Genomic DNA, 54,149 nt, shown 5'->3' on the forward strand with positions numbered 1-54,149 from the left:
AAAGAGAGAGAGTTTGGAATCAAGATGGCGGCGACTCACCTCGTTTCAGAACGATAAGGCCCGCCCACACACGCACCGATTGGTCGACCGTCAGGTCACCAAAGCGTAGGGTTGGTCAATCGTCCCATCACTCGACCGTAGGAGGGCCTGGCCACACGCGCCAGGAACCCGGCGTACGATTTGGTCGACCTCGAGGTCACTCTGTCACTAATGAGCAGATAATGAGATGCTAATGAGCGGAATTTGAACGTTTTTCGGATACTGCGGGCGCGATTTTTGTCCAGCCGAAACGTAAATACGGTTACGACCGTTTCGGAACGGTAAGCTTTCTTTCGACGTAACGCACGCGTAGGTACGCTCTATAACTTTCGAGCGCATAGCCGGACAGACGCACACGTGAGGACAGACAGACAGACAGATAGACAGACAGACAGAAGTATCCGTTTATATATATAGACTAGCTGAAGTGCCCGGCGGTGCCGAGGCTTTTTCAAGGGAATGTTGTTGTTGGAAGAGAGAGAGAGAGCGACTGGGGGGAAGAGAGTGAGCGACTGGGGGGAAGAGAGAGAGCGACTGGGGGGAAGAGAGGGCGGGGAGGGGGGAGAGGGGAGGGGAGAGGGGAGGGGAGGGGGGGAGGGAGGGGGGAGGGAGAGGGGGAGGGGACGGGAGGGGGGGAGGGGGGGAGGGGGAGGGGAGGGGAGGGAGGGAGGAGGAGGGGGAGGGGGAGGGGAGGGCGGGGAAGGGAGGGCGGGGGGGAGGGGAGGGGGGAGGGAGGAGGGCGGGGTGGAAGGAAGGGGGGAGGGAGGGGGGGAAGGGAAGGGAGAAGGGAGGGGAGGGAAGAGGGGGGAGGGCGGGGAAGGGCGGGGGCGGGAAGGGAGGGCGGGGGGGAGGGAGGGGTGGGAGGGTGGGGGGCCCCCCCCGAGGGTCGCGGCCCACCATGAGGGTCGCGGCCCACCATGAGGGTCGCGCCCCCCCCGAGGGTCGTGCCCCCCCGAGGGTCGCGCCCCCCCCCGAGGGTCGCGCCCCCCCAGCCCCGCCCGAGGGTCGCGCCCCGCCCCGCCCGATGGTCACGGTCCCCGCCCCCCCCGAGGTGAAGACCGCCGATTGCGCGTGCAGCAGGAGCTGAGACGCGGCGTCTCTCTCTGGCTCGGCTGGCGGGCCCGGTTGCCAGGGTAACCGTGACGCTGACCAAGCCCCGCCCCCGGGCCGAGCCAGAGAGAGAGAGACGCAGCGTCTCAGCTGCTCCTGCTGCGCGCGAGGCCCCCCCCGAGGGTCGCGGCCCCCCGAGGGTCACGACCCCCCCCCCCGCCCGAGGTGAAGACCGCCGATTGCGGCTGTGCGAGACGGCCGGCCGGGGTTGCCAGGGTAACGCTTGACGCTCAGCAAGCCCCGCCCCCCGGCCGAGCCAGACAGAGATGCCGCATCTCAGCTCCTGCTGCGCGCATACCTGAGCGGCGCTGGGCTGAGGCTCGGCCCTCCAGCCTTCGAGTGGGGCCGGGAGGTGCCTAGCTCGGGCGTGGTTGCGGAGGAGACGCCGAGGCTTCTAGGCCTATCTGGAAAAACGGGGAAAGGTAGGAAAATTAATGAGATTAGATAAGTTAATTACTTTCTAAATCATTTTTTTCAAAAACAATATGTGTTTTAAAAGCAACGTTTTTTTTTAAGACGCAGAAAGCGGGAAAAAGAAAGGAAAAGTTTGGAATCAAGATAGCGGCGACTCACCTCGGTTCAGAAGGATAAGGCCCGGCCACACATGCACCGATTGGCCCGGATGCACACGCCAGCAACCCGGCGTACGATTGGTCGAGCTCGAGGTCACTCTGTCGCTAATGAGCGGATAATGAGATGCTAATGAGCAGAACGTTGAAGGTTTTTGGGATACCGCGGGCGGGATTTTAGCCCGGCCGAAACATAAATATGCTTAAAAAACCGTCTCGGAAGCGTAAGCTTTCTTTGGAGGTAGCGCGCGCGTAGGTACGCCCTGTAACTTTCGAGCGCATAACCCGACAGACGCACAGGCGATGACAGACAGAATGACAGAATGACAGAATGACAGACAGACAGACAGACAGACAGACAGACAGATGTACCGATTTATATATATAGATATATATATATACTAGCTGCGGCGGGCCCGCGTTGCCAGGGCTGTTTTGGGCCGGGGCGGTTTAAATCGAGTCCCAGGCTTTGGGCCCTGTCTCTCTGCCCCTCTATGAATCTGCTGCCGGGCAACATTTGTACCTTTTAATACCTTCAAAGATGAAAGTGAAAGTAGTTATAAAACATTTTTGGTAAATGCTATGTTATTTTTAAAAGAGATACTAACTTTTTCGAAGCTGGATTAGCAGATTTTGAGCTGGAAGTAGTTGAAGCAATGGCTGCCCGATGCCTGAGTTCAAAATGATTAGTCCCACCCACAGACGCAGCGATTGGCCAACCATCAGGTGACTGAACTGTAGGATTGGTCAATCATGACGGCACAGGATTGGTCGACCTTGACATCAGTCAATCAATGCTAATGAGCGGATAATGAGTGGAATTTGAAGGTTTTTTTGTATAACGCGCGAACAATTTTTGTCTGACCGAAAAGTAAATATGCTTACGACCGTCCTGGAATCGTAAGTTTTCTTTGGACGTAACGCACGTGTAGGTACGCTCTATAACTTGAGAGTGTATAGCCGGACAGAAACACCGAAGGACAGACAGACAGACAGACAGATAGACAGACAGACAGACAGACAGACAGATCAATCCTTTTATATATATAGATACTAGCTGGGGAGCCCCGCGTTGCAAGGGCAATTTTGGGGCGCTTGGTCTCCCTGCCCCTGTGTGTCCCCCCTCTCCCTGTCATGTCCTCTCCTGTCATGTGTTCTCCCTGTCCTATCCCTCCCCTCCCCTCCCTCCCCTCCCCTCCCTCCCTCCCCTCCCCTGTCTCCCTCCCTCCTCCCATCGCCACCCCCAACCCTCCCCTCCCCCACTCCCCCCCTCCCCCACTACCCTCTGTCCCTCTCTCCGGCCCCTCCCGCTGCCTAGCGCCTGAGGTCCGGAGCTGAGGTCCCCCGCGTATCGCGCGGCTGATGGACGGCCGCTGTGGGTGGGTGGGCGGCGCATGCGCGGTCAGTGCGGGCGGCGCATGCGCGGTCAGTGCGGGCGGCGCATGGCGGCGCATGGCGGTCAGTGCGGCGGCGCATGCGCGGTCAGTGCGGGCGGCGCATGCGCGGTCAGTGCGGGCGGCGCATGCGCGGTCAGTGCGGGCGGCGCGAGCCCCCCGCGATTTCCCGAGGCTCGCCCCCCCCGCGATTTCCCGAGGCTCTCCCCCCCGCGATTTCCCGAGGCTCACCCCCCCCCACGATTTCCCGAAGCTCTCCCCCCCCCTATTAAATTGTTATTTAATTCCCTAACACATCATTAAAATATTTACTTTAGTTCCCTAACACACAGAAAGTGTGGGGAAAAAATTGTGAAAAATCAAGATGACGGCCACTCACCTCGGTTCAGAAGGATAAGGCCCGCCCACACACGCACCGATTGGTCGACCGGTCAGGTCACCGAAGCATAGGATTGGTCAATCGTCGAGTCACTCGACACTCACTGTAGGAAGGAACCCGCCGTCCGATTGGTGGACCTCGACGTCACACGGTCGCTAATGAGATGCTAATGAGCAGAACGCTGACCGTTTTTGGGATACCGCGGGCGGGATGTTTGTCCGGCCGAAACGTATATACACCTATGACCGGTCCGGAATCTCAAGCTTTCTTTTGAGGCGACGCCGCGCGTTGGTACGCTCTGTAACTTTCATACGTATAGAGAACGGACAGACAGACAGACAGACAGACATCGGACAGACAGACATCGGGACAGACAGAAGAGCCGCTTTATATGTATAGATACACACACACTATTGTGACATGTCAAATTCGTGTTCAGAATGAGTGGTCAGGAAATTATTCGTTCCTTTAGTAACAACTTCATTAATGTGATATCTGTGCAATCTCGGTTGCTACAGCAACAGCCACAACATATCCGTTGTCTCCAAATCAGTGAATAAGAATATTAAGAAAGGAAACTATCTCAGTACATTGGAGGATCCGAACATTGTGCGCGAATCTAATTAGAACATGTATACTCTCTCAGTTTTGCTTGGGGTGGGTGAGTATGGGTCTACTGTCTGGTAACTTTAACTCGTTGAAGATATTTATTTCAATGAAAAGTTCAAATATAGAGTGTTCCGTAAACTGCTTGAATTGAGGAACAGTCTACACAGGGCGTACCTCGCAGCTATTTTTATTCTAATGTGCATAGTCGGTCAATGAGTGAGGAGGACATAAAAAACCTGCAAAAGGACATAGACAGGCTAAGTGAGTGGGCAGAGATTTGGCAGATGCAATATTTTGTTGGAAAGTGTGAGGATATGCACTTTGGCAGAAAAATCAAAGAGCAAGTTATTACCTAAATGGAGAGAAACTGCAAAGTGCTACAGTACAAAGGGATCTGGGGGTCCTGGTGCATGAAACACAAAAAGTTAGTACGCAGGTGCAGCAGGTGATCAGGAAGGTGAATGGAATCTTGGCTTTTATTGCAAGGGGGATGGAGTATAAAAACAGGGAAGTCTTGCTGCAGTTATACAGGGGTATTGGTGAGGCCACACCTGGAATACTGTGTGCAGTTTTGGTTTCCATATTTAAGAAAAGATATACTTGCTCTCGACGCGGTTCAGAGAAGGTTCACTCGATTGATTCCGGAGATGAGGGGGTTGACGTATGAGGAAACGTTGAGTAGGTTGGGACTCTACTCATTGGAGTTCAGAAGAATGAAAGGCGATCTTATCGAAACATATAAGATTGTGAGGGGGCTTGATCGGGTGGATGCAGGGAGGATGTTTCCACTGATGGGTGAGACTAGAACTAGGGGGCATAATCTAAGAATAAGGGGCTGCCCTTTCAAAACTGAGATGAGGAGAAACTTCTTCACTCAGAGGGTAGTAAATCTGGAATTTGCTACCCCAGAGAGCTGTGGAAGCTGCAACATTAAATAAATTTAAAATGGAGATAGACAGTTTCCTAGCAGATAAGGGAATTAGGGGTTACGGGGAGAGGGCAGGGAAGTGGACATGAGTCTAGATTCGGATCAGCCATGATCCTATTGAATGGCGGAGCAGGCCCGAGGGGCCGTATGGTCTACTCCTGCTCCTACTTCTTATGTTCTTATATACTCGACCTATATTTTGTAATTATTAAAACGTGGCCAAGCAATTTTTGGGGCACAAACTGGATGATGTGCTCCGGTAGCTTAACAAATAAATCACACTGATGTATCTCAAGATCTGAACACTCTTCTCCTACAGTTTTCAAAGCGGATTAAAAGAAGAAAGGGCAAGGTATTTGGGGCTGCTATATAACTAATTCAGAGACACATTGTCTGACGTAATAAAACTCACTACGCACTTGGTTCCAGTATAAAGCAAGGCTTTAATCAACTTGTTTCAAAACATGGAGGTCTAGTTATCTTTCACAAGTTCCTGTTTACAAAATGCCCTGGGCAAGCTGGGCCCACACCCGTGTATTTATACTCCTTGGACGGCGCCACCAGCTGGCCGTCCAGTGTTATTTCATGAGTCTTTCTTCATGGATCATAAGATTCATAACATTGTGGCCTAGAAATTCACTAGCCTTAGCGCCGCTTTTGAGGCACTAGAGGGACTAGCGCCAGAGTTATGGCCAGTTAAAAAATTCCCTGGGGCCCTAAATCGGCGTTGCACCGGTAGCGCTGCGCTGGCACCGATGACGCCATCGGTGTGCACAGCGTCCCGGTTGCCGTGGTAACCCGCCCGAACTCCGAAATTGTGTTGCGGCCGCCTCGCCCGTGGCAGCCGCAAGCAACGTTCTGGCAGAGGTGCCTTACTCCAGTTTGCGCCGGCGCAGTAAAGGCCCCGCGGCGGCCGGCCACTTTCCCGCCGGCCACCTGCCCGCAGCTCCCTCCCCGGACTTCTCCCCCCCCCCCCCGGAACAGATGCAAGCCCGGCACTTGTCCGAGGTGCCGGGCTCATTTTTAAGCTGATTTGCGCGGGCCGCGGCCGGGTGCAGGTAGCTCCTCCTTAATGGGAGGAGGAGGCCTGCACGTCCCCAGCCTGCCGCACCGCATCGGGTGCCGCAGCGCCGGAATTGCGGCGCGAAACGGCAGTTAGCGCCGATGTACCGCCGCAAAGACCCTTCAGTAGCGCCGGCAGCCGTTTGGGCGCGGCGCCACTGAATTTTTGGCGCGCGCAGGGGACTTAGCGCCGGCACTAACTTCCGGCGCTAAAGCCCTGGCTAAGCCAAAACCCAATTTCTAGGCCTGTCTATCTAACTTACTTCAATCAGAAAGTGCTGGATACACTCAACAGATCTGGCATCATCTGTGGAGAGAGAGTAGAGCTATCGTTTCAGTTCAACGAACTTTCATCAGAACTGGAAGTTGTTGGTGATGACCAGCTTTGAATCATATAAAGTGCCAGGATAAAGGGGACAGAGAAATTAATAAATGGAGCAAGTTTGTGATTGGTTCGAGGACGTGAGTGATTCAGAGACAACATGGATTATTGTGTAAGGCAAATGGGAGGGCTAATGTTCCAAGTATAGAAACACATATTGGGTCCAGAGGATTTTAAATGTTTACAGTATAACAGCAGAGGGAAAAGGAATCATGGAACATCTAACAAAGTGGAGATGGTTGCCCTGGTTCAGGAATGAGGCAGAAGAAAGGTCGGTCGATTGCCAGGGGTACGGTTGGTGGTCAGAAATTGTTTCTGGGAGGGAAGGGGCGATGGAGGAATTGTGGGAAAGAGGTTTCTGGGAGTGGTTCCCAGTTCCTGCACTTGTTTTAAAAGCATATCATCTCTAATATCTTCCAGTTCTCCTTAAATTTATCGACCTGAAACTTTAACTCTGTTTCACTCTCCACAGATACCGCCTGACCTGCTGAGTGTTTCCTGAATTTCCTCTTTGTATTTAAGACTTCCACCACTCGCAGTGTTTTGTTTTGTCTACCTGTCTTACTATCTCTTTCTTTCTTTCGTTCTTCTTTCTTACTCTGTCGCTTTTTTCTTTCTTTCCTACTTCATTATTTCTTTCTCTTTTTCTTTCTTTCTATCTTTCTTACTTTCTTTCTCTCACTTTCTTTCTTTCTCTCTCTCTATTTCTTTCCTTCTTTCTTACTTACTTCCTTTCAACCATTCCTTCTTTCTCTCTTTCTCTCTTTCCTTCTCTCTCTCTTTCTTCCCTACTTACTTTCTTTCTGCCATTTTTTCTTTCTTTCTCTCTCTTTCTATCTTTCTTTCAATCTCTCCCTTTCTTTCTTACTTACTTCCTTTCTTTCCTTCTTTCTTCCTCTCTTTCTTTCTCTCTTTCTTTCTGTTTATTTATTGTTCTTTGTCTATATCGATGTACGCATTTATCACATTTCGCACTATTCCACAAGTTTTTCCCTGTGTCTATTCCCGTGCGCTCTTTGGCTTGTGCTCCGGCACCGAGTCGTTCATTTCTTTTTCCACTTAATCTCCCCTTTTACTTTTATTGCTATCCCTCCCTGACTGCGCCCTCCTGTTCTTCTGCCTCTTTTCATCTCTCCACTTTCGGATACTCTACCCTCCCAAATCCCTACCCCAGCCCTCATAACGAATAAGGAATGTTATTCGTCCCTTTTGTAACAACTTGACTAATGTTAACCCAGCGCTCAAATCAGTGACTTCAGCTAACGTGACATCTGTGTTGCAATCTCGGTTACCGCAGCAACAGCCACATCATATCTGTTATCTCCAAAACAATTACTAGGACAATTTGGAAATTAAACTATCTTGGTATTTTGGAGGATCCAATCATTGTGCGTGAATCTAATTAGAACATAACAACAGAAAATGCTGGAAAAACTCAGCAGGCCAGGCAACATCCGTGGAAAGAAATTAGAGTCGACGTTTCGGGTCAAAACCCTTCTTCAAAACTGGAAAGGAAATGAAATAGATCGAAAGGCAGGGCTGGGAGAGAACAAAAGAAGTGAAGAGACATTAAGAGGTATTCAAAACGAGACGAGATGGTGATAGGACTAGTGGAGACAAAAGACAGCTCAGATTAGATGTGAAATGTACTGGCAGAATGGGAGACAGCTGCCATGTAAAAAAAGAGGAAAGGGTGCGGGGGGGTGGAGTGAAAACCCAAAACAAAGGGGTGGAAAAATAAATATAAGTAAAAATGTAATGGGGCGGAGGTTATGATCTGAAATTGATGAACTCGATATTGAGTCCGGAAGGCTGCAAAGTGCCTAATCGGAAGATGAGGTGCTGTTCCTCGAGTTTACGTTGAGCTTCCGTGGAACAATGCAAGAGGCCAAGGACGGTGAGGTCCGAGTGGGAATGGAGCGGTGAATTAAAGCGACAGGCGACCGGAAGCTCGGGGTCACCCTTACGGACTGAACGGAGGTGTTCCGCAAAGCGGTCACCCAATCTGTGTTTGGTCTCCCCAATGTAGAGGAGACCGCATCGTGAGCAGTGAATACAGTATACTAGATTGCGAGAAGTACAAGTAAATCGCTGTTTCACCTGGAAGGGGTGTTTGGGGCCCTGGACAGTGGGAAGGGGGGTGGTATAGGGACAGGTGTTACATCTCCTGCGCTTGCACGGGAAGGTGCCAGGCGAAGGGGAAGGGCTATTGGGGGTGATAGTGGAGTGGACTAGGGTGTCTCGGACGGAGCGGTCATGTTTACATAGAAAACATAGAGATAGGAACAGGAGTAGGCCATTCGGCCCTTCGAGCCTGCTCCGCCATTCAATGAGATCATGGCTGATCTTCATCTGAGATCATAGCTGATCTTACCAGTTCAGTACCCCGTCCCCGCCTTTTCTCCGTAACCCTTAATCCCCTTAGCCTTCAGAAATATATCCAATTCTCTCTTGAAAATATTTATTGAATTAGCCTTCACAGCCCTCTGTGGCAGGGAATTCCACAGGCTCACCACTCTTTGAGTGAAGAAATTCTTCCTCATCTCTGTTTTAAATGATTTGCCCGCTATTTTTAGACTGTGGCCCCTGGTTCTGTGCTCCCCGGCCATTGGAAACATTCTCTCTGAATTCAGCCTGTCCAGGCCTGCCATAATTTTATATGTTTCGATGAGATCCCCTCTCAATCTTCTAAACTCCAGTGAGTACAAGCCCAAACTATTTAATCTCTCTTCGTAGGCCATTCCCGCCATTCCAGGTATCAGCCTGGTGAATCGCCGTTGCACTCTTTCCATGGCAAGAACATCCTTCCGCAGATGGGGCGACCAAAACTGTACACAATACTCCAGATGCGGTCTCACCAGCACCTTGTACAGCTGTAGTAAGCTATCCCTATTGCTATACTCGAACCCCCTTGATATGAAGGCCAACATACCATTTGCCTTCTTAATCGCCTGTTGCACCTGCATGCTCTCCTTCAGTGACTGGTGCACAAGAACACCCAGGTCCCTCTGCACTTCCCCATCTCCCAATCTATTGCCATTTAGATAATAATCTACCCTCCTGTTTTTACCCCCAAAGTGGATAACCTCGCATTTATCCACATTATAGTGCATCTGCCACGTATCCGCCCATTCCCCCAACCTGTCCAAATCGCACTGTAGCCTCCTGACATCCTCATCAGAGCCCACCCCTCCTCCTAGTTTAGTGTCGTCAGCGAATTTGGAAATATTGCATCCAATTCCCTGATCCAGATCATTTATATATATTGTGAACAGCTGGGGTCCCAGGACAGATCCTTGCGGCACCCCGCTGGTCACTGCCTGCCACTCCGAAAACGAGCCGTTTATTCCAACTCTCTGTTTTCTATCCGCCAGCCAGTTCTCTATCCACGTTAATACTTTGCCCCCAATCTCTTGAGCCTTAATTTTGCATGATAATCTTTTGTGTGGAACCTTATCGAAGGCTTTCTGGAAGTCAAGGTACACCACATCCACTGGCTCTCCCCCATCTATTTTACCAGTTACTTCCTCAAAAAATTCCAGCAGATTAGTCAAACACGATTTACCCTTTGTAAATCCATGTTGACTCTGTCCGATCCTTTCCCCCTTTGTCAAGTGCTCCGCTATTTTATCCTTAATAATGGACTCTAGCATTTTGCCCACAACCGATGTAAGGCTTACTGGTCTATAATTCCCTGCTTTCTCTCTACCCCCCTTTTTAAATATTGGGGTAACATTAGCTACCCTCCAATCCACGGGTACTGTTCCCGAGTCAATGGAGTTCCGGAAGATGATCCTTAGAGCATCTGCTATCTCCAGGGCCACCTCCTTAAGTACCCTAGGATGTAGTTTATCAGGCCCCGGGGATTTGTAAGCCTTCAGTCCCCTCAACTTACCCAACACCATATCCCTAGAGATACTAATTTCTGTCAGCTCCTCCCTCTCATTAGTCCCTATGTTTGCCGATATTCCTGGGAGGTTATTTGTGTCCTCCTTTGTGAATACAGAACCAAAGTATGAGTTTAATTGGTCTGCCATTTCCTTATTCTCCATTATATATTCTCCCGAATCGGACTGCAAGGGACCGACTTGGGATTTTACCAGTCTTTTCCTCCTGATATACCGATAAAAGCTTTTGCAGTCTGTCTTTATGTTTGCTGCAAGTTTACTTTCGTATTCTATTTTCCCCTTCCTGATTAATCCCTTTGTCCTCTTTTGCTGTATCCTGTACTGCCCCCAATCTTCCGGTCTGGTGCTTTTTTTTGCCAGTTGATATGCCCTTTTTTTTGATATTATGCTGTCCCTAATTTCCCTCGTTATCCACGGTTGAGTCACCTTTTTAGGTTTATTTTTATGCCAAACCGGTATAAACATGTTCTGGAATTCTTCCATTCTATCTTTGAATGCTTGCCATTGTCTCTCCACTGTCAATCCCCCCAGAAACACCACCCAATCAATCTTACCCAATTCCCGTCTCATACCCTCATAATTCCCTTTATTTAAGTTCTGGACCTTAGTCTCTGATTCAATTTCCTCACTCTCCATCTCGACTGAGAGCTCGATCATATTATGATCGCTCTGACCCAAGGGGCCTCGTACAAGAAGATTGCTGATAAGTCCCTTCTCATTGCACAATACCCAATCTAAAATGGCCTGATCTCGAGTCGGCTCCTCGACATATTGGTCCAGATAACCGTCCCGAAAACATTCCAGGAATTCCTCCTCCTCAGAATTTTTACTAATTTGGGTAGTCCAATCAATATGTAAATTAAAGTCACCCATGATGACAGCTGTGCTCTTATCGCACGCTTCTCTAATTTCCCTTTTTATGCCTTCCCTCACCTCCATATTACTATTTGGAGGCCTATATATCACACCCACTAACGTTTTCCTCCCCTTGCTATTTCTCATTTCTACCCATACAGATTCCGTTTCATCCGAGTTAATATCCTTCCTTTCCATTGCATTAATCCCCTCCTTTACCAGCAATGCTACCCCACCTCCCCTACCTTTTTGCCGATCCTTCCTAAATATTGTATATCCCTGGATGTTAAGTTCCCAGCCTTGCCCACCCTGCAGCCACGTTTCTGTAATCCCAATCAAATCATACTTGTTTACCTCTATTTCCACAACTAATTCATCCACCTTGTTCCTAATGCTTCTAGCATTAAGATACAAAGCCTTCAGGCTTGCTTTTTTCACACTCTCATTATGAATTAGTTTGGCCCTTTGTGTTTCTCTCCTTTGCTTATTGCTTCTCACCTTTCTACCATCTATTTCTGACTTCATATGACTTCCCTCTTTTCCACTACCTAGGTTCCCATCCCCCTGCCAAATTAGTTTAAATCCTCCCGAACCGCCCTAGAAAATATTACCCCGAGGACATCGGCTCCCTCACAGTTCAGGTGTAGACCGTCCCCTTGGTACAGGTCACTCCTCCCCAAGAACTGGTTCCAATGCCTCAAGAATTTAAATCCCTCTCCCTTGCACCACTGCTCAAGCCACGTATTTAGCTTATCTATCTTACTCTCTCTAAACTTATTAGCTCGTGGCACTGGTAGCAATCCAGAGATTACTACCTTTGAGGTCCTACTTTTCAATTTAGCTCCTAACTCCCTAAATTCAGCTTGTAGGACCTCCTCCCTCTTTTTACCTACATCGTTGGTACCTACATGTACCACGACAACTGGCTGATCCCCCTCCCCCTTCAGAATGCTCTGCACCCGCTCCGAGACATCCTTGACCCTTGCACCAGGGAGGCAACATACCATCTTGGAGTCTCGGTCTCGGCCACAGAAACTCCTATCTATCCCCCTTACAATTGAATCCCCTATCACTATAGCCCTATCCCTCTTTTTTAATTAGAACATGTTTGCTCTCTCAGTTATTGGGATCAGTGGGTATGGGTCTAGAGCATGGTAGCATTAACTACTCGAGGACCTTAATGTCAATGAAAAGTTCAACAAGTGAGGTCCACATACTACTTGTGTTGAGGTACTGCCTACACTGGGCGTAGCTCGCAGCTTTTTTTTCTAATGAGCTTTCTCCACCATATTCGACCTATATATTTTTAATTAAAAAAAAATGAAATAGCAATTCACAGGGTTGAAACTGGATGATGTGCTCTGGTAGATTAAAAAATAAATCATACAGGTGTTTCTCATGATCTGACCACTTTTATCATACAATCTAAAAGCGGATTAAATGCAGAAAGAACAAGGAATGCGAGACTGCTTTCAAACTAATTCAAAGACACAATATCTATCTAATTTTCTTCAAACGGAAAGTGCTGGAAACATTCATAAACGCTGGCATTATCGGTGGCGATGGAACAGAGTTATCATTTCAGGGTCCACGACTTTTCATCAGAGCTGGTCTTTGTTGGGATTGAACAGCTTTCCATCAAATAATGTGGCAGGATAAAGGGGACAAGGAAATATCAAAAGGGGGAAGTTTGTGATAAGATGGAAGGCGAGAATGATTCAATGACAACTTGGATGATGGTGTAAGGCAAATGGGAGTACTGATGTTTAAAGTTTAGAAACAGATGTTGGGTCCAGCGGATTTTAAATGTTTACAGTAGAACAGCAGAGGGGAAGAAGATCATGGGAAATCTATCAATGTGGAGAGGCTTGTCCTGGATCTATCTCATTCTTTCTCTAAATCTTTCTTTAATTATTTCATTCTTTCTTTCTTTCCTTCTTTCTTTCGTTCTTTCTTTCTGTCATTATCTCTTTCTATCCTTTCTTTCCTCCATTCTTTCTCTCTTTCTCCTTTTACTTTTCTTCTTTCCCTCTTTCTTTTTATATTTCTTTCTTTATATCTTTCTTTCTTTGTGCCAATAGTGATTCACACATCAATCTCTTTATCTAACTGACTAACTTTCTCCTTCTTTCGTTCTTTCTTCCTTTCTTTCTTTATTTCTATCTTTCTTTCTTACTTTCTCTCTTTCTTTCTCTCACTCTTTCTTTTTTCTTTCTTGCTTCCTTTACACCATTCTTTCTTTCGTTCATTATTTCTTTTTTTCTCTTTTTCTTTCTCTCTGTTTATTTATTGCTGTGTGTCTGAGGCTTGCCCTGGTTCTATCTCTTTCTTTCTCTCTTTGTGAGGCTGCCGGTTAGTTCCCTCAGTAACCCCTAGATGGCACCTTCACTTGTTTTTTTCCCTTTGCTAATTGTTACTCGTTTCTCCTGTGTTTATTACTTAACTGCCTTTCGTCAGGTTTATTGGTTTCACCTGTTTTTGCTTGTATTTCGTTCTGTGGTTTCTGCCCTCTGTGCTCAGTCTTGACAAGCCATTTGCCTAGTGGTAGCTTGTCTTGAGCTCCTATGTTTGTAACTGTCCACTTGTGTGATTCTAGTAAAGTACTTTTATTTAAGACTGCATACCTGCTTCTCGCCTCGTCTGTCTGCACTTGGGTCCAGAACCAGCCTCGCCCTGACACTCTTTCTCTAAATCTCTCTTTAATTCTTTTGTTCTTTCTTTCTTTCCTTCTCCTTCTTTCTTTCCTTGTCTTTCTTTATATCTTTATTTCTTAACATCTTTCTTTCCTTCTTTATTTCTTTTTTTCATACTTTCCTTCTATCTTTTTTTCATTCTTTCTCTTCCTTACTTTCTTTCTTACTTACTTACTTTCTTTCTTTCTGTCTTTCTGTCAGTCTTTCTTTCTTTCTTACTGTCTGTATTTCATTCTTTCTCTTTCTTTCTTTCATTCTTTCTTTCTTTCATTCACCCGTCTCATTTTCTTTCCTCCTTTCCCTCTTTCCTTCTGTCTTTCTTTCTCTCTTTCTCCATTTCTATCTTTCACTCTTTCTTCCATTCTTTCTTTCTTTCATCCTGTTTCTTTCTTTTTCTTTTATTCTACCTTTCTTTCGCTTTATCTTACCTTCGCTCATTTTACTTTCTTTCTTGCTTTCTTTCTTTCTTTCTTTCTTTCTGTTCATGTACCAATGTATGCATTTATCTCTTTTTGCAATAGTTGAGAAGAAAGTGTAAAAAAAATTATATCCACTACGAAACAGATAGTGACTTTTCAAAATGTTGTTTTTTTCTAGGTGTATACGTTTTATTTAATTATCTAATAATATAGTTATGCTTGTTGTTGTTTGATAACTTTGAATCAATTTGAATTTTATTCTTTACTTTTACTGAATTATAAAGTTACAAATAAATCTGAGAAAGAAAATCTCATAGTAGTTTCGGATGTGATAACATGCGAGTTCCGAGATCTGTTGGTTAAGGCGGCTGGGTTATTTTAAATTTTTGATACAATAATAATTTTAAATATAATTTTGATTTTCTCCATGTAATTCTCTTTTAGTTCATCTCCCTGCGTTATTCGGAGATGGCTTAACATGTGAGTATGTAACATTACAATGAATAGTCAATTCATTAATATAGGCATCAGTTAGCCAATATTATTGTCTGTAACTATTTGATATTTGGGATGTTGTTTAGCTCCAGGGCGCATTAATCCATTGCCGGAATTATTGTGCCACTTTCTGCAATTGTTTCTTAAATGCTGATATTCACAAAGAATATTGCACTTTTTGGAGTGGTGATCACGGCTGGTACACATTTTGTAAAATTGTATTTAATAACACTATCCATCAGTATTATTGGGCTAGAAATTTGTTTCAGGGGGTGGCGCAAAATGGGCGGATCGGTTGCCCGATATACGCAGCGCCTGATATTCAGGGGGAACAATTGGGTGGTGACCCTTTTGGGCGCTAACGTTGATTAGCGCCCCAACATTTTAGCGCCCCTCCATAGGAAATTCATTTGTAGTGTCCCAAGCAGGATGTGGAGCACTACTGGAAGTGTTCCACCTCCTTCTTGGGATGCTACAACTGAAGATCGGGGCGCTACGCGAAACAGCGACATGCAATTTGGCATGAACCGCCGCATCATTGCAGGCCTACTCCCCTCATTAAACGGGTGGGACATAGTGACGCGCGATCGGGGACCACCGGGGAGCGGAGTGCCGTGAAAGCAGACCGGCACGCCCCCCCGGGGGCACTAAAGAGAGGCGCAAATCAACCCAATGTTTCCAGTTTTTAAAATGACTGCAGCCGCACTTTCCAGTTCTGTTGTTTGAAACATCATGGGGCTGTATATTCCGATCCCTGCGGAATGTGTACACACCTGTAGGGACATTGAAAATGCCTGTTTCAGGCATGCAAAACACATGCGCTGAAAAACGGCATTTTCGCACTGTCAAGAATATTCTTGGAAAGGCCCAGGAACGGAAGTGTCCGGACCTCGTGAGCCCTCAGGTAAGTCCATAGATTTTTTCCAGATTGTACAATACGACCCTCTATTACAGTAACTTAACAAAATGCGCGTTAATTCTAATGATCTAGAAAGTGGAGAGCGCGCTATCTCCTGAAATTTTTGCCATTTCAGTGCAGGGGACGTGGACTGATAAAGTGCACTTTGAACCTAGCTTATTACAATGATGATATCGATGTAGAAACATAGAAACATAGAAGATAGGAGCAGGAGTAGGCCATCTGGCCCCTCGGGCCTGCTCCGCCATTCAATGCAATCATGGCTGATCATCCAAATTCAGTATAATAGCAAAATACTGCGGATGCTGGAAATCTGAAACAACAGCAGAAAATGCTGGAAATACTCAGCATGCCAGGCAGCATCCGTGGAGAGAGAAACAGAGTTAATGTTTCAGGTCTGGGACCCTTCATCAGAACTGGAAAAAGCTGGAGATGTAACAGATAGTAAGCAGGTGCAGAGATGCGGTGGTGGGTTTAGGAGGGGAGGATGGAATTGAAAGAATATCCTGTACTTCTGTAAGAGGCAGGAAAGATAAAATGTTGCAAATGGGAATGGCAAAAATCATACAGCATGAAAAATGGGGGCAGGGATTATTATCTGAAATTGTTGAACTCAATGTTGAGTCCAGCAGGCTGTAAAGTGCCCAATCGAAAGATGAGGTGCTGTTCCTTGAGCTTACGTTGAGCGTCATTGGAACAATGTAATAGGCCGAGGACAGAGAGATCAGAGTGGGAGTGAAGTGGAGAATTAAAGTGACAGGCGACCGGAAGCTTAGGGTCACCCTTACGGACTGAACGGAGGTGTTCCGCAAAGCGGTCGCCCAATCTGTACCCTGTCCCTGCTTTCTCCCCATATCCCTTGATCCCTTTAGCCTGAAGAAATATATCTAACTCCTTCTTGAATATATTTAATGAATTGGCCTCTACGGCCTTCTGTGGTAGAGAATTCCACAGGTTCACCACTCTCTGGGTGAAGAAATTCCTCCTCACCTCTGTCCTAAATAGCTTACCCCTTATCCTTAGACTGTGACCCCTGGTTCTGGACTCCCCCGCCATCGGGAACATCCTTCCTGCATCTAGTCTGTCTAGTCCTGTAGATTGCTTAAATGTATTCGGTGTTTAAACCGTTTGTCGCTGTGCTTTCCTCAGGTGATTTACCGAAGCCAGTCTTGTCTCTGAATCCACCGCATGCAGTGTTTTTAAACGGAGAGACTTTAAATATGACTTGTCGCTGTCAGTGTCCCCTCACACTGAGCCGTTATTACAGAGGGCAGTCGAATTTCCTCGACCAGGCAGCTCCGAAAGGACAATGTGAGACCTCTTTTGATTTCAGGGCAGACCAGCGCTACGAAGGCAGTTACACATGTGAATGTCTACATTCGGTTAATGGAGATTGGAGTCTTTCGGAACGGAGCGACCCTGTCCAGTTAATTTTTCGTGGTATGTTAGCAAAACCGATTCTCCCAATGGGATTACAAAAAATGTACTTGTTCAGTAATCAATCGACCCAATGGAACCGGAAGGCACTTGGGCAGCACTTGACTTGGCCGTTGCATGTTGGTTTTCCAATCCAGCCTCTTTAAATGGTGTTAGCGGATTTCTTAATGTTTACCGTCACAACAGAGGGTTGTCCGCTGACAATAAATCTACTTATAATTCACACTCAATTTTTTTTCTAATAACAAGTTTATTATATTCACTAATAACAGCATATTATCTAAGGTTATATTATTTCACAATATAATCGTAGATTGGTTACAGCACAGAAGGAGGTCTTTGGTGATTTCCTTATCTTTCCTTATCTGAGGAAGGATGTTCTTGCCATGGAAGGAGTTCAGCAAAGATTCACCAGGCTGTTACCTGGGATGGCAAGAATGACGTATGAGGAGAGATTGGGTGGATTGGGCTTGTACTCGCTGGAGTTTAGAAGAATGAGAGGGGATCTCATTGAAACTTATAAAATTCTAACAGGACTAGACAGACTAGATGCAGGAAGGATGTTCCCGATGGCCGGGGAGTCCAGAACCAGGGGTCACAGTCTAAGGATAAGGGGTAAGCCATTTAGGACAGAGATGAGGAGGAATTTCTTCACCCAGAGAGTGGTGAACCTGTGGAATTCTCTGCCACAGAAGGCAGTTGAGGACAATTCATTAAATATATTCAAGAGGAGTTGGATATATTTCTTCAGGCTAAAGGGATCAAGGGGTATGTGGAGAAAGCAGGGACAGGGTATTGAATTTGGATGATCAGCCATGATCTCATTGAATGGCGGAGCAGGCTCGAGAGGCCGAATGGCCTACTCCTGCTCATATCTTTTATGTTTCTATGTTTCTATTATATTCACTAACAACAGCATTTTATATAACTGTTCTACAAGGCTATATTATTTCACAATGGAATCTTAGAATGGTTAGAACACAGAAGGAGTTTTTTGGTGATACATTGGGAAATGTTGCTGTACCGAGGGTCCTGGGTGTCCTTGTACACCAGTCACTGAAAGCAAACATGCAGGTGCAGCAAGCAGTTAGGAAGGCAAAGGGTATGTTGCCCTTCATTGCAAGAGGATTTGAGTACAGGAGCAAGGATGTCTTACTGCAGTTATACAGGGCCTTGGTGAGACCACACCTGGAGTACTGTGTGCTGTTGTGGTCTCCTTACATAAGAAGGGATATACTTGCCATAGAGTGAGTTCAGCAAAGGTTCACCAGACTGATTCCTGGGATGGCAGGACTGTCGTATGAGGAGAGATTGAGTCGACTAGGCCTGTATTCACTAGAGTTTAGAAGAATGAGAGGGATTCTCATTGAAACGTATAAACTTCTGACAGGGCTAGACAGACTGGATGCAGGGAGGATGTTTCCCCTGGATGGGGGGGGGTCTAGAACGAGGGGTCACAGTCTCAGGATACGGGGTAGGGCATTTACGACTGAGATAAGGAGAAATTCCTTCACGCAGAGGGTGGTGAACCTGCGGAATTCTCTACCACAGAAGGATGTGGAGGGCAAATCACTGAAAATATTCAAGACAGAGATCGATAGATTTCTAGACACAAAAGGCATCAAGGGGTATGGGGAGAGAGCGGGAATATGGCATTGAGATAGAGGATCAGCCATGATCATATTGAATAGCGGAGCAGGCTCGAAGGGCCGAATGGCCTACTCCTGCTCCTATGTTTTCTATGTTTCATTCGGCCTGTCGAACCCATGCCAGCTCTCTTCAAGAGCATTTCAGCTATTCCCGCTCTCACAGCCTTTCCCCATAGCTCGGCAAGTTCTTTTTTCCTGCAGGTACTTATCCAAATCCATTTTGAATGTCAGGATTGAGTCTGCCTGCAGCTCCCTTTCAGCCAGTGATTTGTGTAATGATCAATAACATGTCATTATATAGTGGACACTAGGTGGCGCCGTAGAGCTGTGTAGAGCTGTATATAGCTGTATGTATAAGACTACACTACCCAGCTGTATATATATTAAGACTACATTACCCATGAGGCACTAGGCTACCCACAAGGCAGCAGTCAAGATGGAAGCCTCTACAGATACTGTACCTAGTCCACATGTGCTCAATAAAGTGTCTAGCAAAAGCTAGCTGTGTTCTTAATGAAAACTACTAGTTATTAATGAACATAAGAATTTGCAGATCATAACCACTGAAAATTCAAAATAAAGTGTAAGGATCAACCCTGCAAATCAAAATCCCATTCTTATACTTTTCGGCTAGCTTAAGCTACATCTGTCCCAAAATAAATACGCAAATCACAGGTTTTTAATTGGTAACCCAGTTTAAAATCTATTTAGCCTTTGCTGCTGTGCTAGAATATTTGTTTGTAGTACAGTAAGTGCATTGCTTATGGTACATGACAACGAGTTGCCCCAATTTGATCACTTATCTGTTTTATGCTTAATTCTGTTTTTACCTGGGAGAAAATTGTAACCATGGCCCAGAAATTCGGGTCGGGGGGCTTCCCGCGGGTGCAAGCCCCCCCCGACCTGCACTTACCTAGCGCGCCGGCCGTTGAGCTGTGGGCCCGCATGGGATTCCGATCCTGGGCCTCCTCCAACTGCCGGCGCGCAGTGCTTGCGTATCCCAGGGGCGCAGTTAGTTCAAAGCGTCCCCTGGGATCACGTGGGCCATGGAGAGCCAATGGTAGCAGGGAATGCTTCATTCATAAGTTTGACAGGAAGAACTGTCAAACCTATAAATACTATAAGCGCCAAAACATCACTAAATCTTCAAATAACTTTTAAAAACACATCACATTTTTAAAATAAACTATAAGTTACATGAATTAACTATTTTAAGCAATAATTTAAATTTTTGAAAAAAATTAATAACATTTTCTAACGAGGCTAAAAATAAACTTACATTTCTTTAAAGTATTTAAAAATAATAAACCTGTGGAAAAACTGTTTTCATTTTAATTAATTCACCACTTACCTTGTTAAAAGAAGGTTTTGTGACTTAAAAACGTTTTTCCTCATTTTGCCTTTAGTTCTGCCAATCACTTCAAACCTGATTCCACCAATGGGAAAAGTTTCCATCTACCTACGCTGTCTAGACCCCTCATGATTTTGAACACCTCTATCAAATCTCCTCCCAACCATCTTTGCTCTAAGGAGAACAATCCCATTTTCTCCAGTCTATCCACCTAACTGAAGTACCTCATCCCTGAAACCATTCTTGTAAATCTTTCCTGCACCTTCTCTAAGGCCTTCACATCCTTTCTAAAGTGCGGGGCCGAGATGTGGATAAAATACTCCAATTGAGGCCGAAGCTGTGTTTTATAAAGGTTCACTATAACTTATTTGCTTTTGCACTCTATGCCTCTATTTATACATGGTGTGGAGATGCCGGAGTTGGACTGGGGTGGACAAGTGTAAGAAGTCACACAACACCAGGTTATAGTCCAACAGCTTTATTTGAAATCACAAGCTTTCGGAGCGCTGCTCCTTCGTCAGGTGAAGTGGAGAGATGCATAAAGACACAGCTTATATAGTCAGAGAATAATGTGAGACTATATAAGCTGTGTCTTTATGCATTTCTCCACTTCACCTGACGAAGGAGCAGTGCTCCGAAAGCTTGTGATTTCAAATAAAGCTATTGGACTATAACCTGGTGTTGTGTGACTTCTCACATCTATTTATACAGGTCAGGGTCCTTTTTAAACTCTTTCTCAACCTGACCTGCCACCTGCAACAATGTCTGAACATAGACCCCAGGTCTCTCTGTTCCTGAGCCCTCTTTAGAATTGTACCATTTAGTTTAAATTGCCTGTCCTCGTTATTCTCATCAAAATGTATCACTTCGCAAATTGCTGCGTTAAATTTAGTTTGCCACGTGTCCGCCCATTCCACCAGACTGTCTATGTCCTCTTGAAGTCTATCACTATCCTCGTCACTGTTCACTATATATCCAAGTTTTGTTTCATCTGCAAAGTTTGAAATTGTGCCCTGCACACCCAAGTCCAAGTCATTAATATTTATCAAGAAAAGCAGTGGTCATTGCACCAAAATCCTGGGGACATCAGTCCATCCCAGAGACAACTGCTCACCACTACGCTCTGTTTCCAGGCACATAGCCAATGTCATGTCCATGCTGCCACTGTCCCTTATATTCCATGGGCTTCAACATTGCTGGCAAGCCTATTATGTTTCACTTTATCAAATGCCTTTTGGAAGTCCATGTATAGCACGTCAAACGCATTACCCTAATCAACCCTCTATTTTACCTCCGCAAAAACTCTATCAAGTTAGTTAAACACGATTTGCCTTTAACAAATCTGTGCTGGCTTGCCTTAATAAATCCACATTTGTCCAACTGACTGCTAATTTTGTCCCGGATTATCGTATCAAAAAGCTTCCCCACCACGAAGGTTAAACTGACTGGCCTGTAGTTGCTGGGTTGATCCTTACACTTTATTTTGAATTTTCAATTCTCCAATCCTCTGGCACCATCCCCAGAGCTAAGCAGGATTGGAAGATTATGGCCAGTACCTCCAAGTTTACTTTCCTCAGCATCGTAGGGTAGATCCCATCCGGTCCTCGTGACTCATCAGTTTAAGTACAGCCAGCCATTCTGGTACCACCTCCTTGTTAATTTTTAGCCCATCCAGTACCCCAACTATCTCCGCTTTCACTATGACAAGCACGGTGGCATAGTGGTTAGCATTGTTGCCTCACAGCGCCAGGGACCCGGGTTCGAATCCGGCCTCGGGCGACTGTGTGGAGTTTGCACATTCTCCCCGTGTTTGCGTGGGTTTCCTCCGGGTGCTCTGGTTTCCTCCCACAGTCCAAAGATGTGCGAGTTAGGTTGATTGGCTATGATAAATTGACCCTTAGTGTTAGGGGGATTAAAATACGTGGGGTTACGGGGATCGGGTGGGATATGTGTCGGTGCAGGCTCGATGGGCCGAAATGGCCTCTATCTGCACTGTGGGATTTCTGTGATATGCAATTAATACGACCTGCTTCCCAAGCCAGGAATGGACCCTTTCAGCTCTCTTGTTTGCTGGTGTGATTGTGATCTTATGGCTGCACATGAGATGTTCCTCTAACTAATAGATAAAAAAATCCCATTCTTATACTTTTTGGCTAGCTTGAGCTACATCTGCCCCAACATAAATACGCAGATCACACATTTTTAATTGGCAACCCAATTTAAAATCTATTTAGCCTTTGCTACTGTGATAGAATCTTTGTGTGTATTACAGTAAGTGCATAGCTTATGGTACATGACAACGAATTGCCCCAATTTGATCATTTATCTGTTTAATGCTTAATTCTGTTGTTACTTGGGAGAAAATTGTAATATTGGCCCAGAAATTAGGATTGGGTGCTTGCCGCACGTGCCAGCCCCCAATGTGCATTCACCCGGCGCGCCGACACCTGAAGCCTGGGCCTGCTTGGAATTCCTGTCACTGGCCCGGTTCAGATGTCAGTGCGCTGTGCTTACCTGATCCAGCGGCGTAGTTAGTTCGATGTGCCGGCTGGGATCAGGTGAGCACTGTGCAGCCAATCAGGGGAGGGGAAACTTCATTCATGAGTTTGATAGTAAGAACTCTCAAACTCATGAAAAGTACGGGCGCCCAAAAGACTAGTTTAACTTTAAATAAAATTTTAAAAAACATCCCAATAATTAAATAAACTATAAATAACTTTAAAAAACTATTTTAAACAATTAAAAAATTTTTTGAAAAAATTTTTTTTTTTAAAAATCGAGTCTAAAACTGCACTTACCTTACTGTAAAGTCCTTAAAAACAATAAAGCTGTGGCAAAAATGTTATAATTTTAAGTAATAGACCACTTACCTTAAAGAATGCAGAACAGGTAGCGGAACAGGTAGATAAGGTGGTTAAAAAGGCATATGGGATACTTGCCTTCATTAGCCGAGGCATAGAATATAAGAGCAGGGCGGTTATGATGGAACTGTACAAAACGCTGGTGAGGCCACAGCTGGAGTACTGTGTGCAGTTCTGGTCGCCTCACTATAGGAAGGATGTGATTGCTTTGGAGAGGGTGCAGAGAAGATTCACCAGGATGTTACCTGGGATGGAGCGCCTCAGCTATGAAGAAAGACTAAACAGGCTGGGGTTGTTTTCCTTGGAGCAAAGAAGGCTGAGGGGGGACCTGATTGAGGTGTACAAAATGATGAGGGGCATAGATAGGGTAGACAAAGAGGAATTTTTCCCCTTAGTAGGGGGGTCAATAACAAGGGGGCATAGATTCAGGGTAAGGGGCAGGAGATTTAGAGGGGATTTGAGGAGGAACTTTTTCACCCAGAGGGTGGTTGGAATGTGGAACTCAATGCCTAAAAGGGTGGTAGAGGCAGGAACCCTCACAACATTCAAGAAGCATTTGGATGAGCACTTGAAATGCCATTGCATACAGGGCTATGGACCAAATGCTGGAAAATGGGATTAGACTGGACAGGGATGGATGGGCGGCGCAGACACGATGGGCCGAAGGGCCTCTTTCTGTGCTGTAAAACTCTATGGGCTAGATTTTCAGTTGCTTGCGCCAGCAGTTAGCGCCTTAAGAGAAGTGATTTTCGGGCGCTATGCGTGTAGCGCCTGGGCGCAGCGCAGTTTGCGCCCCGCCCCAAATTAAGTTGCCCGTTAGCGCCGGCGCAAAGTTTAGCGGCCGCCCGGATGCGCGCGCAGAAAATGACGTCACATCCTCGTGCAACGCCCTTTGGCCGCCCCGAATCCAAACTTCAGTCGGACCGCCCGATTGTGCGGCTGGCGTCCAGTGCGTTTGTAAAATGGAACGCAACACACCCTGGGGAGCGCAAATTAAAGGGCCCTCCTCCTGCACTATAATGGAAGGAACCAGTGTGTTGTGAATGGTGTATTTATGTTTCCGGACACCACCACCACCACCTCCTCCTCCTCCTCCTCCTCCTCCTCCTCCTCCTCCTCCTCCTCCTCCTCCTCCTCCTCCTCCTCGTCTTTTCCCCCCCAGACTCTGCCTTTGCAAATAAACACATGCACCCTTCCCCTTTAAGTGCTCACTGGCACCAGAGTGTCTGCCGTGCGCAGCGCTCTGCACCGCTGGCTTAGCGCCTAAAGATAGTAGTGAAACGCCTCTTTTAGCGCTCCACCAACCTCTTAGGGCGAAGCCACTGAATTTCCGGCAATGGGGCGCTACTTTGGGGCGGGCGCTAACTTCGGGCGGGCGCTAAGGTTAGCGCCCCAAAACTGTCTATACTGAAAATCTAGGCCTATGACTCTATGACTCTATGACTCTAATGAAGTCCTTACGTCTCCTGTTTTACATTCGTAAAAAGGAAAGGCCCTTACACACGCGCAAACCTGTGGAAAAAAAATGAATTTCAGCGCGCAGGCGCAGACTCCTGCGTGCACGCGTTCATCCTCTGAACCCCTTGGTTCAGAGGACAGGAAATGCCGGTTTTCCGCGCATGCGCTGTGCATGCTGAAAACTGGCACTTCCGTCGGGCCCACGCGTGAGTACCCCGTCCGTACTCACGCGTTGGGCCCGGAATTACTGGGCCTATATGTTTAGAGGCTGATGTGCAAATTCACGCCCTCTACTGGATACCCCGAGCACCATTGTGCATGTTGGTCATTTACAGCCCATTTTAAATTTGACTATGCATGTTAAAAAATGAATACAAGCATCAAATACAATTTACGGTGTGGTTTTTAACTAGGCAGTATCGTTTCAGATCCGGTGGAGGCCTATAGGTGTGGAAATGCTAATATGAATGATCTGATTAAAGAGAGTGTTTGTACTGTGAGTATCAGGGAAAATAAATGAGAGCCTGCAGTGTCAAAAGGTTACAGGTATCTGATGTTTTGAAACAGTTTTCTGTTTTTCAGTCAAGTAGTAAAGACTTCAGTGTTATGATTTTATATCACTTTATTTTTTTCTACTTTAACATAAAAAACAATCTAATTTCTTCAGAGATAACGCAAGCAGAGTTTTGTCAGCAGTTCCTAGTGTAGGCATGAAGTTAAATAGTTTGCTCCCTCTTTCTTAGAATATAACACAAAAGCTTCCTTTTTTATAAACTATTCATTTTATCAAACTGGAAGTGGCCTGGCTTTACTTGGTAGCTTCCAGTCAATGGCCCAGTAATTCCTCTCCCAACGCGTGTGCCCGGAGGAATTGCCGGTTTTCAGCATGCACCGCGCATGAGCTGAAAACCGGCATTTCCTCTCCTCTGACCCAAGGGGTTAAGAGGCTGAACGCGTGCGACTACACAGGCAGCGCGTGCGACTTGGATTTCCTTTATTTTTAGAGAGTTGCGCATGTGTAAAGGCCTCCGGTTTTTATGCATTGAAAAACCACACGTAAGTACTTAGTTTTACAGGTAAGTGGCCTATAAATACAATTTATAAAAAAGTTTTCCACAGGTTTATTATTTTTAAAGAATTTACAGTAAGGTAAGTTTAGATTTAGCCCCGATTTTTTATAGAATAATTTTTTTCAAATTTTAAAATTATTGTTTAAAATAGTTTTTTACAGTTATTTATGGTTCATTTAAGTAGTGCAATGTTTTTTTAAATGTTCTTTCAAGTTTAAGTCGTGTTTTGTGGCCAGGAGTTTTCATGAGTTTGACAGCTCTTACTGTCAAACTCATGAATGAACTTTTGCAACCTCCCATTGGTTGCCCTGTGCTCACGTGATCCCAGCCGGTTCATCGCACTAAGTACGCCGCTGGGTCACGCACGCACAGCGCGGCAGGACCTCAAGCGGGCCAGTCAGAGGAAATGCAATGCGGGCCACGATTCAAATGTCAGCGCGCCGGGTAAGTGCACATCGGGGGCTTGCACACGCGGCAAGCTCCCGATCCTAATTTCAGGGCCAATGTATTTTCAGTCAATCGATTCATACCCACACAGGTTGACATTTCTCGTACATCCACATTCTGTAGTTTCCGGTCAATGCACAGTCCTTCAGCCGATTCATACCCACACAAATTTACATTTCTCATACATCAACATTCTGTAGTTTCTGTTCAATGCACAGTCCTTCAGCCGATTCATACCCACATAAGTTTACAATTCTCGTACATCAACATCTCATTGCTTAGTTTGCAATGTTATGTGATGGGATGTTTATAGTATGACAATAATAACCATTCCAATGCCTTACTTCAATCTTGAACACTTGCTGTTGCTCAATGAAATATGTCTCTCTCTCTCTCTCTCTCTCGTTCTCTCTCCAATGATGCCAACCACATTTCTTTGCTGTGTACTGAATGAACTAAACATGAAAACCTTTCAGAAGCCGGTTTACCCGAGTTCCACAAACCAACAGAATCAGATAAATGAAATATCCGCCTGAGAATGGGAGGCCCAGTTAATGAGTTGAATCAAAGGTAATTCGGGTTGTTCAGATTGAAGGGGGATGTGCAGTAAGCGGCTACCCAATGATCATTATTGAAAGCAGAAAAAACCAGACTGAATTAAATATCTTGCACAAAAGAAATAATCAGCACATTCTGGCTCATTCTGTTTTCCACCTGTCCTTTGCTTGTAATAATATCAAAAAGCGATGTATGAATTGCAAGCAAGGCGACAGATTCTGTTTTTTATAAAAGTGTCCTCATATGTCATTGAGTAGACTTTTGACACACAATTTCATACAGTATTTTTGATACAGATGAACTCTCGGAGCCGACTATGTACATGGACCCAGATTCCGGTGCAGTTTCAAACGGGGAAAATCTTGCCATTTCCTGCAAAGGTGACATTCGATCCAGAGGGGGAACATTTCTCTTGTTCAAAGATCAGAAAGGAAGTCCTGTACAGTCTCGTACTGTGAGTGGCGATGAGCGGATTGTGACCTTCAACATAAATACCCGAAGCGAAGGCTCAGTGGGAAATTACAGTTGTCGATATCAAACAGAGGTTGTAGGACGTTCGATAATTTCGCCATTCAGTAAAGATGTCCCGATTATGGTGAAAGGTAGGTATCAACACATTTCGAAACCATTGTGTCTCAATTTCTGTCTCGTTCGCTCATATATAATTAATATAGGCGACCAGTTCCCTTTAAAATCGAACTGAGATGTACTTATTTCCATGCTACAGTTAACTGGGGATCTGTTTTTGATCTATTGTCTTAATCTTTCCATGCGTGCTGTATAGCCTGCATAGAAACATAGAAATATAGAAGATAGGAGCAGGAGTAGGACATTCGGCCCTTCAAGCCTGCTCCGCCATTCAATGAGATCATGGCTGATCATCCAAATTCAGTACCCTGTCCCTGCCTTCTCCCCATATCCCTTGATCCCTTTAGCCTTAAGAAATATATCCAACTCTTTCTTGAATATATTTAATGAACTGCCCTCCACCGCCCTCTGTGGTAGAGAATTCCACAGGTTCACCACTCTCTGGGTGAAGAAATTCCTCCTCATTTCAGTCCTAAATGGCTTACCCCTTATCCTTAGACTATGATCCCTAGTTCTGAACTCCCCGGCCATCATAAACATCCTTCCTGCATCTAGTCTGTCCAGGCCTGACAGAATTTTATAGATTTCGATGAGATCCCCTCTCAATCTTCTAAACTCCAGTGAGTATAAGCCCAATCGACACAATCTCTCCTCATACGTCATTCCTGCCATCCCAGGTATCAGCCTGGTGAACCTGGCTAAACCTGTCACGAAATAAACGCTGGATGGGTTAGTTAACTCTCTTTATTTACATGCGTAGAGTTTCCAAGTAACTCCCGATTTCATCTCCCACCCACTTTGTGTTGGTCCATCACTATCTGAAGACAGCCCACATACCAGGGAGTGTCCGGCTGTGTACCTTCAATGCGGCCTAATAGGGTGAACTGAAGATCTTCCATTTGACTCCAGCAAGCGAGCTGTGCCCAAGATCAATAATATGTGCAAAATGAAGAGGTATACTTAGGCGCTCCTCCATTTACTGCAAGGCCTGATTGACTTCGAATGCTGATCCTAAACTTTAACAGCCAATCAGTGTCCACGAATCTTTTCAATGGATTGATCAGAAATTGAGTTACATTCATACTTCAGATATCTTGCTGCAGTTGTACAGGACCTTGGTGAGACCACATCTTGAGTACTTTGTGCAGTTTTGATTGCCTTTTCTGAGGAAGGATGTTCTTGCCATGGATGGAGTGCAGCGTAGATTCACCAGGCTGATACCTGGGATGGCAGGAATGACGTATGAGGAGAGATTGGGTCGATTGGTCTTATACTCGCTGGAGTTTAGAAGAATGAGAGGGGATCTCATTGAAATTATAAAATTCTAACATGACTAGATGCAGGAAGGATGTTCCCGATGGCCGGGGTGTCCAGAACCAGGTGTCACAGTCTAAGGATAAGGGGTAAGCCATTTAGGACAGAGATGAGGAGGAATTTCTTCTCCCAGAGAGTGGTGAACCTGTGGAATTCTCTGCCACAGAAGGCAGTAGAGGCCAATTCATTAAATGTATTCAAGAAGGAGTTGGATATATTTCTTAAGGCTAAAGGGATCAAGGGATATGGAGAGAATGTAGGGACAGGGTACTGAATTTGGATGATCAGCCATGATCTCATTGAATGGCGGAACAGGCTCGAGGGGCCGAATGGCCTACTCCTGCTCCTACCTTCTATGTTTCTATGTTTCTATGGTACAATTCAGATTCACTCAGATACTGCCAGGTATGATGAAATACAAATACGAATAAAAAAATCCTTGAAATACTCAGGCTTCCTTTATTGAAACAATGAACATTACGGGGCGATATGATGCAAAATTTTACAATTATAAAAGCATGGTAGAAGACCGATAAAACTAAACTATTCCCAATAGTTATGATTAATAATGAAGGGGACGGAATTACAATATTAAATGTAAGAGAGCAAGAAAAAACTCTTTATAGCACGAGATGTAGAAGATATGGAATTCCCAATCAAGGATAATGGTTGAGGAAGTAATCAGTCAAGGTTACATTATATCGGTGGATGAATGAAAAGTTGATGAATGGATTTGCGAACAGGGTTGTGCAAATGTGATTCAACTATTTGCTCACCAGTCGGGTCGGCACAATTAAAGACGAAGGGCTAGATTTTCAGTTGCTTGCGCCAGCAGTTAGCGCCTTAAGAGAAGTGATTTTCGGGCGCTATGCGTGTAGCGCCCGGGCGCAACGCAGTTTGCGCCCCGCCCCAAATTAAGTTGCCCGTTAGCGCCGGCGCAAAGTTTAGCGGCCGCCCGGATGTGCGCGCAGAAAATGATGTCACATCCTCGTGCAACGCCCTTTGGCCGCCCCGAATCCAAACTTCAGTCGGACCGCCCCATTGTGCGGCTGGCGTCCAGAGCGTTTGTAAAATGGAACGCAACACACCCTGGGGAGCGCAAATTAAAGGGCACTCCTCCTGCACTATAAAAGGCAGTCTGCATGTGTTGTCTGGAACGGTCCAGTATGTTGTTGTGAACGGTGTATTTATGTTTCCGGCCACCACCGCCACCTCCTCCTCCTCCTCCTCCTCCTCCACCTCCTCCTCCACCTCCTCTTCTTTGCTCCTTTCCCCCCCAGACTCTGCCTTTGAAAAAAACACATGCACCCTTCCCCTTTAAGAGCTCACTGGCACCAGAGTGTCTGCCGTGCGCGGCGCCCGAGCTCGGGTGTTGCGCTCTGCACCGCCGGCTTAGCGCCTAAAGATAGTAATGGAACGCCTCTTTTAGCGCTCCACCAACCTCTTAGGGCGAAGCCACTGAATTTCCGGCAACGGGGCGCTACTTTGGGGCGGGCGCTAACTTCGGGCGGGCGCTAAGGTTAGCGCCCCAAAACTGTCTATACTGAAAATCTAGCCCGAATTGTGCACACTTTGATCTAAGTATTCTACATGGACTCAGAGCCTCGTCTACTGGTACCCACACACTCCTGTTTGCGTGTCTGTGTGTGATGATACTTTATCTGGACTCCATGACAATGCATGATCAAACTGAACTTCATCACAAAACAACAACTGAATTGTGGCTAATTGTAGTCGGTGCATCTAACTAAGATCCGAGGCCATTGCCAAGAGATTCCAAACATTATCGTTTCCATATCACAGCAAACTCACCCCAGTTGCCACAACTCTCAAAGTTCCCTTTTAATGTTTAGTCTGCCCGGTCCCAAATGATTCTTCTCACTTCACATTCAGTGACCAAGGCATCTCAGGAACCGTGTGAGGACTCTCCTAGTTTCTGCTGTTGCCAAGGTTTTCAGTCCTTCCTGTAGCAGCTTGATTTTCAGATGTCGAGGAATGTTCCCTTTCATCCCCAAACAAGGACGCCTTCCATTGCCTTCATCCTTGCTGCGAAAACTCGAAGGTTACACGAGACAAAGCAAGAGGTCTATCTGTAGCACCTGTCCAATATATAGCGCCTTTAAAGCTGTATAACGTCACAAGGCGTTTCACATGATCATAACGGTACTAAACCTGACAGCGAGTTTAGGAAGGAGACAATAGGACTTTTCGTCAAAGAGATCAGCACGATTGGATAGGCTGGTGTTGTTTTCTTTGGAACAGAGGAGGCTCAGGGGCGACTTAATTGAGGTGTATAACATTTTGAGGAGCCTAGCTAGAGTGGATAGGAAGGACCTATACCCTTAGCAGAGTGTTTGTTGTGGCAAAATAAAATTAATTAAATCCGCACACTAGTCAGCAAATGCTAAAATATCCAAGCATTTTATTGGAAACATAGAAAACACAAAATTATTCAACAGTACAAAACAAACAATCCACGGAGGTACCTATAGCCTCATCAGGGAGTACAGCTTAGATTCTCCGATTGTCTTTGGTCTCCGGTATTTAAGCATACAAAAACCGTGGCAGGCTCTAAAGCCCGCGTGCACATTTGTTAATTGGCTGACTCCCCATTTCGCGTCACATAATATTTATTGTCACATGACCACCTGATGTTTTATTTCCTGACCCTTCGTAAAACCACATGTCTGCATTTCTGTTTGACTGTGCCCCGTGTGGTTTTACTTAACTCTAGGTTCCATTTCTTGTGGTTGGTGCTTCTGTACCTGTTTTATCTAATCTTGCAAAAGCATCAAGACCTTGCGGTCAACATGTCTGAACTGTCTCCGCTGTTGTCTCGTGTGCAAGCTGCATTGTTAACCTCTTAATTCCTGTAGGGTGCCAATGCTTCACTTCTGAGCCATATGCAAAGCCTCTTTATTTCTGGCTGTTGTTGCCAGGCAGAAATGCCTTGACTACTTATTCTTACCCATGAAGCTATGCTTCCACTAATTGTGATTTCTAAAAATCCATGTCAGTGTTCAATAACCAGGGGACATGGAATTAAACTAATTGGTATAAGGATTAGAGGAGAGTTGAGGATAACTTCTTTCACCCAGAGGGAGGTGTGGGTCTGAAACTCATTGCCTGAATGGCTGGTAGAGGCAGGAACCCTCATCACATTTAAAAATTACTTGGAAATACACTTGAAGTGCCGTAACCTACAGTGCTACGGACCAAGAGATGGGAAGTGGGATTAGGGTGGATAGATGTTCTTCAACCTCTCTGTAAATGTTTGCAATTCAACGAGTGCCGGTCTTCACGCATAGTTACTCATGACCCAAAATGATAAAACATGATGTCTTCTACTTAAGTAATAAAAATCCGTTGAGTGCACAACAGACGTTCGAAATAGAACAGTGCATTTCAAAATTTATCAGTTTATCAGGAAAATCTGATGCATTATATATTCACCTATATCACTTAATAATAACTGTCATTTGCCTCACAGAGCTCGCATTCCTACTGACAGGAGTGGACAATACTGACAATGCCACGGGGAATCTAATTCATGGATTAACTGACATCGACTGCAGCGCAAAACAAGTTAACAGCATTAATTCCTTCCTTTGTGCCCCCAGTACTCTCACTGTGACATATGCATGCAATGTTACAACAAGAGTATGAATAAGTGAGAACCGAATCGAACCGAATTAACATTGACCAAGCTGTAAAATTCAACAAGATTCACTGCAGACAAATAATAGCAGTACTTGCTTCAATGGGCATGTTTAAGAACGTCGTAAATGCATTCCCTCCATTCATGAACTCTGGCAAATGAGTTCTAAAGGAACACGTTAAGCATTTTGAAGGAAAATATGTTAAACTCCTACAATTATTACCCTGAATATAATGTGTCATTACTGTATTGTTCTTGTTGCAGTAGAGGAACGGCCAGCAGGTGTTAACAATGTCTTTGTGTAAATAGTAAAGCAAGCGTTCATGTTCAATTTCAGTTGAATTTGGAAGCGTTAATTACTAATTTAAGACTTACACACAATGAACTATCAATGCTCGTTGCTTCTTCCACAGAACAATATCTCATGGTGCCCTTAGTCCGACTCTGCCTCAGTGCCTTCGTGGTCATTGTGATGGTGATATTCATTGTTGAGCATTTCGTGAATGTTAACCCGCCCAAAGGTAAGGCATTAAATATAATTGCAAATTTTAGATTTGTCTAAAATGTTTTGAGTTATTCTGTAAAATTCTCTGGAAAGGGCATGCCTACATCGTTATACCTAATACAGAGCCTTGCAGAAGGCACCACATATCCAGTTCGGCAGTATTACATAGTATTTACAGCACTGAATCAGGTCAGTCGGCCCAACAGGTCCATGTCGGAGTTTATGCGCCACACGAACCTCATCCCACCCTTCTTCATCAACCCCATCAGCATATCCTTCTATACCTTACTCCCTCATGCGTTTATCTAGCATCTCTGTAAATGCATCGATGATGTTGATCTCAACCATTACTTGCACTTCCGAGTTCCACCTCTTACCACTCTCCTGATTAAGATGTTTCTCCTGAATTGTTTATTGGATTTATCAGTGACTATCTTATATCCATGCCCATAGTTCTGGTCTCATCCGTAAGTGCAAACATGTTCTCTACAGCTAACCTATCAACCCCTTTCATAATGTCAAAACCCTCTATCAGGTCAACCCCTAGTGTTCTCCCTTCTCAAAAAAAGACTGCTGCCCGCTCAATCATTCCTGATAGTTAAAACACTCCTGTTCTGATATAATTCTAGTAATTCATTTTTACCTGCTCCGTGCCTCTATATCCTTTTTATAATATGGAGACCAGAACTGTTCACAGTATTCTAAGTGTGGTCTAACCCAGGTTCAACACAATATTAGCAAAACTGCTCAACCCTCAGTCTTTTGTTTTCCAGAGAAAAGAGACAATGCCTGTTGAATAATTCCTGATAGGTATAACCTCTCAATTGTGGTATGATTCTAGTAAACTTTTTTTGCAGCTTCTGCAGACCTCTATATGCATTTTATAATATGGAGACTGGAACCGTTCACAGTATTCCAAGTGTACTCTAACCATGGTGCAGTACAATGTTAACATAGAAACATAGAAACATAGAAGATAGGAGCAGGAGTAGGCCATTCGGCACCTCGAGCCTGCTCCGCCATTCAATGAGATCATGGCTGATCATCCAAATTCAGTACCCGGTCCCTGCTTTCTCCCCATATCCCTAGATCCCTTTAGCCTTAAGAAATATATCCAACTCCTTCTTGAATATATTTAATGAATTGGCCTCTACTGCCTTCTGTGGTAGAGAATTCCACAGGTTCACCACTCTCTGGGTGAAGGAATTCCTCCTCATCTCTGTCCTAAATGGCCTACCCCTTATCCTTAGACTGTGACCCCTCGTTCTGGACTCCCTGACAATCGGGAACATCCTTCCTGCATCTAGTCTGTCTAGTCCTGTTAGAATTTTCAAAGTTTCAATGAGATCCCCTCTCATTCTTCTAAATTCCAGCGAGTACAAGCCCAATCGACCCAATGTCTCCTCATACGTCATTCCTGCCATCCCCGGTATCAGCCTGGTGAATCTTCGCTGCACTCCCTCCATGGCAAGAACATTCTTCCTCAGATAAGGCGACCAGAACTGCACACAATACTCAAGTTCTTCCCTGATTTTCAATTCTATCCTTGTAGAAATGAACCAAAATGGTCTATTTGCTTTTTATGGGCTTATTTACCTGCTTCGCTACTTTTAGTGATTTGTACAAAAGTACCCCCAGATTCCACGGCTCCTCCACCCCATTTAGGCACTTATTTCCAATAGAGTATGTAGCCTCCTGATGCGTTCTACCTAAACGTGCCACCTTACACTTCTATATAAACATATAGAACTTTACTTGCCAATTACACGCCCAATCTGCAGGTTTATTAATAACTTCCTGCATATGTTGTGGGCCTCCTCTGTTTTAATTACAATACCCAATGTGGTGTTACCCGTAAATTTTTTTATTATACTTCTCCAGAGGGACAGGTGGGCAGGAACCTGATAGAGTGTGTTCTGGCAGTGTCCCTGACCCCAGATGTCCCATTCAGCAATGGTACAGGAGTTCGACAAGGCAGGGATACAACTTGCATCAATCATCCTCAATTCTACTAAGTCAATCCAATGTCATTATATGTTTGGTTTTTTATACAGGAAAAGAAACATTGGACAAAACGTTGTCTCCAGACTGCCAGAACAGAAAGAACATGGTCATTATGTCCCTGGATTGAATTTCTGTTTCAGGGGTGTTTTTTAAAAACCTTTGCAGAAGAGATTGCTTGCCTGCAACGCAGATAATTTGCTACTATATTTCTTTTAAAGGACAGCTATGTCTGTTTTGATGCTATTCCCTCTCTAATATATAGGTTACAGTGACAAATCCGCACTGAACACTTTACACTTATTTTAGCAGAACATGTAGGAGAGTCAGGAAGAACAGGACACTTTCTGTGAAGTAGAAATTGGTCTGTGTGAAACGCCTTGGTGGGAGAGATGAGCTGAGCCAGAGGACCCAGCGATTCCTCCTGATTAACTTGGCTATTGAAATCTGCGAGGATCACATAAAAACTTCCTCGGATGCTCCCGCAGAGGAGGAATCAATTGCTCAAGAAACAGAAGTAGGACAGGAACAGACACATAAACTTTTACAGGTTAGGGAATAGTCCAGCAGACTGCAAGCCCAAATTACATCTGGGTATGTATAAATACGCCATATTCTCAATGAAAGTAGAGCAGCTGTTAACCAAAGAGCCTGGAAATGTGTCTAGGGCCCCAAACACCCCTTCCAGGTGAAACTGCGATATACTTGTACTTCTTGCAATCTAGTATACTGTACTCGCTGCTCACGATGTGATCTCCTCTACATTGGGGAGACCAAATGCAGATTAGGTGAACGCTTTGCGGAACACCTCCATTCAGTCCATAAGGGTGACCCCGAGCTTCCGGCCGCCTGTCATATTAATTCACCACCCCAGTCCCACTCGGACCTCACTGTCCTCGGCCTCTTGCATTGTTCCACGGAAGCTCACCGTAAACTCGAGGAACAGCACTTCCTCTTCCGATTAGGCACTTTACAGCCTTCCGGACTCAATATCGAGTTCAACAATTTCAGATCATAACCTCGGCCCCTATTACATTTTTACTTATATTTTTTATCCACATCTTTGTTTTGGCCTTTCTCCCCCCCTTTCTTTTTTTTTCTCTCTCCCACATGGCAGCTGTCTCCCATTCTGCCAGCGCATTTCACACCTAATCTAGAGCCGTCTTTTGTCTCCACTATTCCTATCACCATCTCGTCTCATTTTGAATACCTCTTAATGTCTCTTCACTTCTCTTTTGTTCTCTCCCAGCCTGGCCTCTTAATCTATTTCATTTCCTGTGCTTCTTTAGACTTGACAAAGGGTTTTGACCCGAAACGTTGACTCTATTTTCTCTCCACGGATGTTGCCTGGCCTGCTGAGTTTTTCCAGCATTTTCTGTTGTTATTTCGGATTTCCAGCATCTGCAGTATTTTGCTATAGTCCAAGAAATGTGATGGGCAGATAATAGAAATAATGGAAGCAAATCTTCAAGAGAATCAAGAGAATGAACGTCTGCAGAACAAGAATTGGCAATATCTCTGATACAAATGGAACAAGATAGGCTGAAACGTTGAACGGAAATGCTTATTTGAAGGTGAAGATTAATAAAATTGATAGGAAAGGATCATTAGTGGAAGGCAATGAGTCATGGCTGATATTCACAGGAACTGTACAGTTAATAATGTGGAAACAAATGACACAGCATCAGCCCAGCTCCAACCTCTTTGGCTTCGGATCTTATCACAATGAATCGTTATTTCTTACTATCAAAGAACCTGATCAAAGTCAGACTAGCAAAGTAACGGAAGGAACACCCTGACACCCGAAGATGGGGCATTGATGTCTTTTTAGTCTGAATTCTGAGTGATCCACGGCAAGAATGTAAAATCTGTTGGTGATGTTGGAAAAAACTGCACACATGAATGCGGGAATGGCCTTAAAGTCCTTTGAACGGATGGTGTCTGAGGTAGGAACAACCTAGTCGGCGCAGACCCCACAGTGTCAGGTGTGGCTCAGTTGGTAGCACACTCGCCTCTGGGTCAGAAGGTTGTGGGTTCAAGTCTCACTTCGAAGAAGAGCTGGGCAGTTTTTCCTGGTGTCCGGGCCAATGATTATCCTTCAATTTACATCACTAAAAAACATTATCTGGTCATTATCACATTACCGTTTGTGGGACCTTGCTGGGTGCAAATTGGCTGCCGCGTTTCAAACATTACAACGGTGACTGCACTCCAAAAGTACTTCATTGTCTGTAAAGTGCATTGAGACGTCGGGTGGTCATGAAAGGTGCTATATAAATGCAAGTCTTTCTTTCAGTCTGATTGTTGTGGATGAGGAATACAAATGAACTAGGGACACATTCTTCAGCCTCAAGCTAAAAGTGAAGCCTAGGAAGATTGGAGTGTACTTGGACTATCAGGGCGCACTGGTGCTTATGATATGCCTCATCTCCGCCAATTCATTGATGCGTTTTCTGAGAAACTCTACCGTAACCACACTCTTGTAGTGAACAACAATCTCAGAACCGCTGAAAATCTGCAGGATTAAGGTTCAATTGGTTGCTTTCATTTCTTGCATCTGCCTTTCAGATCCTCATTCCTGTCCCATCCCTGGAACAATTCATGTTGTTGTGCACTTTGTAATTAGAGTTTAACTAATATGCCTTCAAGCGGTTGAACTCAATAGTTTGCACGATTGTATTGATACTGGCCTGAGCTTATTATTCTGATCCACAATAACCTCAACGTTGCGCTGAAGTGTCAGCCTGGGCTCATTGCTAGAACTCTGGCTCGCACTTGTGCACGTAATGTAGCCTGGCACTTGAGGGATGCACTTCGTGAGATGCTGTCTTCCTGATGAGAGGTGAACCAAAGTCCTGTTCACTCTCTCACAAGGAGGTAGCAGATCTCACTGCACTAGTTAAAGAAGAGCAGGGCATTTCTCCCTGGCTGTTCTGGTGACATTGATCAGTTAACACACAGCCCTCAAACTGATCATCTACTCATTTATCTCATTGCTGTTTATAGGACCTTGCTGTGAGGAAATTGACAGCCACGTTTCCCCACGGTACTACAGTGACCACATTTCATAATCATTTTAATTGGCAGTAATCAGTCATTCCCTGGGCCCGTGACAGTTGCTAAATAAATTGAATTTATTGCGAATTGTTTCTATGGATGGAAATTTGAATGTGAATTCATATATATAATCTCAGCTGTGTGCCAGGTCTCAAAATTTCACAAATAAATTACCTTTGATTTCGAGTGAATTCTGTATCAGGTGAAATGTTTCTAAGTTAAGATGTGCATAACTTATGGATTGGGAAAGAGAGGGAGGCTTTTGGCAGATACAAAGGACTAAAAACAGTGGAAGGCCTACAGGAGTATAGAAAGTGCAGGGGGGTACGTAAAAAGTAATTAGGAGAGCGAAGAGATGGCATGAAAGCACACTGGTGGGCAAAATAAAGGAAAATTCCAAGGTGTTTTATAAGTATATTAAGTTCAAGAGTTAAACCAGGGAAAGAGTAGGGCCCATTTGGGACCAAAGTGGCAATCTGTGTTTAGAGTCAGAAGATGTAGGTGAGGTTTTAAATGAATATTTTGCATCTGTGTTCATTATAGAGATGGACGATTTAGGCATATAAATCAGGCAGAGGGATTGTGATATACTTGAACAAATTTTATTGAGATGGAGGAGGTACTAGCGGTTTTTTGGGCTTAAAATAGGGTAAATCCCCAGCCCCAGACAAGATGTATCCCAGGTTGCTGTGTGAGGCAAGGCAGGAGATTGCAGGGGCTCGGACACACATTTTCAGAATCTCTCTGGCCACAGGGGAGGGGCCAGAGGACTCGAGAACAGCTAACATAGTACCATTATTCAATAAGGGGAGTAGGGATAAACCAGGGAATTACAGGCCAGTGAGCCTAACATCAGTGTTCAGGAAATTATTGGAAAAAATTTTGAGTGACTGAATTAGTCTCCACTTGGAAAGGCAAGGATTAATCAGGAATAGTAAGCATGGCTATGTAAGGGGGAGATCATGTCTAACCGATTTGATTGAATTTTTCGAGGCGTTGACTATGTGTGTGGACGAGGGTAGTGCAGTTGACGTAATCTACCTGGACTTCAGTAAGGCCTTTCACAAACTCCCACATGGGAGACGGGTCAAGAAGGTAAGAGCCCATGGGATCCAGGGCAATTTGGTACATTGGATCCAAAATTGGCCTAGTGGCAGGAGACAGAGAGTGATGGTCGAAGGTGGTTTTTGTGACTGGAAGCCTGTGTCCAGTGGTGTACCGCAGGGATCGGTGCTGGTTCCTTTGTTGTTTGTAGTGTACATTAATGATTTATATATGAACGTAGGAGGTATGATCAAGAAGTTCACAGATGACATGAAAATTGGTGGACTGGTAAATAGCGAGGAGGGAAACCTCAGTCTGCAGGACGATATAAACTGGTTGGTTAGATGGGCAGAACGGTGGCAAATGGAATTTAACCATGAAAAGTGTGAGGTGATGCATTTTGGGAGGGCTAACAAGGCAAGGGAATAAACTATGAATGGTAGCACCTTAGGAAGGACAGAGGATCAGAAGGACCTTGATGTGCATGTACATAGATCCCTGAAGTCAGCAGGAAAGGTAGATGAGGTGGTTGAAAAGGCATATGGGATACTTGCCTTCATTAGCCGAGGCATAGAATATAAGAGCAGGGAGGTTATGATGGAGCTGTATAAAATGCTAGTTAGGCCAAAGCTAGAATACTGTGTGCAGTTCTGGTCGCCAAACTATAGGAGGGATGTGATTGCATTGGAGAGGGTGCAGAGGACATTCACCAGGATGTTACCTGGGCTGGAGCACTTCAGCTATGAAGAGAGACTGGACAGGCTGGGGTTGTTTTCCTGAGAGCAGAAAAGGCTGACGGGGGACCTGATTGAGGTGTACAAATTTATGAGGGGCATAGATAGGATAGATAGAAAGGAACTTTTCCCATAGTGGAGGGGCCAATAATCAGGGGGCATAGATTCAAGGTAAGGAGCAGGAAGTTTAGAGGGGATATGAGGAAAAACTTTTTCACCCACAGGGTGGTTGGAATCTGGAACTCACTGCCTGAAAGGAAGGTAGAGGCAGGAACCCTTACAACATTCAAGAAGCATTTAGATGAGCACTTGAAACGCCATAGCTTGCAAGGCTACGGGCCAAGTGCTGGAAAATGGGATTAGAATAGACAGGGCTTGATGGCCGTCGTGGACACGATGGGCCAAAGGGCCTCTTTCTGTGCTGTACACTCTATGACTCTATAACAGAAACAGCTTCCGGGTTCGAAACGTTCATCACAAAGACTGAATTTTAATGTTAATATTGATGGAGTTGTTACTCACTGAATAACAGGAACAAGCAATAAACTCTGTTACTTCTAGGCTTGATTATTCCAACGCACAGCTGGCCAACCTGCCACGTTCTACCCTCTGTAAACTTGAGGTCATTCGGCCTGTCTCCTGACTCGCACCAAGCCCCGTTCACCTCTGTGCTCGCTGATATAATTTGGCTCCCGCTTAAGCAACACATCGATTTAAAAATTCTCATCCTTTTTTTGGAATCCCTCAATTGCCTTGCCTATATCGATCTTTGTAATCTGCTTCAACCCCACAAACCCCCCGAGATATTTGCGCTCCTCTAATTCTGGCCTCTTGAGCATCCCTGATTTTAATCGCTCCACCATTGGTGGCCGTGCCTTCAGCTGCCTGGGCCCTAAGCTCTGGAATTCCCTGCCTAACCCTCTCTGCCTCTCTACCACACTTACCCCCTTGAAGACGCTCTTTATAAACTATCTATTTGACCAAGATTTTTGATCATCTGTCCTAATATCACCTCATGTGGCTCGGTGTCAATTTTTGTTTGATAATGCTCCTGTGAAGCACCTTAGGACGTTTAACAAAGTGAGAGGGATTATATAATTCCTTCCTGTTTTCCTTGTAGAAATAAATGATGCGATCATGGTTGCTAAAGTTGAACACATGTCGTTTGACATAAGAAAACTACTAGGCACTTGGTCTGATTATTAAACAAGGCTTTAATCAACTGTTTTTCAACATGGAGATCTAGTTGGGTCCTTCACTAGTTCCTGTTAAAGAATGTCCTGCACAAGCTGTGCCCATGCCCGAGTATTTATCCTCTCCCTGGACAGCGCCACAAGCAGGCCTCCCAGTATTATTACATCAGTAATTTTCACCTGAATGACAAGGTTCATGTCATCCTTTATGAGAAAGAGCGAATGAGCTCATGAACAGAGTCTAGCTCGCAGTGCTAACAGTTACAGTGATGGACAAACACAAGATGTCTCTTGTTGCGTGTTCGTTCTTGAACCCCGTTGTTTTGCGAGATCACGTGGATATTTTCCTGCAGACTTTCAACTTACTGCCACATAGAGTAGTTGAAGCGAATAGCATGGATGCATTTATGGGGAGGCTGGAGAAGTACATGAGAGAGAAAGGATTTGTAGGATATGCTGATAGAGTTAGATGAAGTCGGGTGGAAGGAGCTTCATGCGGATCATAAGCACTGCCAGAGACCATTTGGAGCGAATGCTCTATTTCTGTGCTATTAAATCTATGTAAGTTTAGGTAATTTTTCACTGAGGTTAGTTCTTAGATTTTAATTGCTAAAGTCCACAAGCCTGCCCAATGTCCATTAAGGAGGGAAGCTTGCTGTCCATTCCCGGAATGGCCTACATGTAAATCCATTGATGTAGTTGGTTCTGACCTTCAATCTGAAGCCGCAAAGCAAACATCGCCGTTGTACCAAATCGCTGGAAAGGAAAACAAATAACTGTACATGATGGATCCCTCCACTGTGACACACATCAAAGCAAGACACTACAAAGGGCATACCCAGCCCAGTCTGATCCTGCAAAGGCCTCCTTGCTACCTGATGCCAAAGGTGTGAGAGCTGTCTCTAAACATAGTCAGGTATCAGTCTGATACAATGATACTTACAGAATCACACCTTCAGCCAACGTCCCAGATTCCTCCCTCAACATCCTTGGTTATGTCCTTTCCCCCAACAGGGCAGTCGCCCCCAGTGATGTGTGGCACAGTAAAATAGAGTTGTGGGGAGTTCCCCTAGGAGTCATCAACATTGACCACATCCCCGTGAAGTCTCAAGACTTCTGGTCAAACATAGGAAAGGAGTCAACCTGTTCATTGCCACCTACCGCCTTCCATCAGCTGGTGGATCAATATTCCAACAAGTTGATCGCCAGCTCTGAGGGGAGCAACGACAAAGAATGTCCTCTGGTGGTGGGACTTGATTGTCCATTAGCATGTGTGGCTCATACATCCATCACCGTCCAAGCTGGCAAAATCCTGAAGTACATAGCTGTCAGTGAGATAAGCAACATGAGGAAATAGATAACTTGACCTCGTCCTCTACAATATCCATGACACAAATGCACCAGTCCATGATGATTTTGTCACAGATAACAACCTCACATTACTCGTGAAGGTTAATTCCCGTTTTTGCACTGAGGAGACCCACCAGCGTGTCGTGAGGCACTATCACTTTTATGAATGGGACAGGTTAAGAACAGAGCCAGCAGCTCTGAATGGGGAAACCATGAGGTGTTCCAGCACAAGCTGTTGCCTCATGTCCCACCATATCCCTCACTCCTCCAACGCCCTCCAGCCAGATCAACAAACCTGGCTTAATAACGAGTGTAGAAGATGGTGGGAGGGGCAGCGTCACGCGTACCTGAACATGAGGTGACAACCAATTGACGCTACAACACAGGACAATATTGACCTTAAACAGTGGATGCAGCATGCTTCATATGGAGCCCAGCGAGCCCACATCCAACGGATCAGGGTAACACTTTGCAGTCCTCCAGCACCCAGGCGTGAGTGGTGAGTTGTTTTTGTACACTATGAATCTATTTATGAAGCCCCTATGGACACCGGCTCACATATGATAGCTGAATTAGCGATGGGATTTGGGTGTTTTGCTGGTCAATTGGGCTGTGATTAATTGCATTCCTCTGATCAGATTACTGCCTCATTACTGATCAGCTCTTGTGATCTATCGATGGGGATTCTGTTTTTATTTTGTGGGACTAGACTTGATTGGGGTGGGTGGGAACAATTCCTTCCCCCAAAGACAGTCGTTAACCAGTTGGATTTTTTCAACAATCCAGCAGCTTGGATGATTACTTTTGCAGCTGGTGACGAAATAATAGCAGTGACGAGAACATGACATCCAGGTTGATCGGTCAGTACCCTCAGCAGTAGTACACCAACCTTTTCTATCTCGTTGTATGGTCGGATGGTGCAGTAACTGGACAACCTTCTAATGAGACTGCTTGATGGAATTGATATGGATGGGATATTATTTGATTATTTTGACTTTATTTCGGTAACTACGAAGATAGAAGCTGCTGGTTTAATTCCGTACACTGGGAGAGACATTCCATAACTTTGGATGATCAGCCAGGATCTCATTGAATGGCGGAGCACGCTCGAGGGGCCGAATGGCCTACTCCTGCTCCTATCTTCTATGTTTCTATGTTAAGTCGGGAGTGGAAAAGCTAAAGGGCTGGAAAACTTATTTTAATTGAGGCAAACAGAAGCATGTCAGCGTTAGAATCATCAACACTGTTTAACTGCGTTGACCACAATATGTCCTTTGTGGAATGATTGAGTGCAGGTCTGTTGTGTCACCAGCCAGATAACTCCACTAACAGCAGGATGTAAAACAGAAGCGTTATAAGATTGGAACCTGCAACTAGGGAAGTAGTGACATGGCAGTTACCCAGGAGGTGATTTATAATGCTGTGATCTTGACATTGTTTAGTGCGCTTTCTGTTTGGAGGTTTAACCCTTCCTTTGACCACTGCTCATTCATTGCAAAGCTGGGTGGTCGTGTGTGCTGTGAGGAGGATGCCGAGAAACTCCAGTATGATTTGGACAGGTTGGGCGATTGGGCAGAAGCATGGCAGATGCAATATAACCTGGAAAAATGCGAGGTTATCTACTTTGGTGTCAAAAACAAGGCGGCAGATTATTATTTGAATGACAATCGATTGGGAGAAGCAGAAGTGCAACGAGACCTGGGCGTCCTTGTGCACCAGTCACTGAAGGTAAGCATGCAGGTGCAGCAGGCGGTTAAGAAGGCAAATGGTATGTTGGCCTTCGTAGCGAAAGGGTTTGAGTACAGGAACAAGGACGTGTTGCTGCAGTTGTACAGGGCTTTGGTGAGACCACATCTTGAGTATTGTGTGCAGTTTTGATTGCCTTATCTGAGGAAGGATCTTCTTGCCATTTGGAAGGAGTGCAGCAAAGATTCACCAGCCTGATACATGGGATGTCAGGAATGACGTATGAGGAGAGATTGGGACGATTGTGTTTGTACTCGCTGGAGTTTAGAAGAATGAGAGGTGATCTGATCGAAACTTATAATATTCTAACAGGACTAGACAGACTAGATGCTGGAAGAATGTTCCTGATGGTCGGGGAGTCCAGATCCAGGGGGTCACAATCTAAAAATAAGGGGTGAGCCATTTAGGACAGAGAGGAGGAGGAATTTCTACACCCAGAGAGTGGTGAACCTGTGGAATTCTCTACCAAAGAAGGCAGTAGAGGCCAATTCATTAATTATATTCAAGAAGGAGTTAGATATATCTCTTAAGGCTAAAGGGATCAAGGGATATGGGGAGAAGGCAGGGACAGGGTGCTGAATTTGGATGATCAGTCATGATCTCATTGAATGGCGGAGCAGGCTCGAGGGGCCCAATGGCCTACTCCTGCTCCTATCTTCTGTGTTTCAATGTAAATATTGACTGTAATTCCTACTTCAAACAGAAGATGACGATCGAATGGGTGTAGTGCCACCCGTTCATGTGACTCGCACTGTAGCCTCAGCTTAATCATTATGGCTGCTCATTAACGGTGAGCTTTCGAGACAGTTGCTTCGGCTGGAGTTCAGTCTGAAGACAAAATTGCGATGCCAAGATTTTGTGTGTCAATGGGAAAGGAACAGAAAATATTTGAGCAGTTGTCAATGGAAGGGTTAAATCTCCAAGGCATCAGAGAGGCTAGAATCTTTTATCGAGAGGCGGCGGTCTAGAGGGAGGAGAAGGACATTAAAGGTCAGGAACCGAAAGCTATAACATGGTGGATGAAGAAGTTCACAGTCCGTTGTGTAGGTTCTGCAAACACAAGAGGAGAAGGTGAGTGGCAGTGCCAAAGAAACCATTTATTCGGGGTAATATATATCAGTTAAAATTCTGCCAGTAGTACAGCATTCACCTGTGCCAGGTGTAGTGAATGGTATGTGCTGTTTGACGTGGATACTCTTTAATGCTGTTCGCCTTTATTCCCTTCACTGCACGCTAATGAGTGACAAATGGAAAGCAAAGACACAAACCCGTAAGCAGAGTAAATTTCATGCATTAAACTTTCACAAGATAAGAGGTATAACATATATTAATGAAGCTGAGATCAAAACCTCTCCCAGCTAGCCGCCTATCCTGTGAAATGAAAGAATGATTTGCATTTATATAGCGCCTTTCACGGCCACCGGACGTCCCAAAACGCTATACAGCCAATGAAGTACTATTTGAAAATTAGTGACGTGCAATATAGAAAACTCGGCAGCTAATTTGTGCACAGCAAGCTCCCACAAGCAGCAATGTGATAATGACCAGATAATCTGTTTCTGTGATGTTGAATGCGGAATAAATATTGGCCAGGTCATTCGGGAATAAATTCCATGCTCCTTTTCTGAAATTCTGCCATGGGATCATTTACATCCAACTGAGAGAGCAGAAAAATCTGAAAGGCGGCACCTTCGACAGTACAGCACTCCCTCAGCACTGTACTGGAGTGTCAGCCCCAGATTTTTGTGCCCAGCTCTCTGGAGTAGGGACTTGATCCCATCAGCTTGTGTGAGAGTGCGACCCATTGAACCACGGTTGACAGTACAACAGGAAGAAGACTTTCAAATATTTTCTAAAGCTATCATTTCCTGTTGCTGTACTGTTCCCTCTCGCTCTCTATGTGAACCATGTGACTGCACAGTATCAAAGTTGGGAAAGCACCTTAACAGAAGCTGGCCGCTTCAGAAATGCTTTTAATTTTCTCGGCTGGTCAGTTTCCACATTTCTTGTTGCTTGTGACCGTTTAGTATTAACATGTTCAAACAGCAGGTTATTGCTCCTTCCGAGTAACGAGACGTCTGCCTTGTTGGCTTTGGCTCATTGTTGTCCACCCTGTGGTATTAGAATTTGATAGTAATATTCTGCACATTACAGAGTGTAGCCGAGCTGATGTTTAATTGAAGTTAAAGGCAAATATGACAGCTGCAAATTAGGCCTGGGGCTCAATTATCAGGCCAAAAATATGATATTTTATGGTGCCCAACTCATGTCAAATGTGTACAAACACTGGATGTAATTTTATTGAATTGGCACAATAGCATCAATGTCCTTCCATATTTAGTTGATGAGGTTGCCTGTGATGTTGTTTCATTGCTGCATCATTTGAATCAATGGGGCAGATCTTCCACTTCATATCTCAGGGAATCTTTGAACCTAAATTATTCCATTTTGAAGGAATATAGAAAAAGCGCTGGCCTAAGATTTATTTCTACAGACACAGTGATTTCCTTCTTGGCATTATCAATGCCATCCTCACTTTGACATCCCCCGCCATACCTACCCGAGCCCTTTTCCCGAGGCAGCACCCAATTCCTTATCAGCAAGTCAGGAACGCTTACACAGAAGGTGCTATACGGACCTGGTCCTTTGTTAATATAAGAACATAAGAACATAAGAAGTAGGAGCAGGAGTAGGCTATATGGCCCTTAGGTCCTGCTCCGCCATTCCATAGGATCATGGATGATCCAAACTTAGACTCACGTCCACTTCCCTGCCCTCTCCCCGTAACCCCTAATTCCCTTATCTGCTAGGAAACTGTCTATCTCCATTTTAAACTTGTTTAATTTTGCAGCTTCCACAGCTCTCTGGGGTAGCAAATTCCATAGATTTACTACCCTCTGAGTGAAGAAGATTCTCCTCATCTCAATTTTGAAAGGGCAGCCCCTTATTCTTAGATTATGCACCCTAGTTCTAGTCTCACCCATCAGTGGAAACATCCTCCCCGCATCCACCCGATCAAGCCCCCTCACAATCTTATATGTTTCGACAAGTTCGCCTCTCATTCTTCTGAACTCCATTGAGTAGAGTCTCAAACTACTCAACCTTTCCTCATACGTCAACCCCCTCATTTCCGGAATCAACCGAGTGAACCTTCTCTGAACCGCCACGAGAGCAAGTATATCTTTTCTTAAATATGGAAACCAAAACTGCACCTAGTATTCCAGGTGTGGCCTCACCAATACCCTGTATAACTGCAGCAAGACTTCCCTGTTTTTATACTCCATCCCCCTTGCAATAAAAGCCAAGATTCCATTGGCCTTCCTGATCACCTGCTGCACCTGCATACTAACTTTTTGTGTTTCATGCACCAGGACCCCCAGATCCCTTTTTACTGTAGCACTTTGCAGTTTCTCTCCATTTAGATAATAAATTGCTGTTTGATTTTTTCTGCCAAAGTGCATAACCTCACACTTTCCAAAATTATATTGCATCTGCCAAATCTCTGCCCACTCACTTAGCCTGTCTATGTCCTTTTGCAGGTTTTTTATGTCATCCTCACTCATTGCTTTCCCTCCCATCTTTGTATCATCGGCAAACTTGGATATGTTGCACTCGGTCCCTTCCTCCAAATCGTTAATATAGATTGTAAAGAGTTGGGGTCCCAGCACTGACCCCTGTGGAACACCACTAGTTACTGATTGCCAGCCCGAGAATGAAGCATTTATCCCAACTCTTTGTTTTCTGTTAGATAGCCAATCTTCCACCCATGCCAGTATATTACACCCAATCCCGTGATTTCTTATCTTGATCAGTAATCTTTTGTGTGGAACCTTGTCAAATGCCTTTTGGAAGTCCAAATACACCACATCCACTGGTTCCCCTTTATCCACCCTTTAACAACTCTAATCACTGATCACATACAGTATCTTATCTCCGAGTCACCCAGAAATCCCCTTTTTCTGCAGAATAATTTTGGAGAACCGAGAAATTCCTCGACTCCACCTTTCAATCTCTAACTGATTACTTACAGAGTCTTTCCCTCCCTTGGGAAAGAACGGTTCAGATTCACTCAGAGAAATTGCTGACAAATATCCTGTAGATTACACCATTGCACAAATCAAATAAAGAACTATCACTCAAATACTGGATTCAGGTCGAGAAAATGCTCCAATATTGTGCATTTCTGTCATCTTTGAACAGACCAAAAATACATTTTAAAGTGAAGCCTATGCTATACAGTACTACAATATCATATCAGTTACTCATATTCTCTTTTATGTTAATTGTATTACAATATCTACTCACCTATATTTTAAAACTACCCATGCATGGAATACTATCGTGTTTTGATTAAATAAAGTCTTTCATAACCTGTATAACTTTCTGACAACACGTTTATACAGTCTGTGCATATTAGTGACGGATACCACCGCATCATCATCAACCGACCCCCTCCCACCCCACCAGCCTGTCGCTCTGTTTTTTTTAGACTTGTTTTATCTTGAGTACAGTCACCATTCAATCATGTTATGCTGTTTTCTCTTTCGCTTGAATTGCGTCTTTTGTCGTTTTCTGAAACTTTAGGATTTTGCAGATGCTCATGACACCATTCAGACCTCCCTCTCGCTCTGTCTCTGTCTCTCTCTCTCGCTCTGTTTGTCTCTCTGTCTTTCTCTCTGTCTTTCTCTCTCTCTCTCTCATGGCAGGTGCAGTACAATGTGGATAAATGTGAGGTTATCCACTTTGGTGGCCAAAATGGGAAGGCAGATTATTATCTGAACGGCAATAGATTGGGAGAAGGGAAATTGCAACGAGACCTGGGTGCCCTTATGCACAAGTCGGAGAAGGTAAGCATGTAGATGCAGCAGGCGGTTAAGAAGGCAAATGGTATGTTGGCCTTTGTAGCGAGAGGATTCGAGTACAGGATCAAGGATGTCTTGCTGCAGTCGTATAGGGCCTTTGTGAGACCACACCTTGTGTATTGTGTGCAGTTTTGTTTGCCTTATCTGAGGAAGGATGTTCTTGCCATGGAAGGAGTGCAGCAAAGATTCACCAGGCTGATACCTGGGTTGGCAGGAATGACGTATGAGGAGAGATTGGGTCGATTGGGCTTATACTCGCTGGAGTTTAGAAGAATGAGAGGGGATCTCATTGAAACTAATAACATTCTAACAGGACGAGACAGACTAGATGCAGGAAGGATGTTCCAGATGGTGGGGGAGTCCAGAACCAGGGGTCACAGTCTAATGATAAGGGGTAAGCCATTTAGGACAGAGATGAGGAGGAATTTCTTCACCCAGAGAGTGGTGAACCTGTGGAATTCTCTACCACAGAAGGCACTTGAGGCCAATTCATTAAATATATTCAAGAAGGAGTTAGATATATTTCTTAAAGCTAAAGGGATCAAGGGATATTTGGAGAAGGCAGGGACAGGGTACTGAATTTCCATGATCTCAATGAATGGCAGAACAGGCTCGAGGGGCCAAATGGCCTACTCCTATCTTCTATGTTTGTATGTTTTTCTGTTTCTGTCTGTCTTTCTCTCTCTCACTCACTCTCACGCACTCTCTCTCTCTCTTTCTCTCTCTGTTTCTCTCTCTGTCTCAGTCTCTGTGTCTGTCTGTCTGTCTGCCTGCCTCGCTCTCTCTCTCTCTGTCTCTCTCACTCTCTCTGTCTCTCTCCCTCTATCTCTGTGTGTGTCTCTCTCTCTGTCTCTGTCTGTCAGTCTCTCTCTCTGCTGGCTGTTTGCTGCAGCAACCCTGATGAAATTCCAATATCCTGCCGTTTCGCCATAGCCCTGTATTTGCCTCTGCTTCAAACATGTTTACTCTTACACCTTAAACAATCAATACAACCTGCCTGTAGTTGCTGCTGGTGTTGCTACTGTATCCGGGTCCCTCCTTTTAATCCTCGACTTTCAATTAAAAACTATTGAATGTTAATTGCCCACTTATTGCTGCTTATTGTCCTTTTCTCAATTATATTAATTAAGAGTCAGTGGCAGCGTGGATATAAAATCAGCTCAGGGTCAGAAAGAAATGAGTGTTGCTGAAGGCTTGTTTTTCAGACTGGAGAGAAGTATGTAGTGGGGTTCCCCATGGGTCGCTTATTGAGACCCCTGCTCTTGTTCCTATATATTAACGACCTGGACTTGGGGTTAAAGGGCATCATTTCAAATGTGCAGAGACCTGGCTGCTGAAATGTAATGAAGGGAAGTGATGCCTGTTGGAGGGAAGAATGAGGTGAGGCAATATAAATAGCTTGGTGTAATTTTAAAGGGGGTGCAGGAACAGATAGACCTGGAGGTTCACGTACACACATCTTTGAAGTTGGCAGGCCAATTGTAAAGGCTGTTAAAAAGTATATCGTATCATGTGATTTATAAATAGAGCCATAAAGTAGTGATGAATAATTATGAGGTAATGCTAAATCATTACACATCATTTTTGGGGGCTCAGATGGAACATTGTCATAGAGTCATAGAGTCATAGAGTTATACAGCACGGATAGAGGCCCTTCGGCCCATCGTGTCCGCGCCGGCCATCACGCCCTGTCTAATCTAATCCCATATTCCAGCATTTGGTCCGTAGCCTTGTATGCTATGGTATTTCAAGTGCTCATCCAAATGCATCTTGAATGTTGTGAGGGTTCCAGCCTCCACAACCCTTCCGGGCAGTGAGTTCCAGACGCCAACCACCCTCTGGGTGAAAAAGTTCTTTCTCAAATCCCCTCTAAACCTCCCGCCCTTTACCTTGAATCTGTGCCCACTAGTTATTGACCCTTCTACTAAGGGAAAAAGCTCCTTAGTATCCATCCTATCTATGCCCCTCATAATTTTGTACACCTCAATCATGTCCCCCCTCAGCCTCCTCTGCTCCAAGGAAAACAAACCCAATCTGCCCAGTCTCTCTTCAGAGCTGAAGCGTTCCAGCCCTGGTAGCATCCTGGTGAATCTCCTCTGCAACCTCTCCAAAGCTATCACATCCTTCCTGCAGTGTGGCGACCAGAACTGCACACAGTATTCCAGCTGTGGCCTAACCAGTGTTTTATACAGCTCCATCATGTCCAGTTCTGGCCATCACATTATACAAAGGATGTAAAAGCCTTGGAAAGAATGCAGAGAATATTGAACAGAATGGAAACAGATGAGGAACTTCGATTATGTGGACAGAGTAGAGAAGAAGGGTGTTGTTCTCTGTGCAGCAGGGAAGGTCAAGGGGTTTTAATAGAGTTGTTCATAATTAGAAATTATTTTGATAATGCAAATAGGAAAAACCGATTAACTGCCCAGAGATCAGCAACCAGAGGGTGCACATTTAGGGCAGATGGTAAAATCGCCAGAGGGAGCGCTGCACTGTCGGAGGTGCCCTCTTTAGTATGAGACGGTAAACTGAGGCACCTTCCTCCTCCCTCAGGTGGATGTAAGTTATCCCACACCATGATTCAATGAAGAGCAGGGCAGTGGCACTGGTGTCCTGGTCATTATTCCTCACTCAGCCAACCCTAAATAGCATTTGGAAAATTCACCCGTTTGGGAAGTTGGTGCAAATTTGAGGACAAATGACTATAAGATGAAACACATTGGAGAATAAATTATCAATATGTATATCTTGGGTACAGGTCTGAGAATAAAGCGTGAAATAAGAAAATTAACTGAGCAATTCTGGCACCGGCAGTTATAGAAACAGAATAATTAGTCAAAGTCTTCCCTGGCTGAATCACAAGCTGCCTGCAGTTAGAGCAAACTTGGTTCAGGCATTGCTCAATTTAACCAGTTTCCTTTGAAAACTGATATCTCTGCTGCAAACTGCTGCTGGCATTTTAACAGCAACACCCTCAGTTGAGGAAGATGCCTTTAATACACGCTGTTTTGTGCAGAGCAGTGTAGAGAGGGAAGTGTAACTTCTTGACTCACTTGCCTGTGAACTGTGGCTCAGTTGCTAGCACACTCGCCTCTGAGTCAGAAGGTTGTGGGTTCAGAGCCTCACTCTAGGGTCTTGAGCAGATAAAGCCATGCTTGACGCTCCCAAGCAAAGCTGAGGGAGAGCTACACTGACGGAGGTGCCGTCTTTCGGAAGAGACGTTAAACAGAGGGCCTGTCTTCTTTCTCAGGTGGACGTAAAAAGGCCCCAAAACCACTATTTCGAAGAAGAGCAGGGGAGTTATCCCCGGTGTCCTGGGGCCAATATTTATCCCTCAACCAACATAACAAAAGCAGATTATCTGGTCATTATCACATTGCTGTTTGTGGGACCTTGCTGTGCTCAAAATGACAGCGGCATTTCCCACAATACAACAGTGATTTCCCTTCAAATGTACTTCATTGGCTGTAAAGCGCTTCGAGAAGTCCGATGCTCGTGAAAGGCACTATATAAATGCAAGTCTTTCTTTTCTTTCAATTTTCTCGCTGTCTTCTTTGCAGATAGATCAGTGCCACAGAAGCGATACATTAATAATACAGCTCCCTTCTAATCAATTAGCGAAGGAAAACTGTGGCTCAGAGAAGTTGCCTTTATATGTATTCTCGATATCAATCATTACATGTTCAGCAATGTATTCATTTTCGGTTAAATTTTATGCTTGTCCTGTATATATGTAAGCTTGTCTAAATGCCTCTCTCTCTATCTCTTTCTCTCTCTCTATATATATATATATACTAGCTGGGGGAGCCCGGCGGTGCCGAGGCTTTCTCGAGGGCATGTTGTTTTTGGAAGAGAGAGAGGGAGCGACTGGGGGGAAGAGAGAGAGGGAAGGAGAGAGAGAGGGAATGAAGGAGACAGACCATACCTTGGGGCCAAATATGTAACAACATGTCACAACCTGAGGACTGTTTAAAAGTAAGACTGTTTAAAATTAATATTGTTAAAAGTAATATTGTATGTACCCAACAAATGTCAAATCGATTGACACCTACAGAATGTTGGAAAACTGTACCTTTTTGCTATGTAAGCTTTGGCAATATGGTTCTCTGTAAACTTTCATGCCAATAAAGCATTTGAATTGGAATTGGAATTGGGAATGAGAGAGAGGGAAGGAGAGAGAGAGAGGGAAGGAGAGAGAGAGAGGGAGAGAGGGGGAAGGAGAGAGAGAGAGATGGAAGGAAAGAGAGAGAGAGATGGAAGGAGAGAGAGACAGAAGGAGAGAGAGGGAAGGAGAAAGAGAGGGAAGGAGAGAGAGAGAGACAGAGAGAGAGAGGGAAGGAGAGAGAGGGAGAGAGGGAAGGAGAGAGAGATTGGGAGTGTGAGAGAGAGAGAGATTGGGAGTGTGAGAGAGATTGGGAGTGAGAGAGAGAGATTGGGAGTGTGAGAGAGATTGGGAGTGAGAGAGAGAGAGATTGGGAGTGAGAGAGAGATTGGGAGTGTGAGAGAGAGAGAGAGATTGGGAGTGTGATAGAGAGAGAGAGACTGGGCGTGTGAGAGAGAGAGATTGGGTGTGTGAGAGGGAGAGAGATTGGGAGTGTGAGAGAGAGAGATTGGGAGTGTGAGAGAGAGAGAGATTGGGAGTGTGAGAGAGAGAGATTGGGAGTGAGAGAGAGAGAGATTGGGAATGAGAGAGAGATTGGGAGTGAGAGAGAGAGAGACTGGGAGTGTGAGAGAGAGAGATTGGGAGTGAGAGAGAGAGAGACTGGGAATGTGTGAGAGAGAGAGATTGGGAGTGTGAGAGAGAGAGAGATTGGGAGTGTGAGAGAGAGAGATTGGGAGTGTGAGAGAGAGAGAGATTGGGAGTGTGAGAGAGAGAGATTGGGAGTGTGAGAGAGAGAGATTGGGAGTGTGAGAGAAAGAGAGAGATTGGGAGTGTGAGAGAGAGAGAGATTGGGAGTGTGAGAGAGAGAGAGATTGGGAGTGTGAGAGAGAGAGAGAGATTGGGAGTGTGAGAGAGAGAGATTGGGAGTGTGAGAGAGAGAGAGATTGGGAGTGTGAGAGAGAGAGATTGGGAGTGTGAGAGAGAGAGATTGGGAGTGTGAGAGAGAGAGATTGGGAGTGTGAGAGAGAGAGACTGGGAGTGTGAGAGAGAGAGAGATTGGGAGTGTGAGAGAGAGAGACTGGGGAGAGAGAGAGAATGGGAGATAGAGAGAGAGAGAGAGAGATTGGGAGTGAGAGAGAGAGAGAATGGGGAGATAGAGAGAGAGAGAGAGATTGGAGTGTGAGAGAGAGAGACTGGGGAGAGAGAGAGAGAATGGGGAGATAGAGAGAGAGAGATTGGGAGTGAGAGGGAGAGATTGGGAGTGTGAGAGAGAGAGATTGGGAGTGTGAGAGAGAGAGACTGGGAGTGTGAGAGAGAGAGATTGGGAGTGTGAGAGAGAGAGACTGGGGAGAGAGAGAATGGGAGATAGAGATGAGAGCGACTGAGGGGGAGAGAGAGAGCGA

The 54,149-nt window shown here is 45.1% G+C and overlaps 1 protein-coding gene across 1 annotated transcript; it reads left to right on the top strand.

Annotated features, from left to right (window-relative positions):
- Positions 1-14,683: 14,683 nt before the first annotated feature.
- On the top strand, positions 14,684-37,906 carry LOC147084922 (immunoglobulin superfamily member 1-like). Its single transcript, XM_085979372.1, has 6 exons — positions 14,684-14,705; positions 14,792-14,827; positions 16,911-17,201; positions 26,889-27,194; positions 32,566-32,673; positions 34,712-37,906. Exons 1-6 carry the CDS (start codon positions 14,684-14,686, stop codon positions 34,786-34,788), a joined length of 840 nt encoding a protein of 279 aa, XP_085835498.1. The 3' UTR covers positions 34,789-37,906.
- Positions 37,907-54,149: the final 16,243 nt, after the last annotated feature.

This window comes from Somniosus microcephalus, unplaced genomic scaffold, assembly GCF_052327205.1.
Source record: "Somniosus microcephalus isolate GS21.2 unplaced genomic scaffold, FLI_Smic_1.0 unresolved_chr9, whole genome shotgun sequence".
Classification (NCBI taxonomy): Eukaryota; Metazoa; Chordata; class Chondrichthyes; order Squaliformes; family Somniosidae; genus Somniosus; species Somniosus microcephalus.

Excerpts from the sequence above, each read along its gene's own strand:
- LOC147084922 (XM_085979372.1), top strand. The coding sequence starts at position 14,684 with ATGCGAGTTCCGAGATCTGTTG. Across the intron at positions 14,706-14,791 it reads GCGAGTTCCGAGATCTGTTG|TTCATCTCCCTGCGTTATTC; the intron begins GTTAAGGCGGCT and ends ATTCTCTTTTAG. Across the intron at positions 14,828-16,910 it reads ATTCGGAGATGGCTTAACAT|GTGATTTACCGAAGCCAGTC; the intron begins GTGAGTATGTAA and ends TGCTTTCCTCAG.